The sequence below is a fragment of the Magnolia sinica genome, chromosome 2 (genome assembly GCF_029962835.1).
Source record: "Magnolia sinica isolate HGM2019 chromosome 2, MsV1, whole genome shotgun sequence".
NCBI lineage: Eukaryota > Viridiplantae > Streptophyta > Magnoliopsida > Magnoliales > Magnoliaceae > Magnolia > Magnolia sinica.
This window is the reverse complement of record NC_080574.1, coordinates 27,786,967-27,859,055: the sequence shown is the minus strand read 5'-3', so window position 1 is coordinate 27,859,055 and position 72,089 is coordinate 27,786,967. Positions and strand designations below refer to the sequence as shown.

At 40.0% G+C, this 72,089-nt stretch overlaps 2 protein-coding genes and 1 pseudogene across 3 annotated transcripts; 2 read left to right on the top strand and 1 right to left on the bottom strand.

Moving 5' to 3' along the window:
- Positions 1 to 36,585: 36,585 nt before the first annotated feature.
- Positions 36,586 to 38,303, top strand: LOC131236812 (protein ASPARTIC PROTEASE IN GUARD CELL 2-like). Its single transcript, XM_058234271.1, has one exon. It carries the CDS (start codon positions 36,620 to 36,622, stop codon positions 38,036 to 38,038), a length of 1,419 nt encoding a protein of 472 aa, XP_058090254.1. The 5' UTR covers positions 36,586 to 36,619; the 3' UTR covers positions 38,039 to 38,303.
- Positions 38,304 to 49,538: 11,235 nt separating this feature from the next.
- Positions 49,539 to 49,627, top strand: LOC131238228 (U6 spliceosomal RNA; annotated as a pseudogene).
- A 198-nt stretch (positions 49,628 to 49,825) lies between these two features.
- LOC131236811 (helicase-like transcription factor CHR28) lies at positions 49,826 to 69,095 on the bottom strand. 2 transcript variants are annotated; one of them, XM_058234269.1, is made up of 12 exons: positions 68,956 to 69,095; positions 62,595 to 62,828; positions 61,570 to 62,523; positions 61,283 to 61,482; positions 60,358 to 60,429; positions 60,185 to 60,262; positions 59,224 to 60,091; positions 58,768 to 58,898; positions 58,021 to 58,242; positions 53,701 to 54,297; positions 53,244 to 53,453; positions 49,826 to 50,365 (listed from the first exon to the last, which is right to left on the bottom strand). In XM_058234269.1, exons 3-12 carry the CDS (start codon positions 62,501 to 62,503, stop codon positions 50,261 to 50,263), a joined length of 3,417 nt encoding a protein of 1,138 aa, XP_058090252.1. In that variant the 5' UTR covers positions 62,504 to 62,523; positions 62,595 to 62,828; positions 68,956 to 69,095; the 3' UTR covers positions 49,826 to 50,260. The 2 variants fall into 2 exon arrangements, with proteins under 2 accessions (XP_058090252.1, XP_058090253.1); XM_058234270.1 differs by lacking the exon at positions 49,826 to 50,365 and adding an exon at positions 51,274 to 51,518.
- Positions 69,096 to 72,089: the final 2,994 nt, after the last annotated feature.

The window sequence follows — 72,089 nt, the reverse complement described above, 5'->3', positions numbered from 1 at the left end:
TTTATAAGAGATAATAATTTCGTATGTTTAAAACTGGAATTGGTAGTCTTTATATAGACTCCGAAGTGGTGCATAAGCACCCTTTACAAAAGGTTAGGTCCGTTGGGTTTAAACCCAACATGTGTGACCAACCGGAACGGATGCATCTCTCTAGTTTAAAACGAAAAGGCACAAGTGCGAGTACACTCTCGCAAATAAAGTCCCGCGAGTACACTCACACACGCGAGTATACTTACACCGCACCCGCTTCCGCGCCCACGCTCAGCCCAGCCCGTCCCGTCTCGTCGCACACACGCACAAGGACACAGACACGGACTTAGACTCGGCTCGGCTCGACTTTTGTGGTCAATGGCATAGATTAGAGCTCTTGGCATAACCCCCCAGGACCAAATTCACATGCCCCCTGAAAGGAGCTCAAGCCATAGGCAAAAAGACTATCTTATATACAAGATAGTTTACCTTTTCAAATCCGATGTGGGACAAAACCCACAACACAAAAGTACTACAACTTTTAAAAATTGGAGGAAAATCACCGAAAATTTGAAAATTCAAATTTTAATACTATTTTAAAACAAAATATAACAACCTCGACCTAAATCTCATTTTAACGGTCTAGTTTAGGCCATCCTAAAATGGACCTACCAGACCGAGAAATTAGTTAATTACTATAAGATGTATTATGGACTGTTTATAATTACTGAGTTAGGATGTTATACTTAATTAATTCATGTATAGATTGCTAAAGATGGCGGGATCAAATGTTCTTCATTTGATAGGTTGTGAGGAAGAAATGAATGGTTGTGAAAGTTCACGTGAAACCATTGTATGGGCAAAAAAGAAAAAGAAAAGAACACTAACCCAAAGTCTAGTTGCTTGAATGATCGGAAACTTTATGGCACACATGTTGTTGGGCTTGAATTTGGAGCCACACATGTAGTGAATAACTTGATTTTAATTGCACGCGTGTAAGTATATAGGTGCCAAGTGTACCAAAGTCAGATTTGAATGAATGTCTTGTGACTTTAGGTGTCAAATATTCTGATTATGACTAGATTTATGAAGATTGGCTTGATTATTCAAATACTCAATGATAAGAAATTAGATGATTTGTGAATGGAAGAGTTAGTATTTTGGATGAGTTTTTTTTACCTTGAAGACAATAATTTTTATCACAAATATGTGAGCTTAGGTCGCATTCATTAGTAAAATAAATATTTAGGAAAAAAAAAGGGATATTAAAGGCCAAGTTTGATTATATTAATTTGAATATAAATACATGGATAGGTAAGTAAAGCAGAAAATTACTAACAACGATTTGAGCAGGTGAAACGGACGCGAATAATGTTATCTCAAATTACAAATTTTACAATTTCTATCAAAATAATTAAAGAACCGAAAATACAAGGCCAAGTTGAAGCACATGTGATCACACTGTCCTTAAAGTGTTATTCACCCTCTTATTAAAATGATTGACAATGCTGATAGGTTACAAGAAAACTGCTTTTAGGATACGAGTAGCCTGGGTGTAGTTCCGCGTTCAGTGAAAACGAAGAATCACAAATGGAACTCTGTATACACAATTATTTATTTATTTATTTATTTTTACAAATAAATAAAAGAAAATTTTCAAATTTAAAGAGAATATTAGAAAATTTTAGACCATTGCTTTGGTCTATTTCTTGAAGCCTTCTGGCTAAGGTTCGTATAAACCTTACTGACAGATCAAAATACACTGTTGCTCCTCTTGTCGGGTCGTAAGTGAGAATGGTTTGAGTGTCGGTGATGGTCCAATGAACCATCCAGGCATTGTTTATATATGTCATAGTTGCTAATTGTTTTGATCCAAGGTTATAACTCAATATGACTGTTATATGGTTGTTGGTGAGAAACTAGTCGTTATTGGCAGTTTCTAACCGTTTTGCATGTGGGACAACCAACTGATGCATGCTAGCAGTTTAGACTTACTGGCTAGTTGTTTTATGAATGTTGGGCTAGACACGTGTAGCAATTTTTGTAACCATTTTATGACCACATGTAGCAATTTCTGCAAGATACGGTTTAATGTTGCATGTGCAGTTAAACCTCTCTCTAACGGCTAATTTACAGCCTCTATAAAAGCCACACTAGTCTCATTTAGACCACTTGCCCACTCCAGCTACCTGACCCATATTCTTTGTCGCACCACGACTCATACTCATCTCGCACCTGTTTGTGTAAGGTCCTGAAGGAGCAACCCATTTACAACATGATGCGCACGTGCGAAGTGTACTACTAGTGCGCCTCTACAGCCACACTGCCTCACATGCCCAAACTCTTGCACCGAGCCCATGACCGTGCCCGTGCGCGAACACGCAAGTCCCTATACTCCATGGATCAACCAAGCAAATAATAAGGTACTCCACACCTCACATATAAACATTGTTTTTTCTTCACTTCTTTCAGATATGGGATTGTTCCCAAAAATGCCAAAACCACAAGTTTTTCAAATAAAACTTTTATTATATATATGTATTTATTTATTATTAAAATATTTTTAATCAAAATTTTTTCACAACAAGTAACTGAGTCTTTTGAACATGCATGGTCATGAGACCGCCGTGAAAACTTAGATGGTTATGATTTGATTAGTAGGCTTTGACTGAAAAAATCACTAGGGGCTTAGAGATTTGGGGCATCTGACAAGGGATCATGAATGATAAACCAAACTAATTCCGACTTATTGTAGTAATATTCTAGGCAAAAGTTGAAAAACTAAACTAAAGTTATATTAATCGATTTGAACTTGCAGCATAGTGTTGGATAGAAATTGATATGTTAAACTAAGTTAAAGTAAGATAAGCGTCCATGTGGGATAAAAGATTGATGGACATCATTAAGCTGAAAGTGATTTTTTATTTTTGGATTAACGAGAGCCTAAAGCTATTCATTTAGTGTTGCTTTTATAGACTTAGGTTAGGCAATGTGGCCTTGGGTATAACCCATCAGCCTTCGAAATCAAGGTTTTGATCTATTAGTAACCTTAATTTGATATGCTTCTATTTTGAGAAGGGTCAACCAACTATTATATTTCCATATATAGTCATGCTTCCGGTTCTAAAGGGATTTCTTCTCTTAATACCACACTTACAGGTTTACAACTATATGTGACCAATTAAATCCGACCATGTGTCATTGGGTATCACTACCTTATATATTGTGCAAATTTTGTATGCTCTTTGAGCATTTTACGTACGTACAACCTCTGGGGTTTTGGTCGTACATGTCTTTCAGTGTACTAACATTCTTAGCGTGACACGCGTATATTACAGAGGTGTATCTGAGATTTTTTTTAATCCATACCCTAAGTGAGTACTTTTTCCAATTTCTGTATAAGTGTGTCAATACATGGTCACATCTTATTCGTTGGATTTGGCTTAGGTTGAGTATAAATACATGTCACCAGTACACATAAGGCTCTGTTGTGGGAATGCCCTGGCCTGGCCAATCCCAAGTATGGGTCAACCTTAAATAAATGAGTTGGCTCACTCATTTTGACTCAGGCCCCACCTAATTTTTAAGTAGGTTGGGTCTGGCGCAGAAATATAGAACCGATGCAAATTTCCGGGGCTCCCCTCAATCCAACCCAGCTCAGCGGATGCACGTGTGGGTGGGACAGCCTTTTCTTTGGCAGGTCATCTACGCAGTTGAACCACCTGATGAGTGGCATAGATCTCACACCCATGTATCATGTTGGCACTTGTGTTGGATTATAGAGGAGCTGCATGTCTTTTCTTTAAAAGACTGATGCTTTGGTGTGGCAACGGGCTGGGCGGGCTACCCCGTTGTGGCTTTGGAATGGACTTGAACCAGTTAGTTTACATCGTGGGCGTGCATGGGCTTGGAATGGGGTTGGCCCATTCAAAATTTTCCGGCATGGAGAGGCTTATGTGATTTTTGGAAATAGTAATTGGGTCAATATTCAGGTAGGGCAGGGCAATCGGCCTGGGACAGCTATGCCAGGGCCCATGCTTGCCAAGGCCCATTAGGCTGATAGTGTTGGGATGGGCCCACATAAACAACTATGTTGGAGAGGTCTGCTTAGTGGTGGTAGTTCTTGATTCATCCATTGCACACGTAATACATGCAGCAATCTACACCATGCAAATGGTGAGGCCCGTTGAAACGAAGTGTAGCCCGAAAGTCCCACTACTCAAACGATCCTGACCGTCCAAGTGGCAACTACCAATTTAAGGACCAAAACATAAAGGGAATACGATTGGAAGTGGACTAAGTATATGAAGGTCCAGCCCATGAGCTAAGGATCGGATTACATACACCATGCAAGCCAGGACCGGGCCTTGGCCCTGGAGAATGTGTGTTTAGACCTGTACGGTGAGCATGAGAAGGTGCACCAGATGGACGGATTGGATGTCACACGCACAACGCAGCAGGCACCACAAGAGTTCTTCTATGCCCATCATTATGGCGGCTATTATTTGATCCAATTGCATCAGTTTATCAGAGAAATTCTAGAATCTATGCCCATCATTGTGGCGACTGTTATTTGATCGTACGGTTTAGATAAAGGTTAGGTGTCCTCTCATGACGTTAGGCAGTCATTGGGTCAACTTGAACCGATGAGCGGACTTGATCTCTATTAGATCCGGGTTAGGATCTACATTCCGGATCCATTTTGTCAGATCCGGATACAGATCATAGGATCTGATTAGTAGTCGGTTGGGATCAGGGCCTACCCCAATCAAGAACCGAACTAGTCGGCGGTCCTAAAAAGAATAGCTTGGCCAATGGGTTGAGTTGACCAGGTAACCCAACAAACCGAGTCCAGTTGGATGTCTGTCAGAACACCTGATGGACGGAATGGATGTCACTTATACAATATGGTAGGCCACAAAGAGTTCATTTATTCTCCATGCTGCTGCATAAAATAAGTGCCCACCGAGGATTCTAGTTCCAATTGGATGGTTAGGCTTCTCCAGAGCTGGTTTGATTCTTGTTGTATGGCCCATCCAGGGTAGAACTTACCTAGGGTTTCTATAGCTAAAATGTTGATCATATATGACGTAGGGATGAACCTGATGAGCATAACTACTCCGAATTCACGGAGCTTCTCTGGACTCTTCACAGGGACTTTTCGAATTCACGAGGAAAGAAAGCAGAAAATAGAAATAAATTCTAATAAATTCGAAATTAATTAATTGATCAATAAAAACGAGTTCACAGCTCTTTAAATAGGGGTACCAAGCAATGGGAAAGAAATCATAATCAAACTACAATTCAAACTCCTAGAATTCATGACTTACTATAAATAGTAAATTTACTATTTATAGACAGTCGTGATGTCTACTAGTGCGCAAGGTTTTCGGCCAAAAATAGTAAGTGTCCTATTTGGCTTCACCAAACCGTTCTCCTAATTATTCTAAGCTCTTTTCACGTTGGACGCAACTCCTAAAGCCCGACGGATGAAGAGTTATAATCAAACTAAAACTTACTATTTATAGTAAAAACGAAATTAAAACAGGGAAACGACCGTCGATCCAGGGGTTTTTCGCAATTCCGGGCTAAAGTAGCTCATTCTACCCCAAAATCATATACTTTACATCAGATAACTCATTCCGGATTGCGAGATGCGCCCGATCTAAGGTCCGACGGTCCGGATCACTTCTGTCGTCGACCGGGTCTTTTCTGATCCATCTTGGCCATGAAACTGTCCGCGACCCGCTCTACATCAATATACAAGTGATTGGAGTCCTTTTTTGAAGGATACTTAACATATATATATATATAAGCTTGAGTTCATTTTTTTAAAAAAATGAAATGAAAGAAATTATTATAATATTAATATTATTTTAAGTGCAGCCTTTATGGGTTCATCATGCCTCAATTATTTGCAAGTCATGCGTTGTACCATATCTTCCAAACTCAAATTCTTTTGGCTTTCTTGACATCTCTACTCCCTCTCTTTCGTTTTTTAATTCAATCAGCTTTGGTAGGACTTGTCGTATTTACGTGCACTCATATATTTATTTGGCCACTAATACATGCTATAATATAATCTATTCATTTATTTATTTGGTCCCCGTATCTCTATCTTCATGGCCTTAGATATTTGTACCTTTCGATGTGAAGCCATCTTTAGCCAGATGAAGTGTGATTGGTAGTGTTTTACCTGTTGATTATGGCATTTGTTATGGTTTTATGAGATTTAAAAATGGAAAAATATCTTTCTATTTGTTCTATTTTCTTTTTGTTGTCGTAGAGTTACACCTAGGACTTCTTAGTCCTAGAGAAGCTACAAATCCTAGGTGCGGTTTATTCTATAGTGGTCAATCTTTTGTTTGGCTAGCATTCAAGATTAGAAGCCACAAATCTAATTAAAATTTATAAATTTATTATTTGGTTAATAGATTTTTTATTTATTTTTATCCCAGATGGATGTCATAAGAATGATTAAGAAAAATCGACAGCCGTGATAGATGTTAGACAATGTTAACATTCATTGGGGTTGAAGGTTGTCAATCCCTATTTTTGAGATGGTACTGGACCTATCAATCTTAACCTTTAGAGCCCTCAAACAAAGGATTCAAGGTAAAAGCATGAATTCACCAATCTAGATTAAACCATGTAAGGATCCATATAAGTCCTACTATTATAAGTAGCATGTTCACATAGTTCTTGGGTGCAAGTGGTGCACATGTATGCCATCCAAACTGCTCGTCTATCGGGCCACATCACAGGTACGCTATAACTAAAAAATGACACTAGCCCATTATCCAAACTGATCCAATAAGGGATTTCTGTCCATTGAATGACAGCCATTGTTAGCTCATTTTTTCTCAAAATTCTTCCAATTGAATGTTAAGATCATCCAACCTGTATTTTTTGTGTGCCATGGCCCATCTACGATGACTGACGCTGGATTAGCAGTCCTGATGTTAAACACATCTGCCATGGATGCCCCTATAGTGTTTGTGATCTTAGGGCCTGTTTGGCCGGACAGAACCCATGGGATTAGGAGGGATGGGATGAATTTTAAGGTAATGATGGTGGTGTCAGTGGATTGGTTTAAGATCCATGGGATTGTTATATTCCGGGACAAGTTCATCGAGTCTGTTTGGCACACCTGACATATCCCAGGATTTTACTTTCCAATCCGTCCAACCAAACATGCCCCAGGCACACGATTGAACAGGATTAGGAGGGATGGGATCAATTTTAAGGTAATGATGGTGATGTCAGTGGATTGGTTTAAGATCCATGGGTTTGCTATATCCTGGGACAAGTTCATCGGGTCTGTTTGGCCCGTTTGGCATATCCTGGGAATTTACCATCCCATCCCTCCTATTCCCTCTTAATCCGCCCGGCCAAACAGGCTTTTATATATGCAAATGATGGCAGCATTCCTTCTATTGCTATTACACATCTAAATGAGCATTTACTCCACTATCTCTCTCAACCTCATTAGCTAAGATCTCACCTCAATAACTTCCAAATGTGTCATTGTAATCATAGATTTGCAATCCCACCTTTTCACTAATGCTTCCACTCACGAAGAGAATTAAAAAAGGTGGTATCTTTTACAAGCATGGTTCTCTCATGAATCACCAACTGCTTAAAATAATAAGAATATCAACGGTAATTAATATCAATAATAACAAAAGTAGGAGTGCGGATCCTCTGTTTCGTGGAAACAAGTGAGCAGCTGAATCCACCACCATTATTATTGGTCCACGTCACTTTAAGCGCCACATCACCAATTTATTTTAATATATTAAAAAAATTACATGTGAGGAAAAGTCTACGGAACGTTAGCCGTTTTCCTTTGGAAATCGGATTGCATACGGAGTATATTACGCTCTTCCTGTACTGAGTAAACTCAGTTGGGCCCACCTTGTATGTATGTGGTTTATCCACGCTGTCCATTCGTTTTTCCATCTAATTTAAGGGGTTGAGCCCAAAATTGAAGTATATCCAAATATCAAGTGGATCATACCACTGTAAACAGTGGGGATAATGATTTCCACCGTTGAAACCTTTCTAGGCCCTACAGTCATCCAACCTGTTCATAAGATCGCACAGACATGGATGAAGGGAAAACACAAATACAAGCTTAATCCAAAATTTCTGTGGCCCCCAAGAAATTTTCAACGGTAAACGCTCAATTCAACTGTTTCCTATGGTGTGGTCCATTTGAACATTGTATGTTTCATTTTTTTGTTTGAGCCCTAAAACTATCTTTTAAAATAGATGGACGAAGCGGATAAAATACATAAATCATGGTGGGTCCACAGAATTTACTCAATACGCTAATGAGTTAATCACTACGCGATCCTCTTCCTTCCATTTCGGGATTAAGCGCACTGGTTGAGTAGAGAGAGTCGCTACTAAAGTGACGTCACCTAGTTATGTGGGTCCCACCATGATGTATGTTTTGTATCCGCACTGTCCATCCATTTGGAGAGATCATTTTAGGGCATGAGCCAAAGAATGAATCAGATCCAAAACTTGAGTGGACCCCACCACAGAAAACAGTGGAGAGAGTCACGCCCACCATTTATTACGACTGAATCTAATCCAAACATCGTCACTTTGTCTATTATACCCTCAATACGCTAACGTAGTGAGTTACTCACTATGAAATCCGCTTCCTTTCATATGGGGATTCAGTGCACAGGTTGAGTAGCGAGACTCGCTACTAAAGTGACATCACCTAGTTAGCCGGTCCCACCATGATGTATGTTTTGTATCCACACCATCCATCCATTTGGAGAGATCATTTTAGGGCATGAGCCAAAGAATGAATCAAATCCAAAAATCGAGTGGACCCCACTACAAAAAACAGTGAAGAGAGTATGCTCACCATTAAAAACTTCTAAGGGCCACAAAAGTTTTCGATGGAGTTTATATTTGTGTTTTCGCTTCTTCAATGTATGTGATAACTTATGAATAGGTTGGATCTCAAATAAAAATCACGGTGGACCTTAGGAAGGCTTCAACAGTGGACGTCACTCTCCTCACTGTTTTCTATGGTGGGGTCCACTTGAGCTTTGGATCTACCTCATTCTTTTGATCATACCCTAAAATGATCTCTCCAAATGGGTGGACAGTGTGGATACAACACATACATCATGTTGGGCCCCACAGAACTTGGTGGCGTCACTTTAATAGCGAGTCTAGCTACTCAACGTGTCAATAGCTAATCCGTTTCTAATTTCTTTCTTTTAAAATTTAATTAGGTCATGCATCTCACGGTAATTTTATAAGATTAAAAAAATATTTACAAAATTTGTTTGGTTAGCAAGGAATATTAACTGTGACCCAGGATGAGTGATGTCCGTAGGATCCTCACCGTGGGCCCACCTTGATCTATGTGTTGTATATCTACTCCATCCATCTGTTTTCTTATATTATTTTAAGACTCGACCCAAATCGGTACTTGTGATCGGGTCAGACTCGATCTGGATTAGTCCAAACCAGACCCAGACTCGGATCGGGTTAGGCATGCTGGACTCAATACCGAGTCAGAACGAGTTCGGGTCAGGCCTATTTCAAAACTGAATCAAGTCAGGTTAGCCCTATCTCGGTCTAAATCGACTTGATGCTCACCTCTAACCATGATTGTTGTTTTTTTGTCCACAATGTTTATCCGTTTTGCCCACTTATATCAAGGCATGAGTCTAAAAATAGATAGATCGATATATCAAGTAGACCACACCATAGGAAAAGTGGTGATTGAACACATACCATTATAAACTTCGTAGAGCCTGATGTAATCTTTATTTTTCATCCAACCAACTGATAACGTCACAAAGACATGGATAAAGAGAAAATACAAATATTAGCTTGATTCAAAACTTTCGTAGCCCCCAATAAGTTTTTAATCCTCTAATCATTCATGTTTCCTGTGGTGTGGTCCACCTGAGATTTGAATCTTCCTCAATTTTGTGCTCATGAACTACAATGATCTATAAAAATGGATGGACAACGTGAATAAATGTAACGTCCTGGATTTTCAATGTTTTGGATTTCCAAAAATCCTTGAATTTTTTTATGTAATTAACTTATATTATCACTTATTGACCATTAACACTCAATGTTAGTTTATACATGGGTGGTACCAGTAAAGAACTACACAAGTCCGATTAATCAACCGTAGGAAGCCAACGAATTCGCTCGATCACTTAAACACCGAATTTAGCCACATGATTTACTCACACAGAGCCTAAATCTAACCGACCTACCACTGATTAATCAAGACAATCGTAACTAAATTAAAGGATCTACACGAAGCCGAGTTAGATAAGGCCCGGATCTTGACTAATAGACTAAATCAACCTCGTTACTCTTTTAGCCTAAAACCGACGGTTTAGAGTAATCATGACCAAATTTCTACTTTCACTAGTTATAAATAGGCCACACTATGAATATAATTAATCCAAACCCTAATCATTGCCCAAGAGAAATCTCAATACCTAATTTATTCCAGAAATGCCCCGATTTTCTGAACAAACTCTAAACCACTCGTTAGTGGGCCACTAGTTCCAAAACTATAGAATAATGTCCGTCTTACTGGGCTCGACGTCCATCGCGGGAGTCGGACCTGGGTAATGTCCAGAACCGCTCAACTTGAGACAAAAGACGAGTGCATGAGAAGTGCAAATACCATAAAGGAAGAAGCTAAAACTTAAGTGAATTGGGTCGTCCACTCTTACGCAAAGTTGAGAATTTCGGACCATCGATTTACAACCAAACTTCACACGTAGAGTAAAAACTCATATCCGTATAGTCGCGGTCGATCAACTATCGGTGACCATTGAATAGACTTCAATTATATTTATCGATCGGCGCATCCAAATGGCAAACCGAACATGTCCATACATAGATCATCCTTAGGGCTAACTATTCTACGGTGTATATTAATATGTACACCCCATAGTGGACCCTAGAGGTTAGAAAAACCCTCCCATAGGACTAGTATAATGAAGTTAGCATTGTCCCCTCCTCTCGGGCGTGTAAGGCCGCACCCCCTTCCAACCGACCACGACACATGGAAAGCGCAACTGTCTGGTAATGGCACTCGGCGCTCATGCACTCACTCTGTCTAGACGTTGAGCAACCTCTTGGTACCATAAGGGTTTAGGGACTTTCACCAGGGATATCTATAAAGACCCCATGTAGAACAAGATTTTCGTATCCAATCCTTCCAACCACGATATGCCCGTAGAGGCTACGACCCTGATGTCGCTAGGGCGACAGTACCATATCACACAATGCGAATGCATGAATCACACTATCAGCAGCAGAATCATGCGCTATCGTGGCTCATGTAGGCAAACCGCCATCCGGAGCCCATAAACACCGCCCGAGGCATATGTTATGATTAGTCACTTCTCATATCAAGCATACATATGATGCGTATGATCGTGAATCATGGAACTATACTAAGTATGTTATATGGTAATGGATTCTGTTTGCAACGAAGATGGGCTTAGATGGCCTACACATTACATGTACAGGCCTATCAATGAGCCCTAGGGAGAGTCATAATGTGGACATTTAACCAATACTATACTTGCAATGTGGACGCAAAACCAACATTACTCCCAAGGCATAGCCGTCATAACATCATTACATAAACCATGTTGGGATCACACATTGCAATGGACCAGTACATCCCATCGGGCCTTAAATACTCAAATGGGTCATATCTATAAAAATTAATTAAAGTGGGCCACATAATGGGCCGCACCAATGGGTATTATATGGTTAAATAATTAAATATAAATATTTATTAATATATATCAATTATATAACAATCACAATACATTAAGATGGGTCTCAACTAATGGCCTTATACAAATCTCCAAAATGATTAATACCGTTGATGAAACTCATGAATCATCATGGTTAGTCCCAAGCGATGGAAGGCATCGATTAATCACATACTCCATGGTGGAGGTCCACACTGACAAGGTGTGGACACAAGACATACATAAGTGGGTCCTAAGTAAGACCCACCAAAATGTTTGTTTTCCACCCGACCTAAGCCCAACATAACCTTTATTTTCCATCCAAACTGTCATAGGTCACATGGGCCTAGGGCCCACTATAATATTCATTTGTAATCCAATCTATTCATAAAGGCCACAGATACCTGGTGACCCACCGTGATATTCATTTGCCACCCAACCTACAATTATTTAAAGGTTCCACAAAGCCGTGGGGGTCCCACCATAATATTTATTTACCATTTAACTGGTTATAAGGTTCCAAAACTAGAGGTGGGCCCTGGGCCTACCGAATGTTTATTTCCCATCCAAATCTTTTCAAAAGTCACGTGGACCCGAGTGAAAGGAAAAACACAAAGTTCATCTTGATCCAAAACTCATGGCCCATAAAAGGTTTTAATGGCGAATTTCAATCTCACCTCTTACGCAGTTGAGTTCAACCGACCGAGTTTACGCCAAATTTAATAAGGAGTCATCGGAGTGGCCCACCCAATGAACGGGTTGATGACATCGTGTACATGATGGCACTTGGTATCTATACGCGCCATCCGTCCATCCGCTAACACATGCATAGATCATCCTTGGCGCTAACTATTTACGGTGTATATTAATATGTACACCCCATAGTGGACCCTAGTAGTTTTTAAAGAAAACCTAATGTTTTTACGTAATAAAAATCCACCCTTGGGGCCATTTCGGATGAATCCAACTTAAAAGGGCTTTTCCCATATCTCAAGACAAGTCAAACAAGCCCAATATTCAATTCCTTGGGGTATAGAAAAGAGCAAGAGAGGAATATTTCAAGAAGAAGACGAAAGGTTGCCCAAAGGAGGTAGACCGCCCGTAAGTCCTGATTGTCCCATCTTTCAACCCCAACGCCTAAAATGAGCTTGGGAAAAGAATGGATGGCGTGGAATCAATACATACATCAAGGTGGGGCCTATAAGAGTGGGCACCCCTAGTTAGAACAAGCAATATTTGTATTTCTTTTAGCCGCGAGTTCGGCACTGACGATGATCCTCAAGCTCTCACATCATGTGGGCGAACCATTACGTTAGGCACCAAGTGACATGGTTGTGCCTAATTTACATATAAGGTGGGCCCAACTTACAGGCTGCAGCTAAGAAAAACCCTAAATTAGGAATTCATATGATGAGTACACCCAACATGCATGAAATGATAAATGGATTGTTTGATTGTTATTCTCAAATTGCTTGGGCATGAGATTCGTATTGTGTGTACATTCTAACATCTAACATCTTTGCACATTCTTCTATGTTATATGCTTGATTGTAATTTCATGTACTATGTATAATGTGTGATCTTTGCTTCTTAGGTAGTTCAACACCACCCGCACACGTATCTAATTTATGTTATTAAGAGTAGTCGCATGCATGTTAATATCCTAAAATCTCATGTTTGGATGTGTTGTACGTTTTATTCCTTCTGTACTTGAAGATAAAGTCTTAACTGCTTAGAATATTATTAAAAATAGCCTACCCTCTGGGTTGGTCATGATTCTGAGATTTATAAGGGTAGTCCGGTTAGTTGGGCCACCCTGTGATCAGACTGACTGGTGCAGGTGGACGCGAATGGACGATAGTGGAGGACTACATGGGTTGTTTGTACTCGACGTCGTGTGTTTCGTGCTCGCCTAAACTAGGACGATCTAATCCACCAACTGACCAACCGTGTTTGTTAACCATGTTTGCTCACGCTTGTTTGGAACCTGGAAAAACCCTTGCCCACTGACGTCCACTGATAACAGCTAAAAATTGATCCATAGTCTCGTGAGCCGGGCATGGTGGAATGGGACACTATGTCCGAGCTGTCGGCCTACGCTAGGGTGACGAGCCTCCCCATAGTGACCACGAGCGATCCCACTTCCCAGCACTCCCCACGTGCTTGCAATTGGGGGTAGGGACTCCGAGGAGATCAAAGATCATGGGGTCTTGGCCTCGTACGTTGAGGGGTCATGGCCTCGCAAATGGATGAGGGCATTAATATCGTTGGGGTGTACCAATTTTTCCAACCTGCTGGATGAACAGAATTAACTAAATACTCGGCTAACATTATTTACGCATCGCATTAGATAAGATTTGGCAACTCAGTAGTTGAGGTCGCAATGAGGGAATGTTGGTCATGCGCGACCGTGAGACGAAGTCGCTCAAGGGAGTGTTGTGGGTGAGAATATGCATCATACATAACTCATGCATACGCATTAACAAAGACTAGTTAGTGATTTATGAATTTATGTTTTTTATTAAATTCATCATAGAATTGTTATTTGATGTAAATTATGGCTAATGGCACCAACTGAGTTAGCTACTCACTTCCACTCTGGGATGGTGTTTTAAAAACACCAACCAAACACGTCATTAGATGCAAGTGAGGTGGAGCTCGACGAGCTAAGCGGGGTGAGCATGGATGAGGAAAAAGAGCTTCCTTGCTTCCAGACTTTTGGCGAATCTTTCTAGTCTGAGTTCGGGCTATCGAGGGATATGGGTCAGGGCTCTAGTCACTTTAGGTCATATATGGGTGAGACTAGTTCCCTATTTACATAATTTTGAATTTGTGGTTTGGATATTTTTATATTTAGTACTAATTGATACTGCTTTATGACGTACTTATGCTTCATGCCTTGCTAAATTCTTCATTGTTTATGAAATCATCCAAATGTAATTAAAATATGAAGCCCATAAGGGCACCCATGGCACCTAGGAATTCGGGAGCCGAGTTCTTACACGGCCCCTGAAAATTCGGGGTGTTACAAACTCCTAGTAATCTAGTCCACTTTTCTTCACTTTTACATAAGCATTATCACATTCCCCTTTCTAGACACATCCTCGGACGTATGCTCTGTGGCTTGTCAGAATCACGGATCTAGCTTTGAAAAGCAACTTCGACACAAGCTGTGTCACCCCATTTTAGGCCACAAGCCAAAAAAAATCAGTTAGATTTATAATTTAAATTGACCACATGATTGTAAACAGTGTATAGACAATCCTCACCTTCCAAATTGTTTCTCAAGTGATTCATATATCAGTATGATTTTTGGCAAAATGCTTTTTTTTTATAAAAAAAATAATCTAGTTGTTGAAGTGGATTTTGAGATAAGTATAATGTTTGACCCTTTAAAATAAAGGGTGGACATCTCTCTCCCAACTATTTCCTTTAGTGCGTATCTCTAGGCTCAATATGAGACTTAATAGCCAATGGTTATAGTGGATATTATATAAACATCGCAGTGTGCCCCGAAAAAATCAAGAGTCATGCCCCATATATATATATATATATATATATATATATATATATATATATATATATATATATATATATATATATATATATAAACTCTCTTTACAATTGGAGAAGTATGGGGGATTCAATTTTTGGCGAGGGCCCACCATGATGTGTATGCAAAATCCATTCTGACAATTAAATGCATAATCATTTAGGCCCGAATCCAAAAAATGTTAGGTTAACACGAGATTTATGTGAGCCACACCAAAGAAAATATTTAAAAGAGAGACATCCACCCTTGAAATTTATAAGAGCCACCATGATGATCATATAAAAATGGACACATTTATTTATCTAATGGAACCTCATCATTTTGTCTAATGGAACCCTATCACTTTGTCAAATGAACCCATCACTTTATCTATTGAAACTCCGTCATTTTATTTGACAAGCCACTACTTTATCTAGTGAAATTTTGTCACTTTGTTTAGTGGAACCAAGTCACTTTATTCGAAAACTTGTCATTTTATCAAGCAAAACTCTATCAATTTATCTAGCAACCCCATAATTTTGTCTAGTGGAACATCGTCACTTTGTCTAATGGAACCCCGTTACTTTGTCCAATAATCACGTCACTTTGTCTATTAGAACCTTGTCACTTTGTCTAGGACCCCTCTCACTTTATTTGGTGAAATCCCGTCACTTTGTCCAGCAACATCGTCACTCTCTGTCTAGTAGAACCCCATCACTTGGTACTGTTGAACTTTGTCACTTTGTCCTACTGTATAGTCTCTTTATCTAGTAGAACCTCATCACTTTGTCCAGCAACCTAATCACTTTGTTTAGTGAACCTCGTCACTTCGTCCAACAACCTCGTCACTTTGTCCAGCAACCTCATCACTTTGTTTAATGGAACCCAGTCACTTTGTCTCCAAGCCTCGTCACTTCATTTAGTGGAACTAGGTCACTTTGTCCGGCGACCCATCACTTTTTCCGACAATCTGTAACTTTGTCTAATGAAACCTTTTTTTTTATCTCGTTTAAAATTGTTACTTTGTTTAGTGGAATCACGTTGCTTTGTCGGGCAACCTCGTCACTTTGTTTAGTATAACTCTGTCACTTTGTATAATAACTCGAGCATAACTCGGCTCCCGAGTTTTAAAACATCACTTATGCAACATATGCAATGATGGATGTATGTTGTCTATATGAGTGCATAAAACATGAAGTAGATTAAGCCAAACTGCAAACATAATCCAGGTATAAGTGAAAGATGCAAGCGGAAGAAACATATATGTATATCTATATAAGTCCCTGAGATATGTATGCTCTGCCAGGTCATAATTACAAGTGTTTATTTTCAAAATATAAGTATCAAAATGAAATCATCCATTACAAATTAAACTCAGAATCTCCGTAGCTCAGGACACAGCTCACATGAACCCATCCGAGAACTGCATAAAAGAAAACGTGTCTTCGTCATCCTCATACTCCTCCTGTACCTCAGGGGTCGCATCATCATCTGCATCTAAGACAGTTTGGTTGGTGTTAAAACACCGTCCCAGAATGTGGGAAAAGTGATCAACTCGGTGGAACTATACAGTAAAAGTTAACATGTTATCAAATCAATCAAGTAGTAATGATAAGGTAATACAATCAAACACGTCCTAATTACTCTTGTTAATGCAAGGATGTATGTGGAAATGATGCATGCTCTCGCCTGCACTCTCTTAGCATCTTCATCTTACGATACGGATGACAACATCTCGCAATGCTCCACGACGCCAACGCACATGCAATGCGGTGCATAAACATGATTACCAAGTTGTTATTAGTCTTTTTCATACAGCAGGATTGGGAAGCTAAAATACCTTCCTCATATCAATTCCCAAACGGTGATCCATTCTAGGGTCGTCGGTCCTAGACAATATCATACGATCATATGGTTCCAGGTCGCTGCAAAGGGCTCGTCACCAATCAATGCATGCTTATCATACCTTCGTTACTACAATAAGGCTCGTCACCTCAATACGGTATTCAGGTATGCACGAGGTCACTACAAAGGGCTCGTCACCAATCAATGTAGGCCGACAGTACGAATATAGTGTCCCATACCACCATAATCGGCTCACGAGTCTGGATTGCTCACTGGTCACTACGGGGAGGCTCGTCACCCCAGCGTAGGCCAACAGCTCGACCACGGTGTCCCATACCACCATGCCCGGCTCATGAGTCTTAGCAGATCGAGATACCATAGTTAACGGGATTCGCACTGGTAAGTTTGGTACCCTAGATTCAAACAGTAGCGTCTATACACGGTGAACATCTACCGGGATAATCGGGTTACTTGACGAGCTTGACTAGCACGAGCTCACGTTGAGTTGAACGACATGAAGTACGCAAACACTCCGTGTGGCCAAACCACTGCCGACAACCCTAATACGACTCGGGTTTGTCAAACACGTCCTACATGACGAAAACAACCTTAGCCACGAACTCAATGCTTGTTACCAATTCCCTGGACTATTTCATAGTCCCAAACACATTCAATTATAACAGATATTCATACTAGCAATTTAGAATAGTAATGGGTCAACAATTCTAATCATACAAGCATGTGAGCATTTGATGGATTTCAACTTAACATGAATTCACACCTAAATAGTGCCGAATTTAAACAACAAAGAATGCAAATTGCATGTAGGAAATCATACATACTAATAAGATAGTTGAGAATCTCTTCTCAACACCCGTAAACATGATAATATATTACACACTTGATCATTTAGACATTTCTACAAACACTTAGACTACATATTCCAACATACATGACGTATGTTGGTGATAACACACATTTGGACAATTCCTTTCGCCAAGGAGTTGATACACATACAACTAGCACAAATACATGACAATTAATCATGACAAACACATGTTTGTATTTCATACGTATACGGTACTTTCTACATATACAAGAAATACACAAATCTCAATATAGCTCATATATATCAGAAACGCAATACAAACATCGCATTTGGCATGTGAAATTTCACCCACAACAATAATAAACCATTAACCGACATTGAAAGCCTTGAAAACCATAACCTATACGAATATAGTCCGCACCTTAAACCAGAAAGTGCGCAACAGATCTGATTCAGACGATAAGTCTTCGTCAACGGCGACTAGATAACCTAAGGCATGAATAAAATGAGCTACATCAACACTTAGACTATTCTAAGCTCCAAAACAGGCTAGGGTTTGATTGACTTACCCAAGAATGAACTTAGAATCGCCGGAATAACGATTCAGATGCGATGGTTTAGGTACGCAGAGTAACAGGGAAGAATCTCAAGATGATTCACCAACTTCTCTCTCACTTTCTCTCTCTTTTCCTCTCTCTCTTAGCTAGGGTTTAGAAAATTCGTATGGAGTTGAGAGTGAGGGTTTTAAGGTCTTTATATAGGCCTAATTTGATGAAAATAGCCCCAAGGTCAAGGTATACTTAGGTTATAACCAAATCGGGTCTATTTCGGTTCAACGGAGCACTTCCAGAGGTCCTTTTTCCACGTGTGGTCGGACTTATGCTCACTGACCATGGATCTAGGTCAGGCTGAGTTTTTGTACCGATCGAATTTACAGATCAGCCGTGGCGGACCAGTTTCAATTCAACGATCATCGAAACTCGATCAGGTCCACCGGCACTTTGACATGTGTGGGCCATCTTTCCTAATCCGAGGGTGAATTTGGGTCAGAATCCAACGGTCAGAATGCTTAAAATCGGCGCGCAAGCGACACGACTCAGATTTCATAAATTCATACTTAATTTCTCACCTTTCTCACACTCTTTACTCCGGACTCAAGCAAATCGTCTCAGGACATCATCTGGACTTGATTTTTGAGGTGATTGTCAAGCCCAACAAGATGATCATAATTGTCTAAGATCATCGCTATCGGACTTTCGACGCGCGGTCCAGGTCCGATACAAAGTTTCCAAGTACTCCCGAGAGCAACTGGATTTAGCGTTGAATCCCAGATTTCAGGGTAACATAGCGCTAACGATTCTATAGGTTTTGGGTCATGCAGATCAAATTTAAAGTGATTAGTGCTAATTTCACAAGCAATTGAGATTAGCGCTAGTTAACCCACATTAAACCTCTAAAGAATTTGAGGTAGTACTCGGGTTTTTGCACAAAAATTTTCGGGTCATTACAAATTAATAACCCCGTCCCTTTGTCCAATGAACCCCGTCACTTTGTCTAATGACTAAGAAAAAATTATCGACAATGGATGGTCTATATTGTCGGTGGCCCCACATGATTTAAAGTCCATGTTGAATTGTCTTATTACCATAAAAACTATTAATTATATATTGTTCATGTATGCTTAATTATCTTAATGTTTGATAAATCTTGGGGATTATACCTCACTGGAATAGCTATTAAAACTATCGAACCATATTCAGTGTGCAAGAGACACAGATGATGGGTATGTTGGTGTTCACTCGAGTTTTTAGAAAACGAGTAGTCTACACGGGTTTCGGAAACCGGGGTGTTACAGACGTGATTATTGGTCAAAATAACAGGGTTACATTAGACAAAGTGATAATGTTCCACTAGATAAAGTGATGGGGTTATCAAACAGAATGATAGGGTTTCGCTTGATAAAATGATGAGTTTTCGAATAAAGTGACTTGGTTTCACTACACAAAGTGATAATGTTATTCCGCAAAGTGATAGGATTTCACTAGATAAAGTGGCGGCTTGTCAAATAAAATGACAGGATTTCAATAGACAAAGTAATGGGTTCATTTGACAAAGTGATAGGGTTCCATTAGACAAAATGATGGAGTTCCATTAGATAAACTAATGTGTCCATTTTATATAATTATCATGGTGGGTCCTATAAGTTTCAAGGGTGGATGTCTTTCTTCCAAATATTTTCTTTGGTGTGGCTCACATGAATCTCATGTTAACCTAATTTTTATGGATTCGGGCCTAACTGATTACACATCTAATTGTCAAAGTAGATTTTGCATACACATCATGGTAGGTCTGTAACGCCTTGAAATTCGGAGGTCGCGCATACGCTCAACTCCCGAGTCCCCGAGAGTCACTTATAACCGATTTTTATTAAAGTACATTTAATCTGCTCAATGCGCATTCTGGAACTTCCTAGAACATGAACATAACTACACTAGTCTACGAAATGAAAGAGGTCTATCATACATACCACAAAATATAAATGGGTCGCGCAAGGCGTTGCCCAACCAAAACAACAAAAGAATGCCATGTCCCAAAGAATATAAAGCTGAGCCCACACCAGCAATCCCAATCCTGCCCCTCAAGCCAATGGAGAGTCGTCCATCAACCGAAAGTAAGATAGCTCGTCCACCTCGTCGAAGCTCGCCTCGACGGCTCCTCCACTCTAAGTCACCGCATCTATGAACGAGTCCGGTTGGTATTTTAAAACACCGTCCCAGTGGGAGTGAGTGATCAACTTAGTGGGTGTTATTAATCTTAAGTTATCACGGACATCTATTATAATATGATCTTAATGAAAAGATGAATCACAAACATCTAAGTAATCTTATTAATGCGCATGCATGCGTATGATATGATGTATGCCCTCGCCACAACTCTCCCTCGAGCGACTCTATCTAACGATCACGCATGTCAACACTCCCTCGGAGCGACCTCGACCGCCGAGTCGCCACCCTAGCTAATGCGGTGCAATGCGATCGTGTTAACCGGAGTTGTTAGTTAAGTCTTTTCATCCAGCAGGTTGGGGATACTGGTACACCCACGTATCAATGCCCTAAAGCTGGTTGCGAGGCCCAGACCCCTAACATGTGAGGCCGAGACCCGCGATCCGTGATCTCGTCGGGTTCCTCATCCTCGACTTCAAGCACATAAGGAGTGCATGAGAGAAAGGATCGCTCGCGGTCACTACGGAGAGTCTCGTCACCCCAACGATAGCTCGGACACAATATCTTATTCCACCATACCTGGCTCACGAGGCTGTGGACCAATGTCAAGTGGGTTATTGATGGGCTCCAATGGTTGTAGGGTGGATCGGGTTTCATACATATGTGAGCAAATATGGTTAACAATCACGATTGGCGTAAGTAGGCTAGACCGCACGAGTCGGTGAGTGCGCGACGGATGACATCGAGTACAAGTGACCTAGTCTAACTACTGTCGCCCACATGCACCCGCTCAAATCCATGGGTTTAGCCTTAGGGTAGCCCTACCAATGGGGCTACCGTCTCTCCTCATATTTTCTAACCAACCCAAGGGTTTGAGAACGGTTCATAATATGCCAACATCAAGGTTATCAATAAGCATAAAAGTATCATGTTCACATACATCTCAGCATATGATTCAAATACTCCTAATGAGCAAGCTACAACATCATGATTAAGGTGCAAGTGAGTAGTGTGGATTAGGGAGGAAGTTAAGCACTTTCTACACCTCAAGGGATCAAAAACACATGAGCAATGAATCCTACACACTAGGAAGCAAACACAAATGAGAGAAATCAACTAAACATGGGCATGAAATCATCCATATACCAAATCATGTGAGAGGCAATACCAATCATTAAAGAGCACCAAACATGCAAATCCATTCAATTCCAACAACATGTCATTCCTAGGTTTCCTCTAGATTCTTCAATACAACATTTCAAAACAAACAAAATCATTAAACTCCTACTATAATTGGTGCTAGGCCACCTAAGGATAATAGTCTGCACCTATGGATCATTGTAGGTTTGGGAAAACGACTTAGGAGCGTGGATTTTTGGGGTCGAACGGCCGGAATCCCTAAAGCATACATTCATATGTTAGAATCTCATATAAATCCCTTCTCATCGCAAGGGTTTCAAGAAGAATGGGTGAAAGATCTTACCTAGTCAACCCACGGACGATTGTTGAGGTTAAGGAGGAAAGTTTTTTTCCTTATAAGAGAGGTAGGGAGTTGGAAGGGTTGACTCTTTTGGGCCCCACTTCGATCTAGGGTCCACCTTGTATCTCCTTCTCTCACACTATCTTCTCCTCTTAGCTCATTTACTCTCTTTCTCTCTTGGTGGTTGTGGCAAATGAGAGAGAGTTATGAGAGTTAGGGTTTATTCCCTAGACTTGGGCCCTTTGGCCTTAAGTTTCCTCAAATTCTCAAAATAGTCTACTAGGACTCACTTTTGGAGTTGGAGTGGCCTTAACACTCCTTTAGCCACCAAATTTGGTGGGTAGGTGCCCTATGGCCCAATGAGGTGCCATATAAAGTTTGGGAACAAACGGACGAACGGTTATGGGGTTTGAGTCACCGATTCTGATCTTTAAATGGCCCTGTCGGGTCCATTTTGGTGATTGGAGTGGTTCTGGTGGCCCTCTGGCTATGAAATTCATTGGATAGTTGCTCCATGGCCCGATGAAGGGCCATGCAAAATTTAAGGACGATCGGATCTGGGGTTTGTTCGCATGGGCCCGATTTGCGATCAACGGTCACCGTTCCACGATCGGGTCCCAGAGTTTGTGAACGGGTGTAGGAAAATTCATTAGACCTCCACCGTAAATGTAGAAGAAATCCGACAGTTGGATAGCCTGGTATCTCGGTTTTATTTGCAAGCACCAGATTCTGGTCCTAGCATTGGTGGGGTGCATTTAGTCAATACCAGATGCCACTTCTGGGTGCCCGCTGGGTCCGTGGTCCGCGATGGTCCACAAGCCCAGTGAGTTCTATGGTTCCCTAAATTTTTAGATTTTTCTGACCTTCCCTCGTCTCGGTATAGCCCACAGGGGCTGTTGCTAAGCGTAAATGGTCATCCGGCTTGGCGGCCCGCACTTGGTCTTGTTATGGCCCGTCTGGTTTATTCAAATGGGCTAATCCTAGGTTAATTAGCTTGTGATACCCCATCGCGAATGGTTTAAACGAATGGTCCTGTGAAAAATCCTACGTGGACGCCTTAGGACACTGTACTAGTTGGACGGGATGTTACAAGTTCCCCTGCCAAAAATTCAATCTCTCATACTTCTCCAATTGTAAATAGAGTTTATATGTTTATGTAATATCTATTATAAACATTAGCTATTAAGTCTCATATTGAGCCTAGAAATACGCACTAAAGGAAATAGCTGGGAGAGAGATGTCCACCCTTTATTCTAAAGGGTCAAACATTATACTTACATCAAAATCTACTTCAACAACTAGATTATTTAAATAAAAAAAAAAAACATACGAATACATGAATCACTTGGGCCAGACTAATGAAAACAATTTGGAAGGCAAGGATTGCCTATACACTGTTTACAATCATTTAGTCAACCTGAATTATTGATATAACTGATTTTTTTCGGCCTGTGGCCTAAAATGGGGTGACATACCTTGTGGTCCAAGTTGATTTTCTAGAAAATATCATGGTACGGCCCACCTGATTCACTGGCTATTTACTCATACTAGCGGTTTTGACAAAGGAGACACCGGTAGCATATACCACCAACTTCAATACTGTGTGTGCTTGGAAAAGCTCTATTGGCTCTACCATGATGTATGTATTTTATCCATGCCGTCGGTGCAGTGGGTATCCACGAGCTAAAATCACAACTCAAAAATCGAGATTCACTTGTTATAATTGTAGTCTCTCCATAGCTACACTGCATCTTAGATATGAAACATCATATTTAAGTTTTTAAAATATATATATGCGAGTCGAGTTTCGGATCAAGTCGAGTGAGTATCGAGTTGGATTTCGAGTCGAGTTACTAGGTGACTCGAACTCGACTCGTTTCAAGTTCGGATTGGACGAAGTCAGCTCGATTAGGATCGACTCACCCACTCCATTCGTATTGAGTTGGACGAGTTAAGTTTACCAAGTTGTTGATTGCCCGGCCTTAATCATGGTGAAGCCCACAGAAGTTTTTATTTTTAGTAGCACACAATACCAACATTGGTGTTGTGTACTACGTCACATGATCCAAGTGTAAAAGAAAGAACCCGACAACTCTGAATCCCCCTATGTGAGTGGGACCCATCTAATTGTATACATTGAATATCTATGTCATTTATCCATTTTGCGAGCTCATTTTACAGAGTAGGCCAAAAAGTGAAGCCTATCCAATCTCAAGTTGATCACACTATAAGAAATCATACTCATTGTTTATTAAAACCTTTTTGTGGGCCACAAATGGTTTTGGATCAAGCTGATATTTGTGTTTTTCCTTCGTATGGGTTGTGTGACCTTATCAACAACAGATTGGATGGCAAATAAACATTGCAATGGATAATGAAGTTTTCATTGGTCGGCATTCAATAACCACTGTTTCCTGTGGTGTGGTCCACCTGAGAGTTGTATCTACTTCATTTTTTGTAAAATTCTCTAAATTAATATGAGTAAACGAATGAATGTGGTAGATATACAATGCATAGATCAATGTGAAGATCCTACAGACATCATTCATCCTTGGCCACAATTAATATTCATTGTTAATCAGACAGATTTTGTAATATTTTTTTTATCTTATTAAATTGCCGTAAGATAACGTGACCTAATTAAATTTTAGAAGAAAAAAATTAGAAGAGGATTAGCTACCGACATAAGGTTGAGTAGCTAGACTCGTTACTGAAGTGATGTCACCAAATTATGTGGGGCCCACCATGATGTATGTTTTGTATCTACACTGTCCATCCATTTGGAGAGATCATTTTACGGCATGATCAAAATAATAAGGCAGATCCAAAGTTAGAGTGGACCCCACCACAGAAAACAGTGATGAAAGTGACGTAGACCATTGAAGCCTTCCTAAGCTCCAACGTGATTTTTATTTGAGATCCAACCTGTTAATAAGTTAACAAAGACATTAAAGAACGGAAAACACAACTATCAGCTTGATCAAAAACTTTTGTGATTCTTAAAAGTTTTTAATGGTTGGCATGACTCTCTCCACTGTTTTCTATGGTGAGGTCATTCGAGTTTTGGATCTGATTCATTCTTTGGCTCATGCCCTAAAATGATCTCTCAAAATGGATGGACGGTGGATACAAAACATACATCATGGTTGGGACCCACATAACTCGGTGACGTCACTTTAGTAGCAAGTCTGAATCCCCCCTTGAAGGAAGCGGATTGCGTAGCGCTGCATTACGTTGGCGTACCGAGTAAACTGTGGGGTCCACATAATTTTTATATTTTATCCACTCCATCCATCATTTTTACCGGATAATTTTAGGGCGAGACAAAAAATTTTTTGGATCGAGCTTATATTTGTGTCTTCCCTTCATTCATGACTATATGATCTTATGAAGAGCTTGGATGACAAATAAACATCACTGTGGGGCCTAGAAATGTTTCAACGGTGGAAATCATTATCCCTACTGTTTAGTAAAGTATGTTCCACATGATATTTGGATATACTTCAATTTTAGGCTCAACTCCTTAAATTAGACGGAAAAACGAATGGATGGCGTGGATAGACCACATACATACAAGGTGGGCCCAACTGAGTTTATTCAGTACGGTAAGAGTGTAATATACTCCGTATGCAATCCGATTTCCAAACGAAACGGTATAGCGTTCTGTTAAGGCTTTTCCTCACATGTAATTTTTTTAATATATTAAAATAAACCGATGTGGTACTTAGAGTGACGTGCACTAATAATAATGGAGGATTCAGCTGCTCACTGTTTTCAGGAAACAGAGGATCCGCACTAGTATAAATAATAAATAAATAAATACTGCAAATTCGTGCTCTTTAAAAATTTTAAAAAAAAATAAAAATAAAAAAACACGCACACACCCCCCACACAATCACGCTGGTAGAATTTCACCGCCTATCCCTTGTCATACCAAAAGTAGTGAAGGCGTAGGGTGTATTTAACAACCATGGTCGGTATAAATAGTGTCACTTTATTACACGTGTGAAATATTACATTATTTTCATATATGTATGTGTACATTTGTGTGCGCATGCATGCATATGAACAGACATGATGAGTAAACGTACACGTTGGCCTAACCATAGTCGTCATTACTGTGGCCTTGTCTTAGCTACGTACGGCTGTGATTGCTTGACAATAGTTCAACAACTTGCTTAATATGACTACAGACCAAAATCTTGACCATTGGTTCGACTCTTTTGGATTCAATGTACGCTGAAAACAAAGGAATGATATTACGCGGCTCTCGTTGCTGAAGTTATTTGCAGCTCACACCTCACAGTATACGTGAGGAGCATGTTTGATAATCGGGGCCGTTGATCTGGTGGGCTCTGCATGGTGATTGGACTTGGACTACTCTCCTAATCTATTCCTTTTATTTAGCAGTTGTGCATGGAAAGCTCTTGTACACCTTCCTTTTGCAGTGCACTGATTGGATGGCTAATGTAGTCAAGCAGGTTACGGGTCAATGGCCCGGGCTCGACCGTTAGGCTTTCAGCGCTAGCCTGCTTCGGGCCGGGCTTGAGCTGGAATACTAGGTCAGACAGGCCCATCCTAACATTTCAGCCCGTGTATTAACCGGGCCAAGCTCGGGCTAGATTCAGGCTCCGCTATCACTGTAAGCTTAATGCAGAATTGTAAGGACCGTGCCATGTATCAGACATGGAGATCAGATCAGATAAACTAAATGGCCTACCTCAATGAGACATTGCTGTAGGCCAAATGTCCAAGTCTTCCTCTACTTACACCTTTACAAAAGTTCTGATGGGAATTCTAGCTTATGCTATGTGTTGGATTGGGAACATAGCTCTAATTAGGGGTGTACACGACTTGATCCGAGTTGAATTGGGCTCTACCTGGCCCAGCCCGGTCACCGGGCCAATATGTCCAGCCTGAATTTGGCCCGGTCAACAATCGGGCGCGTTCGGGCCAATTTCGGACCAGTTCCATCTACAAAGAGACGGACGACGTTCTCACTTCTCTGTCTCAAATGATTAGGATAAAGTTTAGGATCGGCCAAATCGAGTTTCGGACTGAGTTGGGCCGAACTGGTACATGTTTGAACTCGGCCCGAACTCAGTTTCGGGCTAAAGAAAATGGCCGGTCCCGGCCCGAACTCACTTCCGGGTCGGGCCAAGTCGAACTTTTTCGGGCCGAGTTGAGCAAGTTAACCGGGCTAGCCCGATTTGTGTACAGCCCCAGCTCTAATATATAGTTATAGGAGATAGAGGAGTTTGAAGTCCATCAAAATTCCTTTCCCCGTAACTCCACACAAATTTGGTAATCCTACTTCAACTATAACATTGTGTGTGAATTACCGTTGTATTAGACCACCCTTTACACCATTTTCTGGATGTATCGCAATTTAATGCGGTCCACTGGTACACCCAATCAATTACACTATCCAACACTTTAGGACAATTTTGACCGTTGATCGATAAAGCCCACTTTATAGAATTCTTACAATCACAAGATTGGTCGAACATGTTTGTTTTTGCCATCACTGGTATGGGTGGGATTGGGGCATATATATTACTTTCCAGGCCGAGCTTGGACAGACATTGGTCGGGCGCTTGACAACACTCGTGAAACCCATTTCTTTTTCCTCTTAATAAATGGCCTACAAACATGGTGGCCCACCCCATCAACGGTCTCTATTATCATTCTTGTTTGCCACGTGTACCATGAGGAGGGAGTTGCTACGACGAGGGATGACTTTAAGCATTTCTCGTCCGTAAATAATATGGAGTCCTGGCAGTGCCACTTTTCCATGAATAGTGCACCTTTTCCATCAATCCAGACCACCCCACTGATGGGCCATCTTTTAGATGGAATGCAAGCTAGAAACTCAGATCCATTTGATGATCCTGACCGGCCAATCAAGTGGGGCCAACTGAACAATTGGAATTGGCATTGCTCTAGTGTACGATCTCTTGGTCTAATCAATACCTCTAAGCTCATGTGGCTAAATCACCATGCGTAGCCAAAACACGTGCATCTCTACATGTAGTCACACGTTCCAACCTGGCACGTTTGTGGGACATCAGAGCAATGTTTTAGCTCCACCCCACTGTGAAGATGACCTGGCTGGAGCTATACACGAGTCGAGTTAGCTCGCTCGGATCGACTCGGAAAAGCTCGACTCGACTCGGATCAAAACTGTGTTTGAATCCAGTCGAGCCATTTTTTATGAGCTTGGAACAGTTCGAGTCGAGTCCGAGCTGGACCTAGCTCGACTTGGCTTGACTCAGTATTGAGCTCGACTCGGATCGAGTTTTGCTCATATATATATATATATAAGTTTTTTAAAAAAAATACCCTTCACTTCAGTTCGCCTGACCCAGACCATAACCCTAACCCATTCGCCCAACCCTAACCCAGTGGCCAGCCCCCAAATCGCCCAACTCTCCCCATTTTGCCTAAATTGGCAAGCAACCCTAACCCGTTCGCTGCCTCTCGGCCGTCCGTTCGCCCAAATAGCATCGTCCGTTCGTTCGCCCAAATTGCCAAGCAAATACTCTCCTTCCAGCGTCTATCCGAACAAGCGGTATATGAAAGTGAGTCCTCTCCTCCCCTCTCTCTATTTTTTCCGGCGAGTAGTGTCTGTCCGACCAGCAACCACTGGCCGGGTGGCTCTGGTACAGTCGAACGAACTCGACTCGAAAACTCAACTCGAACTCGGCTCGAACCGAACCAAACTGCTAGCAGAGCTGAGCACAAGTTGTTGTTCCAAGCTCGAAGGCCGAGCCGAGCTGAACACGAGCTGAGACTCAAGCTGTCTGAGTCGAGCACGAGCTGGGCAAAGCTCTGCTTGGCTCAACTCATGTACACCTCTAGACCTGGCCCAAAAGTGAGGCCGGTTGATCTACTCATCAGGTGGATTGAACAAACAGAAACAATGGACCACTTGAAATAAATATGGCCAATGGTCCTTTCAAAATACACGTGCTCTGATGAGAGGACCAACTTGATTCTCGGCTAAATAATCATCATGGTGTGGCCCACCTGATTACACATCATTGATGTCCCATTGGAAAAAAAAAATTTGCACATGTAGAGGCCCGTGAATAATGGCGCCTGTGGCCCTAACGGGTCTCTGTTATAAAAGGAGCAACTACAACCTCACGCCTGGATACCACTTGTGGGGTCCACTAGGTGTGCGTATGGAATCCAACTTGTACTGAAGTGTAGTCTCACCATGAAAGTTAATCACTCCAAAAATTAGTTTGGTCTAATTATTATGTGAGCTATTATAAGAATTCAGAGGTGTTATAAAGGTTGTCCATTATTCTTGTACGGTGGCCTGTATATGTTAGTAAAGATATATCATATAAAATAATGGACAACATACAGGAACTTAAATTTCACGTGATGGCCCACGTGATAGTTACTGAGAGAGCTTCCAACTTTTAATGCAGGGCAATCAAGCTGACTGGGGTGATGCCATACAAGCACCAGTGTGGGCCCGCATGCAGCAATTGTAAAATAAGGCTATTCCATAGGCACTCATAGAGGAACCGACCTCATAATTTCTTTTTCTTTTTTTAAATGCAAGATTTCGTCACGCGGCTAGTAAAATCTCATTCCCACGAGCGGTTATTGAATATTTTATATTCCTGAGTTAAAGAAAGAAATCGGATTGTGTAGCGAGTCACTCAGTATGCTCTTATCGTAGTGACTACTGAGTAAACTCAGTTGGGCCACCATGAATGTATGTGATTTATCTATGCCATCCATCCATTTTTTCAGCTCATTTAAGCGGTTAAACTCGAAATTTAAGCATATCCAAAGCTCAAGTGGATCATACCACAGGAAACAGTGGAAACCAACGTTAAAACCTTTATAGACCTCACAGTGATGTTTACTTGTCATCCAAGTTCATAAGATTATACAGACATGGACGAAGGGAAAACACATACATAAGCTTGATCCAAAACTTCTTTGGCTCTCAAGAATTTTTCAACGATACATATTCAATTAACACTGTTTCTTGTGGTGTGGTCGATTTAAGATTTGGATATGCTTCATTTTTGGAATCTAATACTAAAATTATCTGATTAAATGGATGAATGGAGGGGATAAAATACACAAATCATGGTGACCCACAGAGAGTTTACTCAGTACGCAAACCCCCTCCAGTTAAGAAACATGCACGCACATCTACCAACATGCTTTAATCTTTGTACTTAAAGCAAGGGTCACGATTTTCTATTCATACAAAGATGGGCCTTTCGATCACCGTAAAGAAAAAGGCACCACTTTTTCTTTATCATATTAACTAGAAATTTTACAATTTCCCTTTATAGGTAAAACAGACGTTATGCAGGACAATGCTCAGAGGTTCTCTTTCTTTCCTTTGACCAAGAAAAACACAAAGGTCCGGCACTCCTTCGGGTTAACCGTTGATCTGATGGTCCCTATAATAATATATTTCCTAGCCATCTGATTAAAAAAGACAGTACGCTCAAAGGGTTCAATATTAACAGAGCGAATTCATTCAGTTGGGATCATATGATGGGAGACCCCACATGTTTAGTTCGTCAGGTGGAACACAAGATCAATCAAGCACTGTATTCTCTCGCATTCAGAAACTTAAAAAAGAAACACATGTTACGTACTTTTTTTTTTTCAAACTCTTTCTTTTTTCTTTTTTTTTTACACACGCACACACACCCCCCACACACTCACGCCATAGTGGGATTTACCCATCTTTATATAAATCATGAAAGATTGACCGAAAAGCTCAATGATCACATCCATTAGAATGTATGGTAATTAATTTATGTTTGAGCTGTGCATGGCCGACTTCTGATGTTCGTGTAGAATCAAAACCATGCATGTGGCACCTCCTTATGTTCATTGTACTTACATCACGCGTAAAACTTTTATATTCACGTGGTGTGGCCCACCTGATCATTTTCAAATTCCTTGCGCTTTGATGTGCCTCCTCCGTCCATGGGGTGCACCTAATGACTGTGTTGGATGGCATATACTCAACACGGTAGACCCTACATTCCATCTAGAAGCTTAGGTGGTGGACACCATACTCCCCAATGTCCCCTTTGTTCCCTTCCGTGTGGCCCACTTGAGTTAATTAATAAAAAGGTGGCAAAGTGTATATTTTATAAAAATCAGGCAGTATTTTATAAAATTTCCATAGATTAAAGATGGTCTAGCTCTTAAAGGTCGTTTGTCACTATGGATTTAGGAGAGTTTGACGCTGGATGTTTCGCACCATAAAGTAAAAGGGGTTTCAAACCTCCTCAAGAAAGAGTTTGAAATCAACCATGAAAGCTTGGATTACATCTAAAATCCTTTCAAGAGTTGCATGTGTGACATGTCTTCTAGACTATTAATTTATCAGACACATAGCTCACAAATAATATCCCAAAATAATTAGATTATCAATTGTATCACTATAATAATTTTAATATGGTGATCGGTGTTATCCAAATATTGTCCATGTAAATCAATGGTTAAAAATCTTTGGTTAGTCACTAGAAGTAATCTTGTGATTGTGGCCATCTGAGACTAGGAATTTCATCATTTTAGGGTAAAGTATATATTTCAATGGGCTTATTTCAACCATTGTATCAAACATTACATATGTTCACTAATTAGGGATATTAAAGTTGATTTAGTAATTAAATTTAAACTCATGTAAATATAGCATGTATAATTACTTTTGAATTAAAGTTTATTCTAAATACAAGGTGTCAAACACAATCAGAGGGTTCCACCAGCGTACATGCAGCATACATATAAAATCCAAAGCACCCGGATAATAGGACCCAATGTAGATTAGCCACTTGCACAAATTTAGATCGACCAGACGACCTTGGACCCTCTTATTGATGAACTTCTTTTGGAATTTGAACCCTTTGCTACTTTCTTGTTATTTAGGATTCATTATATGCCCACCACTCAACCAGCTAGGATCATATTTCGGTATTTTTTTTAAACGTAATCCATATAAACTGTATACACTACTTTGGCGGTTTGGATTTTAGGTACATGCCACGAGTATGGCGGGGAGTGTCATAGGCATCGGATCTAAAGAGGCTTGGGGCAATATCCATCCCTAGATTCAGTGCCGACAAATATCTCATATGATCCTTAGATGTGTGTTAAATGGTTGTCAGGTGGGACCGATTGTTGAGATCAAGTGACAACGTAGACCGGCAAACTATCAGGTGGGCCACACATGACCGTCAACAGCTTTCATTCAAGGGTGGATCATTTCAAAACATTTCATGCAATAGTACATGCGTACATCTGTATTTTAGACTGCTGTGTGTTGAAAATATAAATAAGTAAATAAAAAGACAGGCCAATTTAGTCATTAAATTAAACTAAGCGCATGTGTAGATCGTTCGTCCATCTACCATATCCAACACAACTAGGGCAACTTTTTTCTTCCCCTCGATTAGTTATTGTACGGTCCTGATCTTTACTCCCCTGTGGGATATACAATAGCGTCGGCCCTTGGATTTGGATCATCTTCCAATGATCTAAACTGTTTATATGAAAATTATCACTTTATGGCGTATAAATAATAATATAAAGGGCTTGCTTGGATATCACTAAATAAGTTACTTTTTCTACTTACAACAATAGATAAATAACTTATTTGAGATGAGTTAGTTATGCTCAATTATAAGTAGCTCTTTTATTTAAAGTTAATTAATCATTTAATTTAATAAGTAGAAATTAAAATAAATTACTTAAGGCATAGGCGGCTTATCTTAAAGCCTGTTTGGTATAGAGGATTAGCTGGTACTAAGTGAGATAAACTTCGAATCTCTTGTAAGAAAAATCATCCCTTATTTGGTTTGTCATATCAAAGATAGGGTTTTTAGTATAGGGTCCTACATTAGTATGGACGGTGGAGTAAATCCCTCTCGAATTACAACCATTGCATGCCCAAATTTCTTAATCCTTTAGTTTTATTGCAAAAGCCATTCCTATGAAGTTCTGGCGATTGAACAACCATGATTGAAACATTCATATGACGACAAAAGTTTTGTATCATATTGAGGTTTTTTGTGTTGTCAGTTCATCCCAACCGGAATGACCTTATAAACTGTTGGGATATCATATAAACATCAAGGTAGAGCTTAGGAAGGCTTTAACGATAGGAATTTCTTTTCCCATTATTTATAGCCTAGTTAAGTTTTAGACTAGCCTCACTTTTGGTTCTATGCCCTAAATTGATTTCGCAAAACAGATGAACTGAGTGGACTCCTCACAAACATCAAGGTGGGCCCCACCTCACTTCCCGGCACAAGAACTTCGTGCAGGAAGTTTTTGCAAGAGATCGTCCAACTTAACCCTTCGGTTTCCAAACACGGTTTTAGAGATCATAGCTTGTTTTCCACATTTAACCAAACAGTACATAGAATCAAAACAAATACTTACGTCGTACCAGGACAACCCAAACACAAAAGTAAATAGTTTCATTCCCATGAGATTAGGAGGCAATACACTACAAAGTGCATTTATTACAAAAAAGACAGTTTCCATCACACTTAATACCAAGTAATCCCTTGCACCAAAACAAACCCTTAAAGAAACTTACGAGCCAAATGCCTTCAAAATATCTTAAATAAAAATAAATTATTCTTTAAATTATTTAATTTTTAGGTTTTTTAATTTAAATGGTCTTTATAACCTTTAAATTATTAAAAAATTAAAATCCTTTAATTTAAAAGTTATTTTAAATATTTTCACTTACAATCAACTCATAATAGCTGTTTTAGTTATTAAAAATGCTCATATCCAATAGCAGATGTTGAGATGTACTCTCTCTCTCTCTCTCCCTAATTTCCACGTGTTGCACGGCCATCCTCGCTGGTTATACATGTACATATACCACCAACATCCAGGTAGTAATTTCTTGATGGCCCAGGCTCGAGTTTGGTAAATACCCATTCCAGCAGAGCTAAGTGTCTCGGTCAGTGTATGGTCAGGCAGCTCGGGCTCACCTGAGCCAGCCAAGGCTCGGTCTGCCGACATCCTACGTCCACACGCCCCTACACGGAGCTAAATGCCGTGCATATAAACATCTGCGGTTATAATATTGTCAGATCAACGGTGTAGATAATTTTCCAATTCAACTTGTAGAGTATCCAATGGGCGACACGTGAACGAAAAGTCAAAAACAATGGACAGTCTAAAAGCACTTGCATTGTAAAGAAAAGTTACAACTTTTCTCTAATGATCATTGCTTTCGTCCATCTCTGGCCCACTCGATAGTTTACCAGCCCGAGTTTTTGACCAGACGATTTGCACGGTGGGCCTCGCATGATAGAAGTCTCCCATGTCACACACACGAGAGTGGTTAGCAAATGTTGCCACGTGTGGAGGTACGTGCGAAGCTAGCAGACCTCATCCTACAAGTTCCTCTCAAGTCTCATCTTTGAACGAATGAAACCGCCATGTGCTTGCAACCCACACATGCTAACAGGCACACGTTCATACACGTGTGCATACATATTAATCAATCAGCCTTTACATAAAAAGGTGAGGGGTAACACGATAATCAGGCCTCTTACGCCGCTCGATATGCAAGCATTCAGAAATTATACACGTGGCATATGTTAATTTAAATAAAACCAACTAGTGTATGCAGACCACGTTGCCAAGTCACAATCCCAAGATCAGACAGGTGGAATAATCCTGACCTCTGATTTATGGACAGTTGTCCAGGAAAATAGTACTGCAGATCATTTTTCATTTTTTAACCGTTTAAAAAATTTCTACTAATCCAATAGTTAGATGATCAAATAAATTTGAATTTTGGTTCATGATAATTTCATGCTGGGTACTATAATGTGGACGGTTTAATTTGACTAACTGTATGCCACGTGTGTAATTTTTAATTAAGCTTTGGTACGTGATAATCTACACACAGCACCATAATTTGTTTAATTTAATTAATTGTATTCCACGTATGTCATTTTTAAGTAACTGCTAAGTGCCCGCGTATCATCCATCACACTCTGCCAGAGAACAAAAGCTTTCCTCTAAAAAGACGGTCATTCGTACTATGAACCGTACAAAAATACTTATATTTAAACGTACGCGTGCGTACACATACGCTTACATACATCCATGCACGCAACCATCCATCCATACATGCATATTTCAACGCCGTGCTGTATGGCACTCTTGAGTCTTGGCATTATATAAAGGGACATTATTTGTACTCCTGCAGTGTAGGGCACTTGATACTCCGGCACTTGAAAATTGTACACGTGGTATTTATTAATTCAAATTAAATTGTGAACTCGTAGTTTCTAAATTCCCAGTCCCGAAAGCAAATTGGTAAAGCTATTACAATCAATGATTCATGGACACTTGTTTGTTGAAACAGGACCATTAGATCTTCTTCATTTTTAGCCATCCAATAAATGTCCACCAATCTAGTATTTTTAATTCATGATACACCTAAACCGTGACAGAAAATTTAGACAGATTATCTTTAATAACTTGCATGATCGTATGGAATTTCTCAGTAACTTCAAAGTGCCAGTGTATCATCCATCGCTGCCAGAGTATCAAAATATCTCTCTTATATAAAGAATGTCCTTTTAGTTCCACATTTCAATAAAGAAGGGCATGGCCTTGTCTAATTTCAAATTCTACTGACTCCCATATATAAAAAGTAAAACCCAACTAACCACCTTTACAAGGGTTTCTAATAAAAAGGCTGGCCCTAATCTCTCCATCTTATACCTTGTATTATATAACTACTGAGAATGGTCCCCTAGGCTTTTCATCCAAACCTGCCCATGCACATATGGCCACTCAGATCACTTATCCAAACCGTCTATTAGGTCCAGTTATCTCTTCATCCATCATCATGTGAAATCCATTGCAATTGGACAATCCTAAACATCTACCACTAGTCTATCTTCCAGGAGTGATCTCATCCATCAATTTTTTAATTCCACAAAATAGACTGTTTAGATCATCTAATCATTATGATTTTTCCAAGGCAACCTACAAAGAGTGGAGTGACCTTAGTGGACGGTCCAGATAAGTAGATAAGTGATATAAATGTAAAAAGTACAAATGCAACTAGGTGCATGTGAAGGTCCTCATCCACATGCCACAACAACTTGTGTACAATCTCTCCTTTTGAGTCCACTCACCCCAAAAACAACTAGGGAAGGAGTGTTTGTCTTTAGTAAGCAGACCTAGAAAGCTTCACATCTATATTAAAAAGAAAAGAAGAGAAAAGACATCTCAATTAAAAACAACCACAAACATATACATGCATTTCAATCAATCAAACAAAATAAAGAAAACCAACCTAGCCTAACATGCCCATACCTCAATTATTTCATTCTCTCTCCTCCAAACTCAACCCAAATAAATCCCACCTCACCCTTCAAACCCAACTGCTTCCAACAAAAACACATACACCTAAAAAACATGGCACCCTTTCTCACACTAGTAATGCTAGTGGTGCTACCACTCTTGGGTGGCGGCCACGTCGCCACCGGCGTAGATCTCCAATACCTGAACGTGCGGCATGCTATCGCCGGCACGACCATCAGGCCATCCGGAGAGACGCCTCCTCAGAATTTCTCAAAAACGGCTGATACAGATGTTAAGCCAGCGTGGCGGTTGAAGTTGGTCCACCGAGACGTAATCACGGCGCGGAATTTCTCAGGCCACCGTCACCGTCTCGACGATCGGATCGCAAGAGATGTGAAAAGGGTCGAAGGCTTAACTCAACGGCTGACTGGCGGTGCCGGTGGAGTTAGGTATGGAGTGTCGGATTTCGGGTCTGAAGTGGTATCGGGTATGGAAGAAGGCAGCGGGGAATATTTCGTACGGATAGGCGTTGGTAGTCCTCCAAGACCTCAATACATGGTGATTGATTCTGGCAGTGATATTGTATGGGTGCAATGTCAGCCTTGTGCTCAGTGCTACCAACAAGCTGACCCGGTCTTCGACCCGGCTAAGTCAGCCTCATTCGCTGGCGTGTCATGCAACTCAGCTGTCTGCGGTCGACTAGAGAACGCAGGCTGTCGGGCCGGTCGGTGCCGCTACGAGGTCTCATACGGTGACGGGTCCTACACGAAGGGCACTCTCGCGTTCGAGACGCTCACATTCGACCGCACCACCGTCCGTAACGTAGCCATCGGGTGCGGTCACAAGAACCGCGGGCTCTTCGTTGGTGCAGCCGGGCTCCTGGGCCTAGGTGGCGGGTCCATGTCGTTCGTCGGGCAGCTAGGCGGGCAGACAGGTGGTACATTCGGGTACTGTCTTGTGAGCCGTGGGACTGAGTCATATGGCTCATTGGTTTTCGGACGCGGCGCGATGCCTGTAGGGGCTGCGTGGGTCCCTCTCCAACGCAACCAGCGGGCCCCCAGTTTCTACTATGTTGGGCTCACGGGCCTTGGCATTGGTGGGCTTCGGGTCGTGCTGCCTGAGAACATGTTCCAGCTGACTGAATTGGGTGGTGGTGGTGTGGTCATGGATACTGGGACTGCAGTTACAAGGTTCCCATGGCCCATTTATCAGGCGTTCCGCGATACATTCGCTGCAGCTACGGCGAGCCTACCGCGGGCCTCAAGTGTGTCAATTTTCGATACGTGCTATGATTTATCTGGGTTTGAGACAGTTCGGGTACCGACGGTGTCGTTCTACTTCTCGGGTGGGCCTATACTTACACTTCCGGCGAGGAATTTCCTTATTCCGGTGGATGAATTGGGGACATTCTGCTTTGCATTTGCAGCATCAAGTACGGATCTTTCCATCATAGGAAATATACAACAGGAAGGTATTCAAATATCAGTTGATGCGGCTAATGGGTTTGTGGGGTTTGGACCCAATACATGCTAGAGAGTGTTTGTGGATTTTGGGCCCAGGTCCAATACTAGCTAGATATGTAAAGAACATGTGGGCTTTGCTGGGCTTTTCCTTTAAGGGTAGTATTGTAATTATATGGTGTTGGTTTTTGAGTTTGTAGGGTGGATTAGAGGGATGTTATTGTTTTCTATTAGTATACCAGAGAGAGAGAGAGAGAGGAAAAACAGCCCAACTAAAGAAATGTATTGGGATCTTGTATGCATGCACACAGCTACTATACAAATGGCTTACATGTGTATACATCTACCTCAAACTAAACCATCCAAATTTTGGACAACACCATAGATGGATCATGACCCAAAGACTAGCATTTTGATTGGAGGCCATTGAATGGAATGTTGAAATAAAAGTAATATTGTCTTGTTTTAATTAACGAAGTGCCCATTAATCAGTGGTTAGAATTGTCTAATTGATTCCCTTTTGGTGGCACCAAAAAAAAAAAATCCCAAATGAGAGATGCACCATAGTTAAAAATCCCAAATGGGAAAAAGAAGAATTCAAGGTGTGAAATGAGAGCAACAGTCAACATAGGTGCTTGAAATTATTATGTTGGATTAGTGGGTGTGAATTGTAACATGACATTGTTCAACATACCTGATCCAGAGAGAGAGAGGGAAAAAAAAAAAAAAAAAAAACAATGTAGTGTAGAATGATGACCAAATGGGAGCCACCACCAAGGTGTATCATAAGCATCTGAAGGGGTCACTTGGGTCATTGGTCTACCTTTCATGTGACCAAAACAAGAGGCATTCAAGTAATGACTTTTACAAAGGCTTTTGCTTTTGTTCCCTTTCAACTTGAAATGCCCCCACCCTCTCTCTATCTCTCTCTTCACATATTTACCTGGCCTTTGGCACTTTTACTTTGAGATGCGTCCTCTCGTAGACTACCCAACCCTTGTAAGGCCCACAAAAGGTAAAGTTTGGTGAAATTAGAGAAAGGGGAGGAATCCCAAAAAGCATAAATCTGACATAAATGACGCCATTTGTATTGGGTGTTCCCAAGGGCTTGGGATCATCCAGTATATACACTCTTACCCTTTGGAAACCCTAGAAAATCTAGTTAAGATGGTAAGGTGATGGCCGTTGTACCACACCCACGGTGTCCCGTTCACCTCGCCTGATGTATGTGTCTTATTTACCTCAAATCCAAACTGCCCATATAGCGGGACCCACTTTAGATTGGTTACATCCACAAAATCAGATTGATTCGGCCATTTTGTTCGTTGGATTCAGAGAATTGATGTCCACCAATTGGTCAGATGGATCATATTTTTGGTGCAATTTTTGGGTTATAATCCATCTACAGTGGGCCCATGTATTTGAACGGTTCAGATATAAGTACATGCGGCGTCAGGCAAGGCCTCGCTCTAGTTGGGGCACAATGCCCAGCAGCATATCATGCTTGAAATTTCCCATCAAAGCTTTTGAGTGGTCATCATGAAGCATGGTGACTGAATGTGATAGAGCGTGATGAATGGGACATTAGATTCCTCTACATTGTTACAGATTTACTTTATTTACCGTAACCCCTAGCATGACTTGTTGGTACTCAGGGAGTGTACCTAACTCCACGTGGGTAGAATTTTCGTCAGATCCAATCCATTCATCAGGTTTGTTACCTCACTTTAACCTTGAAACCGACAAATCATGGCCATCAAAATTTCATCGAGGCCACACCATAGGAAATGGTTGGGATGGAATGTGTGCCATTAATTTTGTGTAGGACCTACGGTATTTTCTGTAATTCATCCATTCCATTCATCTAACTTTTCTGATTAGTATGATAGCATTCACCAAAACTCACACCATTAAAAAACTCAGGTGGACCACAAATCGTGAATTTTTGAGGTTATAGATATAATTCCCTACACTGGCCCACCTTAATGTTGAATCAGCCTAATTTTTGGGATCAAGGCCAAACAAGGGTGATATACCTGATCAACGGGGTAGATCTCATGCACACAAATCCATTACCTGAAGTAGCCACGCTCTGCATGCCTATGCGAGTCATGCAAGAATTTAGCATTTTCCACTTCTTTTTAGTGTTTTTGTAAACGTGATTTCTACATTTTTAGGAAGAATCAGCTGTCATGCAAGAATTTATTCGACCTTTTTTAGTTTTTTCTTTAAGAGTGCTTTCTACATTTTTAGGAAGAATAATAGCTGATTTAGCGGTGGTTTGGATGAAAAAATAAAAAGCCGAAAGGAGGGATACCGTTTGTGCGGAAATGATTTGGCCGTTCACGTGGTTTGCTTAAGGGCATTTGGATCAAAGACATAAAGATTGCCTCGTTGCACCATAAAAAGTCATTTGGCAGCTTGGATTTGAGTGTATTAGAGCATATTCAGAATCTAAAAGTGCTTTAGCAGCATACGTTCAAAGGCATTTGAAATTGAGAGGTACGTGAAATACGTTTGGAAATTTCTTCCTTCTGCCATTATACCGTATCAAATGCTTCTTCTTTTTGCCGTTATTCAGAGTCAAGTGCATTTTTTGGCCCTTTTAAAGGACGGAGAGTCAAATGTGAACAAAACTGTTGCTATGCCACTAATCTATTACATAAATGTTCCCAGTAATGATACCCTAAAACAATTATATAATGACTGCATCATTAATATTAGGGATTTTGACGGTAATAATTTCATGGTATTGAGAAATGCTCAAAATATTTGTTCTCTTAAATATAATTTTCAGTTGGACTCCCGATCAATTTTTGAAGAATTAGTGGATAAAAATACCTCTGCTATAGAACTTAGTCTCCTTTCAATAATTTTCTATCTTTTTTTTTTCTTTATTATTTTTCTTAAATTTCTTACATAGAACTATTATCACCCATTTTAATTACATTTTTTAACGTACGTTCACTATCATCAACTTTTCCAACGTATGGGCACCGCCAACAACTTCTGAAGCGTACAAAAGTGTTGTTTTAACTCCGACAACCACGTTTATTAGAGATAGAAACCGCTGAAATGTGGAAGACATTTTAAATGAAAATTTTATTTTATTTTTTTATAGAATAATATTTTCTTAGAGCCTACTTTATCATGTGTTAAGGGTTTAAGTCATGCTTATCATGTATTAAGGTGGTTATCATGTGTTAAGCGCTTGGATTATGATTGTCACATGTTAAATATATAAATGCATGGAAATTATTTTCTTCCCCAAAGTTTCAACATCACCAAATAGGCCAAGCTCCAGTAACTCATATACCATTGAGACTTATTAGGCAATGGTTCCTTCGTGGAGGGAAAATGATGTAAAGCGGGTTGCAAACGGAAAGAAGTCCAAGCAGAAGCGGATATAGTCCGTCAGATGTGAGCGCCCAAACTTACATGAGGCATGACATAACTGGGCCCCAAGTGCGTCTGGATAGAAGAAATTCATTCCGGATTAAGAAAAATAGCATTTCAAAGTGTGAACCATAAATCGGCCATAACTTTTGATTCAGAATGAATTACAGCATGCTCAACTTATGAATTTTCATTGAAACAAGTCATCTGAGGCCAAACAAACCTCATAAGTGAGGCTGCGTTGCTCTGTTTCGCAAGAATACATGTGCTTCCAGTTTAAAAATGAAATTTTAGTGAAATTTTTTATTATTTTTTGTAATTCCAATTTTGTAGTATTTTCTTATTTTTATAGTTTTAAATTTTTCATCTTTTTTAAAAATTACTTGTAATCATGTTAAAATTCTTTTAGTAAAAGTTTATTTAAAATTTTTATTTTTAGTAATCAAGCTTTTGAAGAGTTTTGCTAGAGTTATAACTTTTTATTAAGGTTAGAATTTTGCTATTTTTAGTCATTATGAATTTTGGTTTATTTTTTATTAATAGTGTAATTGAAAACATCATACATTATTAGACATTATTCAATAATAATAATAATAATAATAAACCTCGAGTTTTATCTCTTTATTTTGTGAATTCAAAAAAATACCCCCGTGGATTCCGAGTTTTAATCACTCATGGAAAACAGTGATCTTACTCATCACTTTCCCATGCTTTTGCCCTGTGTCAAAGAAAAGAGCCAACTAAAACATCATTAGATAATCTTAACCATATATCTCCCTTTCTAATTTGACTATTTGATCATTTTCCTTTATGGGTTCATTTGAGGCCACCAATTCAAAACCTAAGATCATCTCGTCAATGTGAATTTTGGTTTGTGGTGCACACAGGATGGCTCTCATGATTTGGACGTCTTAGATTGATGTGCATGTAGAGCTGGGCATCAAATCAGAGTCGAGCCAAGGGCTGACCCTACTCAACCTGGTTTTAAAATGGGTAATTTCACTCTTAAAGGACGTGAAATGGTCATTTTATCCTAGAGCTGTAATCAAATTGCCACCTGGCCATTGGTTTTGCTTTACTGCTATGCAGGAGCTCCCAGATTCCTAAAGATATAGGCAACAGTATTATTGCCACCTACACATAGCTTTTACTATTTTGGGCGGCAATCGGATTACCACTTGTAGGTAGTCTTTTACTATTTTGGGTGACAATCAAATTGCCACATGTACATAGGCTTTTATATTTTTTGTTCCGCGGACTTTGAGGGCCCTATTTATCATATGGGTTTGTTGGTATGGGCCTGGTTGGTGGACGTCTGTTGTAATTTTATGATATACCACTGTCTATTGCAAACCGTGTAGGGACGACAAGAGCCACCCTGCGAAGGGTTTGTACTCTAAGTTTGCATACAGATCCTACCTACCTAATTAGGCCCATACACTTTATTGAGGTTTAGGTTTTGAAGGTTTGTTGGATTATATTCATAAAGAGTTTCCAAGCTCATAAGTCATCTCACATGATTCAAGATAAAATGCACTATTACTCAAGTGGGGCATCTAGGGGGCCATCATAATGTGGACATAAAATCCATCATAACCATTAGATATATAATCCCATGCTAGCCCAGGGCCAAAAAATTAAGCTGTGAGTCAAATAAGGCACACCAAAGGAAATATTTTCAAGAAAGACGTCCACCTTATTTTTTACAAGGATCACTATAATGATTATAAAAAATCCACCCCCATTATTAGATTTCATACCAAAACTTAGGCTTAGGATCCAAAAATCAGATCCAAAGCCATTAATGATTCTGGTGTGCCAGACTTTGAGAAATAGTTTAAAAGGTTGTCTCGTACATTGTTTCCAATTATGTGGTCCACCTAAGCAACAGCCATTGGCGCTCATTTTTGGGCCCTTGGCCATGCAAGAGGTAGATCTTACAGTATATTCTGTAATAAGCCGGTGGTGTGTGTGTGTGTTCTCTACTTTAATTTTAGTCATTTGGTAGCCTCACGTGACTCACCAGTCACTTCTCGGCATCCGCACAAGCGTTTGATGGTAAAGACACGAGTAAAAATCTGAAACTGGACCGTTCATGCTCATGCCCTTTGAAATTGTCCACGTAGCATATGTTAACTCAAATCAAACCATCCAAATCATGAGATCTACCTTGGATGAGTGAAAACAAATTACTCAAACTAAATTGATATCCTTTCGGACTGATTGGAGAACATATAATGGACGATTAAAATGAGAAGCGGTCGACGGTATAATTTCAACAGACAAATGTCTATTAATCAAGTGTCAGGATAATTCAATCAGAGTGAGTTTAATATGGTGTTGTATCTACGGTGTGTCCCATGATTTGGACGGTTTAATTTTGAGTTTCATAATTTCTGATTGCATGTGTATGAACTATCACCCTCGGCGAGTGCATCAAATAGCTCCCAGAAAAAGTATCCGCAATGATACAGAACGGAAAAGGTCCATCAACCGTAGAGGTACAATGCAGCCCTTCTATTTGCGGACAGCTGTCCATCCACGTAGGACCCACTAATGAACAGTCTAGATTATGGACTCTTGTGCCACGTGTCCACTCTGATTGCATTGCACTAGCTGAGTGCCGATCTAGTCATCCATGTCACATGTAGGATATATGCACATCAATCTGGACCGTCGAAATCATGAGCCCCTAGTGGGTGGACCAGACCCTTAAGTCACGTTGATCTTACAATCTTAACCATTCGATTTCACCCATTGAATTAGACTATTACCCGTCTTTTAGATGGTCACCAACTGGATGGCTAGGATTGCCCCATCAGTGTGATTTTGTGGCGGTGGTTCATTCTAGAATGGGGACCTAAATATTGAACGGCCTGGATTGGTGAGTGGATGCAACATCTGTCGTGGGTGAGTTGCAACAAGATAGTACTTTGTAAAAAAAGCGTAGTGGGCCCTGACTCTCGTGAAAATCACAGGCACGATTTTCGGGCCTTCGTTTTCATTGCTCCTTTTGCTAAAGTCATTCCTGATCTTACCGTCAGGGGAAGACAGATGGGAGGTGGGCCCCACTTCAAATAGGCACACCTATCATTGCTCTGAGCTAGTGTTCGTGTCAGCCTTTCAAAAGATCCCGGCGACGTCTCTCATCTTCCCCTTCTTTCCTTACCAACTACGCAACACGTGCGGCACCAGTGAAGAAGCTATTACTAGACACGTGCAGAGGGAAGCGGACTTACTCATTATGCTTGAGTAAACTCTCTGGGGCCCACCGTGGATGTATACGTCTTATCCACACCGTCCATTTGTTTTTCCAGATTATTTTAGTATCGAAATCCGAAATTGAAGCATATTCAAAGCTCAAGTGGACCACACCACAGGAAAGTTTGGGAATAATGATGTTCACCGTTGAAAACTTCCTAGGTCGTAAAATGATGTTTATTTGTCATCCAACCTGTTAATAAGATCACATAGACATTGATGAAGGGAAAACCATATATCAGATCAATCCAAAACGTCTGTTTCCCCCAAGAATTTTCAACGGTAGTTGTTTAATTCACATTGTTTCCTGTGGTGTGATCCACTTCAGCTTTGGATATGATTCAATTTTGGGCTCATATCCTAAAAGTATTTGGTAAAGTGGATGGACCGAATGGATAGAAGACATAAATTACGGTGGGCCCCACAGAGCTTACTCAGTACGTTTATCGTATTGAGTTACTCGGTACACAATCCGCTTCTTGTGCGGAGAGCTCGCCAGAAATGATCAGATGCTCTCGAGCGATGGTGATGACCATACGTTCCAACCCTTTGGGGCCCACCTATGATTTTATGTACAATCCAAATCGTAATTCGGGTGTACCTCCTCGTATCAACCATACATCCCAAGAATCATCCCTATCAAAATCTCAATTGAAATACAGCACACGAAGCAATGCACAATCACTCCCAAAATCTATATATTCACTTACTGTGACCTACCTAAAATTTTAAATCGATTGATTTTCGGTTTATAGCTTAATCCTTATGAGCGAGCTGTAACTGATTACTGGCTTGGATGAGATATAAAAACAAGGTGGACCCCACATTCCATCTGGAAATTTCTATGGTGAACCCTCCCCAACGCCCCCATTTTTACCTTTGGTGCAGCGAGCCTGAATTCGAATCAGTATGGATTTTTGGATCTAGCCCTAACATTCGGGGGCGCATCTGATGGACGGATTGGATAGTACTCACAAATCACGATGTACCCCACACATCTCGTACATATGGTAATAACCATACATTCGAACGTACGAGATCCTTCCACCGTGTGATTTTTGGTCCACAGATCATTCACGGTGGGCCCCATAAATCACAAAAAAGGGATGCCCCACTTGCTAATGATTCCATTCATCTGAAATTAAAAAACCTAGTTTTAAACCATGGTGGGACAGGTCCCTCCTGATGATGCTCTAAATCAACGTTCGGTTCCAGCATCATGTAATGGCACTAATGACAAACTCCAAGGATTTCAAAGTAAGTGGAATTACGTGAGCCTGGGGGAATCAAGGATGTCTCCGTTCTCCTCACTTTAACCATTTATACAAGTGAGTCCCATGAAAAAGAGATCGAAACCCTCAATCCAACCTAAAAATGCATATGCACCCATGGCTCTCTCTAGCGGACGCCAATTAGCTGCGATCCCGGATCCAGCTATGTGGGTACCGTGGTGCCCACCTAGATGTATGTGTTGTAATATCCACGCCGTCCATCCACTTTGCCTGCTTATTTTAGAGAATGGTCTCAAAGCAGCAGATAAAAATCTCAGGTGGACCACACCACAGGAAAGAGTGGTCATTGAACGCCCACCACTAAATACTTCATAGGGTCCAACTAATGTTTAATTGCCATCCAACCTGTAGATAAGGTCATACAAACATGTATGAAAGTAAAACACAAATAGAAGCTTGATCCAAAACTTTTGTGGCCCAAGAAGCTTTTAATGGTGGGATCAATCCCCACTGTGTGATGAGATTCTTATCTGCTTCATTTTTAGGTCCATGCCCTAAAATAAGCGGGCAAAACGGATGGACGGCGTCGATATACAACTCATACATCGAAGTGGGCCCCACGATCAGGGTCGCAAGCAACTAGCTGGATTCCGGGATCGCCGCTAATACGCGTTCCTCTCTGGCATCACTCGTATCAGCTCCCCATGGAAGGGCAGAAACGCGAATGGCTCTTGAAGAGATAAAAGAGGTGGACCAGGTGATAACATGACAAAGGTGCAAGATCCGAATTCCGACGCATTAGCTGGTGGGCCTCTATGTGAAAAATCATTTTTTTTTCCCCAAATCCAGGCCGATCCCACTCGTCTTCAGATGGACTACGCGTTTATGTTGAATATTCACTAGCTGTTGTCTACTTTCCAACCTTCCATTTTCCACGTACACGTGGGGCCCACCTGATGAGTAAATCGTCCTTATCTCTGCATCGAGATTTGTTTATGGTTAGCCCCACCAAATGATCAGACCAGATCTGGCACACGTGGTCAGCTGAATATTGGGAATTAGAAACTCCTTAATTTGTAAGTTGTCAGCCACGGGCCCAACCAGACCTGAAGAGGACCCAACTCGACCTATATATACGTGACTATTCCAAATCGAACCTCAACTAACCTGAATTAAAACCGGGTTGGCATTTTCCAAACTTGGATTGAGTCGATTGGATCATTGCAGCCCTATCCGCATCCTTTTAAAAATGTTGTTGACTCATCTACTCACATTTGGGGCTCACCTACCGCTATAAAAAAAACTCAATTTATGGGATTATGTCTAAAATCATAGCAATCAAGCAATCCTAGCCATCAAAAGTTTGATCTGTGAGTTGATTGTTTAGATTGCCTCGAAACCATTCCATGCACACTGTTGAAGTCTCACCACCATTTTTAAAGTGGAACCACCATAAGAGAGCTCACCCGTAGAGTTTTGTTAGAACACATCCGAGGTCCAGATTGAGTGACCTAGACCCTTTATACGATGGAGGATACTCAAAAACACTCTCAGATTTAAATATTTCAGCCCGTCCGCTATTCAAAGGCTAAGAAAACCACAAAGTTCAAAAATAAATAAATAAAGGCAAATATGGTTTCACCCAATCAAGTTGTACCAAGGGCCCGTATTTATAATTTGACTGAGTTCAGCATTTATTACTTACTCCATATGTAAGATGTTGATATCTACTATGGGTGCACACAGGTCGGTTCGGTCTGGTTCTGGGGTGAAATCGGAGCTGAACCGTTCTTAACGGATCTAGGATTTTCGGAACCGGAACCGGACCGTTAGCACCCTAGAACTGAACCGGAACCGGACCATTAAAATCGGTTCGGTTCCACAGTTTTGGACTTTTTATTAGCCAGCCCAATTGAGAGAGAGAGAGAGAGAGAGAGAGAGAGAGAGAGAGAGGAGGAGCAAGAGAGAGAGAGAGAGAGAGAGGATCAACGACAGAGGGAGAGAGAGAGAGAGAGAGAGAGAGAGAGAGAGAGAGAGGACTGGCAAGAGAGATGGACAGCCAAAAAAGGGACTTAGGGTATTAGGTTTTTTTTATTTAAATAGTTTGGTTCCTGGTTCGGTTCCATGGCTTAGATCTATGGTTCGGTTTTACGGATCAATTCAGTTCTACATACCCCCAAACCAAGAACCTAACCGATGTAATCGATTCTTTGATTTTTAGAACCAGAACCAGTGCACTCTAGAACCGGACCAAACCGGACAATTTGGTCGGTTCCAGTCCGGTTCCACGGTTCTACTGGTTCGATGTGCACCCTTAATATCTACACCATCTGGGTTTCTTCCTGGCTCGAAAAAATGAGGCAGTCCATGGTTAAGTGCCAAAATCCTTTGAGCCCCACCATGATGTGCCTTATCCACGCCGTCTATTCATTTTGCCATATCATTTTGGGGCAGAAGCCCAAAAATGAGGCAGATCCAAAGCTTAAGTGGACCACATCATAGGAAGCAGTGGGAATAATGACGACTACCATTGAAATCTATATAGGGACCACCATAATGTTTATTTGAGATACAACCTGTTCATAAGGTTACACAAATGGATGGATGAAGGGAAAACACAAACATCAGCTTGATCCAAAACTTCTATGGCCCCAGAGAAGTCAATCCCCACTATTTTTTGTGGTGTGGCTCACTTGAGCTTTGGATCTCCCTAATGTTTGGGCTCGGCTCCTAAAATGATCTGGAAAAAAAAAAAAAAAAAGAATTGACAGCATGACTATAACACATATATCATGATGGGGCCCATGGACTTTTGGCCTGGAACATTGGTTAAGAGGTAATGTTTTGCCCCATTTTGGGAGTAAAATTCCACGCCTCTTCCAAACGTGTGAAAAAAAAAAGAGAGATTATTAATTTACCTCTAATCCACGGTAATTATTACAACAAATCAAACAGGCAACTTGAATCATTGAAAGGCAAAGGCAAAGGTAAATCCAAAGGCTAAAGACCTCGTAGACCCTATAGCAATAAATAGGGATGTTTTCTAGCAAACCTCACACCTCTCGTACCATTTGCAAAACTAGCTCTCCAAGAAATCACAGGGATAATTCGATACAAAGGAAGTGAGTAATTTGGTAATACATGGTACGTAATTTATTAGCTGGACCAGACCGGACAGTGGGACCCATTTGGACCAAAACTGACCATAAAAACACCAAAAATATATATATAAATAAAAGAGGATGTCGGTAGACAGTTTTCTTTTAATAACAAAAAAGCAAGCATTATCACAGGTAAAGTCCAAACCCACAACCTCTATTTGAAAAACAAACACTCTGACCACCATCCATGCTAGATGCCTATTGTTTGTGAATGATTCTGAGTGGTTGGACCAAACCAGCCACAAGAACAAGCTGCCATCGGCATTTTCTGGAAAAAAAATAGTCATGCCATATCTACCAGCAATAGATTATACAGTCATACCAATGCATGAGAAGGGTAAATGTGGAACAACAGGGTAAACTCAATGATGTGTAATGAATGGCGTATTTTAGGAATTAATGGTAAAAATAGGATTGAGACTTTGCAATCTAACAGTAGGCTATCCAGCGGTGGATGGTATGCAGATTCACAATCCAATGGAACGAGTGATTTAAAGGAAAGAACAGCTGCACATTATAAATCAAATTTTCACCATTTCCTAAATTAACTAAGATTAGCATGGCCCCTGCACAAGGATGACACGCACAAATCGAGAAATGGTCCCAAAAAAAAAAAAAAAAACTAAGATCACCACCAGCATCTAGGCCTCATCCCAATTATCTGGGTTCAGCTACATGAATCCTTTTCTGCCACTTCACTGTGATTTGGAATGTCATATTGTTCGGATTCATGTTACAATTCATGGCATAAGTTTGACACCGGCTGCCAACCTGGTGTAACCCTGCTTTATCCGAGCTTGGGACTGGCAGTGAGAGCACAAAACTCCCACAGGTGCAATGTCATAAGACTATTACATAGGTTGCTTACAATCAAGCGCTATCTAATAGTCTATCACATAGGTTGATTATAATCAATGAGTTTTAACTTAACCAAGATCATAAAACAATTTTCACCCCTTCACACCCCACCATGCCCCTTTCCATGTGCATTGCACCTGACAGCTAACTGGAAAACAAAATGCATTACCCTCACATAACCAGATGTCACCATGGCTTACATGAATTATCCAGAATTTCTAGTTGAATCTTAGGCGGTATGGAGCACCATGTACCCACCATCTGGTTCCAGGATCATACCCCTAGGCTCATCCAGCAAAAACCATGAAGCCAAACATCTCAGGTATGCCCATAAGTGTTACAAGAAACACCTGGAAGATTTGAAGTTTGTGGTGAGACAGGCCACATTCAGACCATAAATAGGTATCTCAGATCTTCCACCGTAAGCCGAGTTGCGGAGCCCCCACTTGGGTCTTCTCCGAAAGCTGATGAAACCATCTTTCTTTTCTCTTCCTGTGCATCCGAGCAAAGACAATAAAAGAGCATCAGAGGAGCAATTGCTGAAGAAGTTTTCAAGATGATTTGAAAAAAAACACAGGAATTAACATTTTGCTTTGGAAAACCTTATCGTCAAACTGAGCACATGTTGTAGGTGCATATACATCAAAACCAAAAGTATCCTTGGCATGGTAAGTATATTTTGCTAACATCCACAATAATTCAAAAAGGAATCATTTTTCCATGGGTGAAAATCCAGTTTGGGAGATTCAAGTCTCAAAGCCTATAGCATAGAACCAAATAGCATTTGAAGAAAAACAATAGCAAAATCTGATACAACGATTCTCGAGGACACTGCATGTCGATCCAAAAATCAAACTTGATGGGGAAATAAAAAATTCTGATCTTCTTATGGAGAACAAAACATAGGAACATCGATTTCTTTTGTCCAAAATCCTGTTGATTTGATATCCCAGTTACTAGTCCTATTCCCTGAGCTTGCAAAAAGTCCTGTCCCACGATGATCTTGTCAGGATTAAGAGTGGAACTGACTTCCATGGCCTTTTAAAGACCTTTCAACCCTAAGTTGGTTTCATTGGGAAAGGGAGTCGTTAATTAAATAGTTTCTTGATTTCCCTATTTATGCATCATGCAAAAGGAAATTGCAGGTATGCCATATGTGCACTTCCCTGAGTAAACCTTTTCATAGTTACAAAATCCACCATTTAAAGCAAGTATTTTCTCTAAGGATGAGTTTGGTTGCACCGAACATCATGAAATTTCATGATATTTTGCACCAAATTAAGCTGATTAATCATGAAATTGCATGATATTTGGCGCAACCAAACACACCACAAAATAGGGTTTCCCCCATCTCCCGTGAGCAAGCAGCTTTATTCCAGGTCTTAGTTTAAAACTAAATATGATCAAATAAATTCATTCTCTTTATTGGTAAAAATATTTACTTCCAAACAAAAGATAACAGGAAAGGGGAAACTCATTCCAAATATGAAATTTCAACTTAGCCACTCCTTAAGCCAAGGATTCTTAAGGGCAACATTTCACAGTAAGCAAGTGTTGGTCCCACGAATTTCTGACAAACTATGCATTGCTAAAGGTTTGATGCAAGTAGATCTTCATCAGCACTTGGCAGAAAATTTTCAAAATCCTGTTACAGAATTTGGTTAGCTTCACTATCACAATTATTACAGCCCATAAAATACTGCTGAAGTTGTAGAAACATGATTTCTTAGAGCCGTTGGCATGCAGAAGTTCCCATCTTCATCCAGCTCTCTAGATGCACAAAAAAACATCCACTACAGCCTACTTTATAACTAGGGTGAAGGGTGGGTAGTCCTTGGGCTACTGAAGTGAAATCATGGGAGTTGAAGCATGTGGACATGTGGATCAGTGTACAACCCACTCCAGGAGGTAGGCCTCACGAGGCATAGGCCAAGACAATCCTCTTTTCTGTAGAGATGAAGCTGATCCTAACCATAAAAAAAAAAACAAGACTTGAATGTAAACGATTGACCATTTTATGATTTTATTTGTCTAGACTCCAAAGATCAAAATGCTAGAACCATTTGTGGCGACTCAAAACTGCACATAGCCCATTCATGGTGGACCTACATCTTGAAGGGTTCTAATCATCCATATGCACGGCCCAACTAGTGGACTACGAATTCACTTTATTTGTTCAGACAACAAGACTTGGCCTCTTACAACTATATGAGGTTATTGACCCAATCAGTAGAGTGGCTAAAAATATCCCGTTTATTGGATGTATGGACTACAAATGTCTATTCTCTAATTCTATCTTGAATTGATCATCTCAGCGCATCCTGACTTACAGTTTGCAACAATTTTCACTTTATAAATCACGAGTGAGACAAATGTGAGCGTCTGCTATGGCTGGTTCCATGAGCCTAGGTAAAAGAGGAAGGCTGATGTCTAGTGCTCAGCCGATTGTAAAACTTTTTCCAATCTACCATTTCAAAGCCAACCCCAAATCGCCAGGAGAAGGCTAAGACGATGATCATGAAATCACAAGCGGGACAAAATGGAAGATCCAACCATGCTTTAAAAATAATAATAATAATAATAATAATAATAATAAACACACTTGAATTCTCGTTTGGTCCTGAATCGAGTTGCAACTCACACCAGTCAAGGTTAGATCAGCCCAACTTGGCCTAGCTGGGGGGTGATGTGCGTGCCAGACCATAGTTAGCAAAACTACATATTAAAAAAAAAAAAACATACAATTGATTAAACATTAAAAACTGCATATATTCCGGAAGATGGGGGGGGGGAGGAACTCTTCTTCTTCTTCTTCTTCTTTTTGGCAAACCAAATTAGACCCATTTTATTTATTGAAAAAAAAAAGGGGACTTTTGGGGCAATTTAAAAACAGAGATTGGTGGTCACCACCCATTGGAAAAATAGAGTAGAAGGTGAAATTTTTAGTAGAGAGACCGATTCACAAGCAGATCACTTGAATAGGAAGGATTTGAGAGAGGGAAAGAACACCAATCGACTATCTATATCCATAATTGTTCATACATATAGAAATTATAATTATTTAATTATTTTTTTATATTTTTGCCTTATATGTAATATATATGCACATATATAGCCGTTTTTCATTTTATTCTCTTTTTTTTTTTTTTGTCTAAACCATATTAAACCTGAACTTTCCATTCGCTGAACTTTGGTGTTTCTATTATTTTACCAATTTTTTTACCATATTTCTAACAATTGAGGCTGAACTAGAAATGAATATTTCCCGTTCCCTTTTTTTTTTTTTTTGCCATATGCCTAACTACAAGTCACATCAAAGTCATCCTATAGTATTAAATCCATGGATCCAGCAGACTGAAAAGAAACTTACCTGGAGAGCTAATATCCGATCCTCCACTGTATCTTTAATAGTTAGCCGTGAAACAGTCACAGTGCGCGTCTGCCCAATTCGATGTGCCCTGTCAATAGCTTGATCTTCGGTAGTTGGGTTCCACCAAGGATCTAGAAGAATAATGTGACAGGCAGCAACCATGTTTAGACCGAGATTTCCAGCCTTCAATGACATGATCATGACAGTCACCTGAAGAAAAAAAAAAATCAAGTTTAAATCAATCTATAATACATTTCTAGAAGGCAACAGAAAAATAACGAAGGGAACTTTTACAATATCTCATGCACCGTGCATCTCTTTAAAATAAAATAAAATAAAAATAAAAATAAAAAACGACAAGAAAGTAAGAATAAAAGGAACCCATAAGGCTGAAGTGAACTTCATACTAATGACAGCAATGAACTTTACACATTTCTGTAAGGCTGAAGTGTCAAACCTCTGGATCAGCGGTGAAATCTTTCACAGCCCTGTCTCTTGAAGCCAGAGACATCCTCCCATCAAGTCTCCTGTACTGTATACATGATTGGTTTAATGAAATCTCAAGTAAGTCCAGCATGCAAGTCCATTGGGAGAAAACAATAGCCTTGTCAGGTAGTTCAGATTGCACTGTAGAGTTGAAAGATGTATCTGTTTTAGCATGGCCATTAGAGTAGCCTTGCTCCGAGATACGGTCATAAGTGCTTTCTAGAGAGAGAGCTACATCTTTGCATCCCTCACAACTAACTGTGGAACTTGGATTCTTAAATTTACAAACTGAATGAAGAATCTCCATGGCAGCTCCAATTTTAGAACTGCACAAACTCTGCCCAGCTGCAAATTTTTCGACAACTCTAGAAGAACTTGTAGCATTATTATCGAGCTCATCCAAAATACAACTCTGAAGAATAGCTCTAGAAAATACTGCATCATTACCAAGTTGTTCTTTGCAGTCAGCTATCGGGCACAAATTATCATCACCTATTAAATGTTCAGAAACACATTGATAGCAGAAAACATGACCGCAAGTTGTAACAACAGCATCCTCAGGTGGGTCCTGCAAAAGCATCATACAGTAAAAGCTAAGCAGGATTGTCGATAAATCCCCTTCGGGCAATGCTATTCTTGCATAAAGGGCTTCATTCGGTTAAAAGAATACAAATTGCCTACTGAGATATCAGACAATCCAACAAATGGCTTAAACATGACAAAAAGTATGTCCGCAAAATTGAGCTTTCCAATTTCAAAGGGATATTAATAGTGTAAGAAAAAAGTCTGTCTAATCCAATATCCAGACATCAGTGTTCCTTGTATGCTTATCTCATTACAGCGATCTGTGATGATGGGTCTAATTTTGATCTTGCAGGTCTAGACAATGCCCAGTGCCCACCACAGCACTACTGCTATCATTGCTTCTGTAAAGTTCTGGCGGACCCAACCAGAAATGTCATAGGTGCGAATAACAGACTGGCCACTAGCCAAATTTTGGATTCCAAGGGTGGCTAGATACTAAGGAACCAATCTTCCAAAAGTTATAAGAATGTTGTGCAGGGACTCCACAAGAAGGGGTCTCTGATCCAAAAATTCCAGGCAAGGACCTTGGTTATAGGGAAGGTTTTTGACACCTTCTGCACCATCCCAACACAAGGTCTATAGTTGGTGGTGAATGAAATTCTTGAACACAGAATTTCAACTAGATAAGAAAAATAAGCACATAAAGAAATGGAGTATTATATATACTGTTTTGATGGAGCTATCTTTACCCGAACAGAAGCTCAAAACCCTCACATGAGTTGGTCTCCAATGACTAACTTTTTTCCAGTGATGAATTTCCTGTCCAGCTAATCTCCTGCTCAATCTGCATTGGAGTCTCCTGTCATCTGAAGGGAACCGGAAGATGGGAAAAGAAGACCTTTTAAATTAGCAGATGTGCCTCTTGAATTTTATGCTATCATCATGTACCACTCAAAGTAAAAGGGAAATTTTATATGATAGCTATAAGACCAACCATGCCTTATACAGAATGTTGTGCAGTTAAGGAACTTATAAGTAGCACCAATAGGAAATAAGATGAGGGAAAGTAGACCTAGATGGTTTGGTCATGTTGAACAAATACCAAGAATGGCGCTAGTTAGGAGTGAGTTGGTGCAAGTTGAAGGCTGTAAAAGGGCAAGGGGAAGGCCCAAAAGGAAGGACATGGATGGAGGTAGTAAGAAAAGAATTGATGACCTATGGTTTAATTGAAGTTTTGCTGTTGATGAAGTGGAATGGCGGAACAGGATTCATGTAGCTGACCCCAACTAATTAGTATAAGGCTTTAGATGATGATGATGATGATGATGAAATGGGAGTCTTGATGCCGAAAACTCCATCACTACTTGGTAGAATAGATTGTGGAGAGTTTGACACTAGAAACTCCATCTTCAAATATGCTTGCTTTCCAATGGAAGGTCTTGACTTTTTTGAGCTCTCCTCGTAAATTTGAAGTTAGGAAATTTGGGTGGAAATTGAGATCAAATGAATCCTCTGGTAAAGATGGTTTCCAAAGCCATCACTCAAAACCCAAGTGGATTGAGGCAATCCCCTTCCTATCACAACTTAGAAGATTCGAGAGTCCTCTAATCATGGTTAAATGATTCAGTGACTTGGACCGGCTTGTTCAGTCTTGAGTCGAATCACAACTCACCCAAGTCAGGGGTGACTCGATTTATCAAACCGGGTTGGGTCAGACCAAGTACAAGCCAACTCAGACGAGTCACACGAGAATCCTCCAACTGTTAAAACCTTGCCTCTGATCCTAAAGCATTCTCCTATTTTTCTGCTCTCTATTCTTTTGATTTTCCTTTTTGCAGATTTTTCTAAGGTTTTGGGGTTTTTGAGGAAGATGAAGTAGGGGGTTTGAGAGAGTTCAAAAACCTAGGGTTGAGATCCTTCTCTTGGAGAGTAGTGTCTCATCATTTGGGGCATGTGTGAGGCTTTTTGGTATTTTTTGGAAAGTTCGGGGGGCACTTTAGATAGGGTGACACATGGCGTCATTAAAGAGGCTTAATGGGCATTAGAATGGTTAAGAAACTATTGGAGTTTAATAGGGGCGAAAATCTGGAAAAAGGGATTACCAGAGTTATAGAAACTGGATTAAAAATCCAGAAAGAAAGGAAAAAAAAATCCAGGGTTATTGGAACCACAAAAATTGGATTTATGCGCCCAGAAACCCTGGTTTAAAAAAATCAAGCTTTCTGGATGCTGAAATCTTATTTTTGCACCTAGAGGGTGCTCAAGAAATAAAAGGGGTGGAAAGGCTGGGTCACTTATCTCTCTGGTTTCTTTAGGTAGGTTTCAAGCAGCTCTAGGGGATGCTTGGCTGGAAAATTGGGTATCGCATGGGAGGGTTTCTTTTCCTAATTAGTGTTAATCCCTACAAAATAGAATTCGGGAACAAGACCCTTGTGGTTTAATTCCATCAGATTAAAAGCGATTTGCGCAGACATTTTTTAGGTGGAGTGTCAACAGTCACATACCTACACAAGGACTGTAACCAAATTGCAAGTCATCAAATCCTGTAACCTTGGTCTCCTATCATTAGCAGCACTTCATCCAGTGCTCCCCTGGGAGATCGAAGAAGTCCCCAAATATTCGTATGTAGATATATCTTTATGATGATTTATGAGAAATTCAAAGGTTCTAAGGTAAATATTAGGTTTCTGCATATCTAGCTCTTCCAACCCTTAAGACATTATATATCAATTCAACTAAATAAAAGTCAGTAAATACATTTCTAGCCAACTTGCTACTGGATTCAAAAAAATATTTGCATTATTCAAATTATCACAAAAAATGAACTGAGATAAAACAAGTCCATTCTCTGATTGAGAGTCATAGATTGTTTTCTGAATGTGGAGAGTTACATATCAATGAAAAGATCATGTCAATCCAACTGTTGGATTGTAGTGGACACGTCAATGGTGGTGCTTTGGTCACAAATTCCAGAAAAGGGGACTTCTTGGTTTGATTACTGGACAACAATTGACCCTCTAATAAAGCCCTCATTTATTTTATTTATTTCCTTTCCTATCCCCAGAGAGAACTCTTTTCGTTATTTAACAAGAGAGGTATTTCAGTACTTTTATCCTTCACTACGGCTTTACTCTCAGAAAACATATATAAAGAGAAGAGTCCAGCTTTTGGGTTATCTCCTGTGAAACTAAAACCATTTGGAGCTTTTCTTCTTGGACTGAGACTAGCTCTCCCTCTTTTCTCTACTTAGGCCTCGTTGAGATCAATGCTTCAAGATTTGTTTATCATTTCTTATCATGCTTTTCACATAATGCAAGGTACTTAGTTATCAGGACTTCTTTTGTTTATCTTTGCTGATTGTTTTTGTGGGATCTTGGGTGGTGGGTGAGAGCATCAATATTGCTAATTGGATTGCTGTTTGTGAATGGGTGACCTGTTTGATATAGTGGAAAGATTGTAGAACACATGAGCACATTTACAAATATGCTAACGAGCGGTCCAAACAGCTCGATCTGTTTTTGCCATCCCTAGACATCTTTTTCGTTGGTTCCCAAATCACAACCGTGACAAGAAGATCAAGAACTTATCCACCATCAGTGCTTCAAGGACCTGTAGAAACCAATGACACAGAAACTAACATGTGTGCATTGATCACATTACATGTCACTAACATTGAGTTCAAATAATGAATATTTTGATCATCAGAAAATATAAAAATATAATGCTATGAAAAATATTAGAAAGTATTTAAATAATAATAACTTACACTGCATACACCACAAATTGCCAAAGAAGCTTGCAACAGATTCAATAAATTTTTCACCATTTCTCTAGGGAGTTTCCTCGCCGTCTCTAACAAAGCTTTTCCAACAGAATCAGAATTATATCCTTTTACAAGATGAGGGTGATCACAAGCCTGACGGAGACGCAATAGCATCAACAATATGTTTGCATAATTTTGATTCACTGTTCCAGCAGCTGCATATTCCTGCAATTTAGAACTTGACTTAAAATATCATCACAAGCAACATATATAGAACATCATATATCCATGCCTCTTAGAGAATAATGGGTGGCCTTTAGCCTCAGCTCAAATATATATATATTAGAACATCTGGTAACTGACAAAGAAATTGCACTTGATTCTCACTGTATCACAATCCGCCAACAGCAAAAGATCGTATAGAATGGATAGTTAGGTGATAGTGCAACACTCTAATTTTACATCAATCGGAAGATGTCATGACAAGGGGGTTTCAGTACAATTTTTCCCTCAAACATTATTTAATAAGATGGAATCAAAAGGAAAGTTGAACCTAACAACCATTCATAAACTACATGTTTTTTAACACAATGCTATCCCCAAAAGCCATAAATAAATTGGCCAGGACAATTGACATAATAACGGCAACTTAAAACACCAACAGTCAATTCAAACAACCAAGTAGACCTCAGTTGTTCTAACCTATTTAAATATCTGGCTTACAGTCACAATAATATGGATGTGAAATACCTTGAACTGTGATCGTGAATCTGCTTCTAGCTGGGAATAGAAGTGCCGCTCCGTAGCACTGAAGTCCACTCTCTTCAAACATATTTCTTTTGGCGGTAATTGAATAATTGGCTCCCCATCAAGTAGTGTGCCTATACCAAAATTGTAGATAATAACTAAGCAACGGCAAGCCACAAATGCATATCAGCCCAGACTGTTTACTGCATGGAAAGTCCACATCAACAATATATATATATATATATAAAATCTTCCAAAAAAAAATGTCAGCATCAACAAAATGCGAGGGTTTTCTCAACAAGCTGAATCAGCAAAAAATCTTCCACAAATCATTTGATGTGGTGCACTCCAGAATCAGAAGCGGAAAAGACCTCATATGGAGGACTGCTTGAAGTCATAAGGGTAGCAATCTTCTAATCTAAAAGAAGAAGCATCTAAAGAGAAATATTGGGAAGCCACCTTTTGTGCGGCGCAGCATTATAGTCTTCAAGATTGCTTGAAGCTTCTTATAACCACTGCTTGCGTCTCTTGATATTGGAAATTTTATTGAGGAATAAAAGGAGCTATAGACAGCATAAGGATCATATTTCAGAAATCTGAAGTAGCTGTATAGATCATCAATTGCATTTTGTATTGGTGTTCCAGATAAACACCACCTTCTTTTGGCTCGAAGCCCACAACAAGCTCTAGCCACTTGAGTTCTATGATTTTTTATAGTTTGAGCTTCATCAAGGACCACCCTAAACCAGCCCACCCTGGCAACCAGACCACCATTGTAACTGACAGAGGAAAATCCTTTCTTGCTTTTCTTCTTCCCTTTCTTAGCTGTTGTGGAAGTCTTCTTCCTTTTTTGGTTGGTGAAGGATGATGCAAATTTTTCAGGATGTATTTGCTCTCCATCATCATCATCGGCTAGAGGCTGCTTTGGAACCTCCTTACTTACAATAGAATATGTTGTGAGAACCACATCATATCTCGCCAGCTCAACGGGATCTTTTGTCCGGGTACCTCCATGATAGACCAAAACAGAAAGCTTAGCATCATCAGTAACCTTTTCATCCAGTTCTCGGGCCCACTGTCGAAGAACACTTGCTGGGCACACAACCAATGTACCAGCTGCTGGTCTACCCTTCCGGGATGTGGGATATTTAAAATCCTCATGTTTTCCTATCTTCTTCACTTTCCAAAATTCAGAAGTAGCACGGTCATCCTCATCCAAATTCAAGGCTTCAGTTTTAACCTGGGATAAATCATCGGATGTGGATTTGGACTGCACTGGCCTCTGCATTTGTATAAGGGCAATGGTTGATATAGTCTTACCAAGGCCCTGTCAGATAACAGCATGATGAGCTTGGCTATAGTGCAAAGCAAAGATCCCAAGCAATGTACAAACTAGCTGCAAGATTTCCAGATGAGTAACCTGATCATCTGCAAGAATTCCACCTAAACAGTGCAAACTAGCTGACTCTTTCTGAAGCATCCATGCCAACGCAATTCTCTGTAAGATGAGACAAGTTATTATGAACCATGTAACTTGTAAAAGAACAAAAGAACTGCTTGCAGTAGAACTGCAGCTCAAACAGACAAACAGACCTGGTGCCTTAAGAGAGGAACAGACAAGAGACCATCAGGTAAACTGGCTTCCAATTTTGACTGAGCAAGATCCTGCAAGAAAACTCTGTTTCAGTAACAGATTTGACACCAGTAAACTGCAGGACACCAGCAACAAGGACAAAGAAACAACTGTTAAGAACTAACAGTGAGAAACCAGTTTCACCTCCTGCCACCATGGAAGATGAGAAACTTAAATTCTTTTATAATTTCAAAATCAACAATGTGTGAACTCAATCTAAAAGATGAAGCATACCAATACATATCTCATAATCAACCATTTGCCATAGAAATAAAAACCATGCCTTCCAAGCATAACACCAACACCACGTAGGTGTGTCGTGTCAATAATATCAATGCCGTGCCTCACAACCACAACACCAATACCCCTGATTACAATGGAGTGGAGGTTCAACACATAAGATAGTAATATTCACTATCTTCCATTGTCCACATTCAACGAAAACTAGGCCAAAGACCAAAGTTAGAGGATCTTCCAATCTGCGAGAACTTTGGAGCATCACCCATCAACAGAGGGGCCCATCAGATGGACAGCTGTGAATTGTGATCATCAAATGATGGGCCCCACATGTACAACATCCTGCTTCTGAGCAAAATACCACACTTGTTGAGGCTCTAGAGTCTGGACCAGTAACTCATCTAAGATGGGAGGTTTAACATGTGAAATCAAGCATGAATTTTCTAAATTTTCACGTGCTTCTTTTCCAAAATGGACTAAAGTAAAGCAGAAACTTTTACTCTCAAAAGCGGAATGCTCAACAAAACAGAATCGAGTTGGTTGACCACTAAAGCCAATACATAAATCACATAATAACCAAAGCTTCCAAATTTAATGTCATCCAAATCATACAAGTGAGAAATTAACAAAAGGACCTCTCATTAATACCTGCAATGCTGCTTGAAAAACTAGTCTCTCGTTATTTTCCATAGGGCCTTCTTCTACTACTCCAGAGTGCTGAGCAGTATTACCGTTACTTAAACCAGCAACCCATGAATGATTAACAGACCTTCCTTGCATCAAAGATGGAGGTAGGAGCCTACGTGTAGCAGCATTTTGATGAATAATAACCTCATTGGTTTCCCTGCCTAAACCACCATTCACATAAAATGTGCAATTAGCTGAATTTGCTCCCACATAAAGATAAGATTTACCATGAAAATCTAGAAGCTGACCATTAACTCCAGTCCCCATAGAAGCTTTTGATTGAGTGGTTGACATAGTGGGCTGAAGAGGATGAAGGACTCTCCTTAGCATTTGTTCTGATGAAGGTTTCTTGTCAACTTCAGGAACAAGTTCTCTGTACAGTTGAAAGTGTGTGCGGACTCTATCTTCATCATTGCCATCCCCTCCAGTTCCTGTCAAAGCTTTTGATTCAGTAGCTAACCCAGCTGACTGAAGAGATGTCGGAAGGGACCTCAGCATCTGCCGGGTTGAACGATTCTTGTCAAATTCAGAAACATTTCCTCCATAAAGTTGGAAGTGTGCATGGCCTCCATCTTTATCAGTGCGAACACGTCCAGTCTCCACAGAAGCTTTTGATTTAGCTGTTGACACAGGTGGCTGAAAAGAAGATGGCAGGGTCCTTAGAATATGCTGAGATGAAGGTTTCTTGCCAGGTTCAGGAACAAGATCCTTATGCAGTTGAAAGCGTGCATGCCCTCGGTCTTTACCAATGCCATCACCATCAAGACCTAGATCAGAGTCACTCCCAGGTTGAACTTGAACGTGCTCATTGGGCTGTGGAACAAGAACAGATCCACATTGAGATCCTGAACTTGCATACTCTCCTCCATCTACGCTTTGTATTTTCTTTCCAAAATCTGACCCAGATATCTCTATAGCAGGCATTTCATTCATGAAAGAAATTGGTAGGTGTCTATGGTCATGGGTGTTATCAGAACAAGTAGTCCCATCAGCATTGTCAATGTATAAACAGTCTCCAAGCTCACCCTCATTCCCATTTTCAGCCGCATATTTTGGATCATCACTCCGGACAACTGGGTGTATAAGATCTTGAGTGCGCCCAGCAGATATTTTCACACGTCCATTTGACTTCCTCTCATTTCTTGTGGAATTGAAAGAAGGTTTTGTAAGCAAGGGCCGCATTTGAGATGATCCAATGGAGCCTGTAAATTTAGTAGTTCAGCATATAATCATGAGCATGAATTATACCCATCAAAAATGGATGTCCTTTCACCTGTGGACGGTTCACTTTTACCCTTAAACTTGAACTGGAGGTGTAAGCCCAGGATGGAAGCTTTCTGGAAGTGGCAGATGAAATAGGCGCTGTAGAAATTGATGCATTCTGTCCAACTTGCATCTCATTTTCACTGTCTGAAGATACGATATCTATGGGGCCCATAGAAGTTGAAGAAAGCATTGTGTCTACAGCGCTAGGCTTAGAAATAGAAGTCATGATGGGTACCGCAGTCTGCAGAAGATACAGAATGTCAGGACAAAAGGGAAAACGGAAATCAATCAGAGGTATGCACCGGAAATTCCAACAGCAGGTCTTATGGAATCAACTGGCGCTGTCATTCCAACTTCCCAGGGACAGGCAATGCCTCAAAATCGAGCTGCAACGTTTCCTCATAAAAATGCAACATCTCCAAATGGAGTGAAAGAGATCATAAAGAGAATCAGGATAGCTTGGCATCTAGTATGGCTGTATAGGGGTTCCTCAAGAATCTGTACATTGATGAGCTAAACATACACAAAATCTAACAAAACCTACACCAGTACCTCAAAGTTACTTCAATTCATTAGCAAGAGAATGAATATTGAATTGTACATATCAACAGTCACACAAAAACAACTGCAAAGTGCATGCCAGTGGTGAAATAGGGTCTGGTAAATTACACTACTGGATGTTGCATATGAAATCAAAATATTTTTAGTGAAAAAAAATAAATAAATTAATTAATATTGGTTACATGATATAAGATCACTTGGAACATGCTTAAAGTCAATTTTCTGATGTAGTAAGGGTGACAATGCGCCAGGTAGCCCCACCCAACAAGCCGGACCCAGCTTTGGGCTGGGCTTGGACCTACTAGCTTGGCCAATGGGCCAGGCTTTGTTCTTGCATGCATGACCCCATTAATTTTCAAGTCGGGCTTGGGCTCAAGTCATTCCAAGCTGACCTGGCCCAGTCCAGCCCAGCTTTTTATGTACATATGACATATCTTACAAATATTCCATTCCAATCCACAGTTAGGCAACCCATCCATCTCAGAATGTAAACCTTGTTCTCATTCCTGTACAATTCTATTTCTTTGTGCATGCATGGCCCACTTTATCAATAGATAGATTAGGAACATTCAAGTGGGAAATAGGGATATCAATTTTTGGCCCAGGTTGGGTCGGATCAGGCCCAACCAATTTTTGGGCTGGGCTTGTTGTGATAGGCTCATGCCGAGCTTGGGCCTTGGGTCTTAATTGTCGGGCCCGGCTGGGCCAGGGCCAAGCATGGTGCGCCCCAAACCTGGCCCATTGCCACCCCTAGTATAAAATGAACATAATCACATAAGATAATCAGTTTCACAAACATCATCAGTAGAAGTATATGAACTACGTGGTAAATATGAGCACATAAAGTAGAAGGCTAAAAGGTATGAGAATTAAAAACGTTAAATACTGTCACCAATCAGTCTAGAATGAAATCTATCGTGCTCAAAGATGTATGGAAATGTTGTACGTAAAATTTCCATACCAGAAATATAGCATGATGTGCATTCAAAGAAGTATTCTAAATAGCTATGCTATGTAGCGTGTAGCTTACGCTACGTAGCATAGCTCAACCTAAATGCTACATAGCTCATGAAAATAGCTTAAGTCTACATGATTAATTTGTATACACTACATGCTACATAGACTACGCTACATGCAACATAGTTCACATTACAAGTTATTTTTCACTATAACATTAAAATCAATAATGTTTCTAATGAATTGTTACATTTTTTCTATTTCAATGAAAATTTGTTAGCCTTTTCCATACTTTTAGTAAAATAATATGAGAAGCAATTTTAAATCAGTTTTGTTGCTCATTCTTCACTTTTATACTCAATTATTAGCCCTTGCTATTACTTTAGGTTGCATTCGGTTGCACCAAATATCATGAAATTTTATTAAATTTTACCATTAATCATCTAATTTGATGCAACATATCATGAAATTGGTGCAACCAAGTGCAACCTTGATTAAAAATCTAGAAGTAGTGTGTAGCTTATGCCTCACGCTTCAGAGGGGTGAAGGCTACGCTACACGCTATTCGCTATTTAAAACACTGATTCAAAGGTGGAATTTGAAATGATAAGTGGCACTTCCTTTCTATCTGGACAATTTTGTTGAATAAGGTCATGCACATTCTGCTACATTTGAGTCATGGTACTTTCTATATGCATGAAAATTTCAGGAACAAAAAAAGGATTTTGTGATCTGATTGAATTATTGAGTCAAACATCCAAAGAAGCACTTGGAGTTGGTGGCGGTAAGCTGAGGACCCGTTACCCAGGTCGAGTAGGGCAATCCAGTTGGTGGCAGTAAACTGAGAACCTGTTACCCCAGCTTGAGTAGGGCAATCCACTTGATAGTGGTAAATTGAGAACCCATTCGAAGAAACTGATTGAATTTTGACTTCCATTTTAGGGTGCATTTGGTAAATTGAATAAAAAAAGTCGGAAATTTAATTTAAGTACGATATCCATTGTGAAGTGAATTTTAAGTACTGATAAGTGCTGGAATGCATGTTTGGTAAAGTGTCTGAAAAAATTCCTAAACACGAAATTTGGTACTGAATCCAAAATTTTCTGTTTGGCAAATACATCTGAAATTTGGCAATTTTACCAAATTGCCCCTAATCTGGACCCATACCCTAACATGATTTGAAAAAATGTGGATTTCTCACAAACATCGCGGTGGGCCCCACCTAGTTGGCGTCCTTCCAAAGTTGGAGTGGATTAGGTGTAACCGCGGCAACATCGGATGTGGGGCCCACCTTGATGCATGTGTTGTACATTCACATGGTCCATCAATTTTTCTAGATCATTTTAGGATATGGTCACAAAAATGAAGAAGATACTAATCTCAAGCAAACCACACCACGGGGATTGAATTCCCACCATTAAAAACTTTTTGGGGGCAACAAAAATTTTGGATCAAGCTAATATTTGTTTGTTCCCTTCATCCAGGTTTATGACCTTATAAACAGGTTCGATGAAAATTAAACATTATGGTGGGCCCTGAATGTTTTTAATGGTGGTCATTCAATGACCATTGTTTCTTGTGGTCTGGTCCACTTCAAATTTGGATCTGCTTCATTTTTGGGCCCATGCCCTAAAATGAGCTAGAAAAATAGATAGATGGCATGAATATAAAATATATTTATCAAAGTGGGCCCCACGGTCACGGCAACACCCACTATCGTGTAACCCAGGTAACACCTAATCCGCTCCCGTTCAAAGCGGAAGGATGCGAATTTCCTGGTAAAGCCTCTCGCAGGAAGTGCTTGCGATGAGAGGGTGGGGACCAACGAGATGTTTGAGAGAAATCCACCATGTCCATACGCTTTTCCATATCATTTTTTGACATGGGACCAAAAATGAGGCAGATCCAAAAGTCAAGTGGGTTGCATGACAAGAAACAATGAGGATTGAACGTACTCCGTTGAAACATTTGTAAGGCCATAGAAGTTTTGGATCAGGCTAATATTTTTGTGCTTTTAGTTCATCCCAATAGGAATCACATAATGAAGAGTATGGATAGCATATAAACATCGTGGTGGACCCCAACGAGGTTTCAACAGTAGGCGTTTCCCTACCCACTATTTCTTGTCATGCGGCCCACTTGAGTTTTGGATATGCCTCATTTTTTGTCTCATGTCCTAAAATGATATGGCAAAATGGATGGACGAGGTGGATTTCTCACAAACATCACGTTGGGCCCCACCTAGCTTCCCATCACAAGAACTTCCTGCAAAGGGTTTCAAAAGAAATCCACGTGCAAAGCAGAATCAGATTGCCTAACAATAAAACAACACTTTGTGGATACCGTGTTGACGTAACAAAGTTTTGTGGGCCCCACCATGATGTATGCGTTAGATCCATACCATTCATACATTTTGTCATTTATTTTAGGTCATGAGCCCAAAAATGTGGCAAACCCAAAGCTAAAGTGGACCACACCACAAAAATAGTAGAGATTGAACACCTACAATTGAAAACTTCTTGGGGGCCAAAAGTTTTGGATCAAGCTGATATTTATGCTTTTCCTTCATCCAAATCCATGTGACCTTATGAACAGGTTGGATAGCAAGAAAACATCATGGTGGGCCCTAGGAAAGTTTCAACGGTGGGCGTCATTGTCCCCACAACTTTTTGTGGTGTGGTCCACTTGAGCTTTGGGTCTGCCTTATTTTTTGGCTCATGCCCTAAAATGATGTGGGAAAATGGATGGATGTGGTGGATATAACACATCATCATGATGGACCCAAAGAACTTTGCCACGTCCACACAGCAACTACACAATTAGCCCTAAAAGCTTTCACCAAAAGTTACTTTGAAAAGGATAGAGTTGTCATTTAGATAGGAAAAAAAAAAATTTAACTCAAAATCACTTACCGCATTCCATCAAAATCACTTACACCCCATTTGGCACCTTGGATTTGGTGGTAAATTGGTGTATTTCAAATCCAAATAGCTGCTTTTTGCATTTGGCAGCCTTGGATTTGGTGGTAAATAGAATCAGAGGTATTTCAAATCCACCTTTTTGGTGCGTTTTGAAATCTCAACAAAATATTGAGATTCCAATGTAATCCAGAGGAAACGCTTTTTTTTTTTTTTGCCTCTTTTTTAGGGTAAAAGAGTCGCACATGTAACAAAGGTGTCTCTACGCTACTAATCCAATTAATCCATTAGACACATGGCACGCTAATGATACCCCAAAACAATTCAATTATCGGCCGCAACACTAAAATCACATCAATAACATGATTTGAACCATCCAAACATTGGACATGGTTTTTAAAAAAATGTTAATGAGTCGCCTATTTGTGAGCCTTGCATTTGTGGCCCGCCCAAGGCTCAGAATTTCCTCTCTCTTTTTTGCCAAAGTATATATTTTAATGGGCTTATTACAATCATTCTATCAAAATTTCCTCTTTACCCTGATTCACCAGAGTTTTGGATCAGGGTAAAAGTTGCTTAGGGTTTCATGGGGTGCTACATCAAGTGGACGGTTTAGATTTTGGGCTCATATCCTCGGAAATGAGTTCTCAAAAGTTCTCACGAGAACTCGTGAGAACTGGTGTGCAGCTAAGCATTCCTCTCTCTCTCTCTCTCTCTCTCTCTCTCTCTCTCAATCAAATACAAGCTCCCAAACAGAAGATTTGGATTCCAGTGCATTTCAATCAAACACAAATGCATATTCGGAATCACCGTGATTCCAATGTAATTGTGATTTGGATTCCAACGCATTCCAAATCCAAGCTCCCAAACAGACCCTTGCTGCTTTCGGCACATACACCACCCCTGAATTTATTCCGTAATTAATTTCCATTAAGGATTTTTTTTATTTTTTTTTAAAGTGTGTTAAACAAACACCCAAAATAGCATATTAAGTGGCTGAAATCTGATTTTAAGATTTTGGTGACATATTATCTAGTAAACAAACAGCCCCTTAGATGGAATAATTACACATATCTGCCAAGGAAGAATGTTCAAGCCAGTAAACTCACAAAACTAGGTAAGTTCACCAACAAAGAGCCCCAATGCCAAATTCAAGGTTAGGATTTTGGTCTTTCCCCGATTCATTGCTCACATTGTATCTTCTTTCTTTCACTGTGTATGCGTGTGCATGAATCTGTCACGGGCCCAACTGCAGGGTCCATCACAAACATGGAACCGTGTCCAATATCAAAAAACCATACACGAGGCACACAACTATAAGTTCAGACCATTCAATTGGTAGGATCTACAGTAGACGGTCCACAGCTCAAAGATCAGACCAATTGAATGATTTAGCCATAAGATCAATGGCCTACAAATGGGCAGCAAATGACAACAGGAAAAGTAAAAATGGCCAACAGACCACATTCACCAGGCAAAATTCTTTCGTGCAAAGCGCCAACACATCCAATCGATGTGATTTCCAACTGTGCACCATCCACTGTAGGGCCCCACCTAGTGAATGGTCCTGATCTCATATTCGTGTTATCCATTCAATTTTCTGTTCCAACCGAACCAACAGCTTCAAAGAAATTGGATTTGCAGTATAGTTCCATATATCATTATCAGAAAATTCAATAACCTAACCCTAGAAAAAGAAATACAAGCCTACGAAAATTCCAATGAGAGGGAAAAAAAAATCCGATAACGAACTAAAATGTAATCAAAAGACGAACATGATTTGTTGGTTTCTGTTGCTTTCCTTTCAAATCACATCGAATAAAATTACCAGAAAATAGATAAATTCCGCAGAACTCGAAAGCAGCAACAAACCCTAAAATCAAATCGGGAAAAGAAAATCAATCAATTAAAGAAATTTCCAGTAGTACTTACATTCGATCGAAGAAATTTCCGTCAAGATTCATCGCCCGGTGTCTTGCAATCGAAGCGCGGGAAGGAACGGTAGCCCTTTTGAAACCATGTTTTACCGCCAAAGCAGACCGAGACAGAGAGAGGAATCGTACCGAACAAGGAGGAATGAGAAATGATCCTGTACAACGTTGTATGTTAACTTCAAATACAACATTTTTATTTTTTCCGCATTTGTGACTTGACAGTTAGAACTCTGATCCGTTAAAATTGTGGAACACGACCTTAATATTAATTTAGTTGAAAATTAGAACATTTTACTAATTTAATGGACCACAAACATATGTAGATTCAGACCGTCGGCTGTAACTTTATTTCAACGATGTTGCCTTCCTGAATGTGAAGTATGTGTTCTATCCACGCCATCCATCGGTTTTTTCAGATCATTTTAGTTCATTAGCCCAAAACTTATGCAGATATAAAGCTCAAATGTACCACACCACAGAAAAAAGTGGAGATTGAACGCCCACCGTTGAAAACTTCTTGGGGTAGAGAATTTTGGATCAAGCTTAAAATTATCTTTTCGCTTCATCCAGATCTTTGTGGCCTTATGAACCGGTTGGATGGAAAATAAAACATCACGCTGGGCCCTAGGAAGCTTTCAACATGTTCAATTCCCTCTGTTTTACGTGGTGTGGTTTGCTTAAACTTTGGATCTGCATCACCTTTGGGATCATGTCATAAAATGAGCTGGAAAAATGGATGGACGGGGTGGATAAAACATATACATCATGGTGGGCCCCACAGATCTTTCGCCACGTCGTGCCACAGGCAATCCGCTTCCGTTTCTCAGATGGAATTATTTCTGCCTACTTCGTACGGCAGAGCCGATGGGTCGAGATACACGTGGCAGGGCAAAGTATCAATCGGGACCGTCCACTTATCGCGAACTACTTTCGATGGCCCATGTTTCGAAAAATTAAGCTTAAGATACTATCCTACCCGCTATTTATTTTCACTTCACCATGCTGTTGTATCGACCGTTAACATTTTTGCCTTAAACCGACTCTTTGAAGAGCACCGATGGATGTCTCGAATTATGTGATAGTGTATATTTTAAACCCCTTGCCATCTACAGTGTGGTAAAAGCGAACGGACGGTGTGGATTAATGCACGCATTATGGTGGGCCCCACAGAGGTCAACACCACGATAAGGTTACCGTGTTATAGACGCTGTGGGATCCGGAGCATTACTCTGCTTGACATATGATCCTACCGTGTTGACAGAGCGATAAAAAAAAAAAGTGTGACTCCATGATTTTAATTTTAAAATTTACTTTTTTAAACTTCAATTTTTTAAAAATGATTTTTCAAGTTTGCACTTCTTTTCACATTCACTCATGTTCCATCGTGAGACATAGGTACAAGTTAAAATAAATACAATGTTTTTTCCTAAAATTAATTTCCTATATTTTCAATATTAAAAATATGTGTACAGTTAAAAGACTTCAGCCAAGTATTTTAGAGCCCTACATTTATTTTCCAAACCATGACATCCAATCCAACTAGCTAGTGCGACCTCCTCTAATGGACCTGAAGCCCAGGAATCATGCCGAACCAAAACTCATATGGGTTACACCATAGGGAATAGTTGGAATGAGAACACACACTATTAAAACTTTTTGAGTCATTTATTGAGGCCAACCACATTTTTGTAAATTCTATCCCACCATTCATTTTTTTTTAGGGCACAAGGATATAGGGTGATGAATGCGCGGTAATGGACTTGATGGATATTTTGGACGTAAATATGGACGGTTGAAAACCACCTTTTACTTAAATCTTCAATTCTTGCCTTAATCTATGGTTAGAAAGGATTTGATGAGCTATACGTGGTAGCAATTGCTTGTAAATAAAATCATTTTCTAAACCTTATGTGCATCCAAAGTTAAAATTTATTCTCTTTAGTAAGTTTTAAAGCTATTATTTCTTTATGCGTTTTAGATTGTTTGTCAATGCTTGTGTTCGTATATTGATTTTGGAATTTTGATTGACAGTTGGGATCCTTGTGATTTTTACTATTTTTAGTAAATTTTATATTTTAAAATAAATTGTTTGATCGGATTACATTAGGATTTTGGGCATGCGTTGTTTAAAGCATTCTATTCAATAAAAATTATCTATTCTAAATTTCATTTTAAAGAACTCTCTCTTTGTAGATTCAGGTATGTGTGTTAGGGTTCGTTTGGTAGAAAGAAAATTGGTGCGCATTGAAAAAAGTAGGGTTGTTTGGTTGGTGTGAATTGGTCTGCATTAAAAATGGTAAAGTTTTTTAGCTGGAGTGAAATGGAATCTGCAGTAAATAGATAGTTATTTTTGGGCATATTTTGGAGTCACTTTGTTTTGCGAATAGGTGTAAATTAATGGTAGATGGAAAGATGACTTCCTTTCTAAAAACGGGAGTGTCATGCGAGTAACAAATGTGTCACTAGACTATTAATCCACCGTACATGTAGCACACAACCACTTTGCATCTTTATTACCAGCCATTGAAGTTATAAATCCAAATTGTATAATAAAATGAGATAAAAAAATTTGCTTACAGACTTTAGAAACCTACATACTTTACAATTTTGTGTATATCTTATGATAAAGCACTAAAGAGATTTCAACCTTATTTCGAGTCTTTTAAGCTTACTAAGTCAAACTAAGGCTCTACAGCCCCATACTTTGAAATATAAAATGTTTAGAATCATATTCTTTCATAGTTTATATGGAGTCTTATGAGTCACCGGGTGAAGTATCATGTTTAAGATATGATTGTCAGTCAATGGAGCTTCTCCTAAAAAATTTAAACTTAAATTTGCATTATTTAGCATAGAGTTACCATGTCTATAAGAGACTTGTTTTTGCGTTATACAATCTCATTTTATTGAAGTGAGTATGCAATTATAATTTGATAAATTATACTATGAGTTTTACAAAACTATGAGAATTCTAAGAATAGAGATTCTCCTCCCATGTCTGACCTTAGGATTTTAATCTTTCAGTTTAACTGATTCTCTACTTTTATCTTATATATATTGAACTTTTCTAGTACATCATCTTTATTCCTCAATAGGTTATACTAGGGTATAACCAAATAAACCATCTATAAA

What these genes read in the sequence shown, in the direction of transcription:
- LOC131236811 (XM_058234269.1), bottom strand. Translation starts at nt 62,503, where the DNA reads ATGCGGCCCTTGCTTACAAAACCTTCTTTCAATTCCACAAGAAATGAG. An exon ending in TATGGGGACTGGAGTTAATG is followed by an intron (nt 61,483 to 61,569) that starts GTCAGCTTCTAG and finishes ATGGTGGTTTAG; the next exon opens with GCAGGGAAACCAATGAGGTT. An exon ending in ATTCACGATCACAGTTCAAG is followed by an intron (nt 58,243 to 58,767) that starts GTATTTCACATC and finishes TCTAAATTGCAG; the next exon opens with GAATATGCAGCTGCTGGAAC.
- LOC131236812 (XM_058234271.1), top strand. Translation starts at nt 36,620, where the DNA reads ATGGCACCCTTTCTCACACTAGTAATGCTAGTGGTGCTACCACTCTTG.